Genomic DNA, 71,340 nt, shown 5'->3' on the forward strand with positions numbered 1-71,340 from the left:
ATCTGGTATCTCCTTTCTCTCCTTCTTCAAATACGCTAAAGACAAAGATTTCAGGTTCCAGTGAGAATTGAACTCACGACCCCTGGTTTACTAGACCAGTGCTCTAACCACTGAGCTATGGAACCCTGTTCTTCCTGAAGTCTCTGTCTCTCTTCCCAATGTCTATTTTCTCTCTGCCTGGTATCTCCTTTCTCTCCTTCTGGTATCTCCTTTCTCTCTTTCTCCAAATACGCTAAAGGGTTCAGGCTCCAGTGAGAATTTAACTCAGAAACCCTGGTTTTCTAAACTCTTTATGGTATCTATTTTCTCTCTTTGGTATCTCCTTTCTCCCTTTCCGGTATTTCCTTTCTCTCTTTCTTCAAATACACTAAAGACAAATATTTCAGGTTCCAGTGAGAATTGAACTCACGACCCCTGGTTTACTAGACCAGTGCTCTAACCACTGAGCTATGGAACCCTGTTCTTCCTGAAGTCTCTGTCTCTCTTCCCAATGTCTCTTTTCTCTCTGCCTGGTATCTCCTTTCTCTCCTTCTGGTATCTCCTTTCTCTCTTTCTCCAAATACGCTAAAGGGTTCAGGCTCCAGTGAGAATTTAACTCAGGACCCCTGGTTTACTAGACTGTTTCTGGTATCTATTTTCTGTCTTTGGTATCTACTGTCTCTCTTTCTGGTATCTCCTTTCTATTTATCTTCAAATACACTAACGATTTCAGGCTCCAGTTAGAATTGAACTCAGGACCCTGGTTTACTAGACTCTTTCTGGTATCTATTTACTCTATTTGGTATCTCCTTTCTATCTATCTGGTATCTCCTTTCTCTCCTTCTTCAAATACGCTAAAGACAAAGATTTCAGGTTCCAGTGAGAATTGAACTCACGACCCCTGGTTTACTAGACCAGTGCTCTAACCACTGAGCTATGGAACCCTGTTCTTCCTGAAGTCTCTGTCTCTCTTCCCAATGTCTCTTTTCTCTCTGCCTGGTATCTCCTTTCTCTCCTTCTGGTATCTCCTTTCTCTCTTTCTCCAAATACGCTAAAGGGTTCAGGCTCCAGTGAGAATTTAACTCAGAAACCCTGGTTTTCTAAACTCTTTATGGTATCTATTTTCTCTCTTTGGTATCTCCTTTCTCCCTTTCCGGTATTTCCTTTCTCTCTTTCTTCAAATACACTAAAGACAAATATTTCAGGTTCCAGTGAGAATTGAACTCACGACCCCTGGTTTACTAGACCAGTGCTCTAACCACTGAGCTATGGAACCCTGTTCTTCCTGAAGTCTCTGTCTCTCTTCCCAATGTCTCTTTTCTCTCTGCCTGGTATCTCCTTTCTCTCCTTCTGGTATCTCCTTTCTCTCTTTCTCCAAATACGCTAAAGGGTTCAGGCTCCAGTGAGAATTTAACTCAGAAACCCTGGTTTCCTAGACTCTTTATGGTATCTATTTTCTCTCTTTGGTATCTCCTTTCTCCCTTTCCGGTATTTCCTTTTTCTCTTTCTTCAAATACACTAAAGACAAATATTTCAGGCCCCAGTGAGAATTGAACTCACAACGTCTGGTTTACAAGACCAGTGCTCTAACCACTGAGCCCTGTAGTTTCAAAAATCTCTGTCTCTCAATGTCTCTTTTCTCTCTGTCTTGTATCTCCTTTCTCTCTTTCTGGTATCTCCTTTCTATTTATCTTCAAATACACTAACGATTTCAGGCTCCAGTTAGAATTGAACTCAGGACCCTGGTTTACTAGACTCTTTCTGGTATCTATTTACTCTATTTGGTATCTCCTTTCTATCTATCTGGTATCTCCTTTCTCTCCTTCTTCAAATACGCTAAAGACAAAGATTTCAGGTTCCAGTGAGAATTGAACTCACGACCCCTGGTTTACTAGACCAGTGCTCTAACCACTGAGCTATGGAACCCTGTTCTTCCTGAAGTCTCTGTCTCTCTTCCCAATGTCTATTTTATCTCTGTCTGGTATCTCCGTTGTCTCTTTCTGGTATCTCATTTCACTCTTTCTTCAAATACACTAAAGGGTTCAGGCTCCAGTGAGAATTGAACTCAGAAACCCTGGTTTCCTAGACTCTTTATGGTATCTATTTTCTCTCTTTGGTATCTCCTTTCTCCCTTTCCGGTATTTCCTTTTTCTCTTTCTTCAAATACACTAAAGACAAATATTTCAGGTTCCAGTGAGAATTGAACTCACGACGTCTGGTTTACAAGACCAGTGCTCTAACCACTGAGCCCTGTAGTTTCAAAAATCTCTGTCTCTCAATGTCTCTTTTCTCTCTGTCTTGTATCTCCTTTCTCTCTTTCTGGTATCTCCTTTCTATTTATCTTCAAATACACTAACGATTTCAGGCTCCAGTTAGAATTGAACTCAGGACACTGGTTTACTAGACTCTTTCTGGTATCTATTTACTCTCTTTGGTATCTCCTTTCTATCTTTCTGGTATCTCCTTTCTCTCCTTCTTCAAATACGCTAAAGACAAAGATTTCAGGTTCCAGTGAGAATTGAACTCACGACCCCTGGTTTACTAGACCAGTGCTCTAACCACTGAGCTATGGAACCCTGTTCTTCCTGAAGTCTCTGTCTCTCTTCTCAATGTCTCTTTTCTCTCTGCCTGGTATCTCCTTTCTCTCCTTCTGGTATCTCCTTTCTCTCTTTCTCCAAATACGCTAAAGGGTTCAGGCTCCAGTGAGAATTTAACTCAGAAACCCTGGTTTCCTAGACTCTTTATGGTATCTATTTTCTCTCTTTGGTATCTCTTTTCTCTCTTTCTGGTATCTCCTTTATCTCCTTCTTTAAATACGCTAAAGACAAAGATTTCAGGTTCCAGTGAGAATTGAACTCACGACCCCTGGTTTACTAGACCAGTGCTCTAACCACTGAGCTATGGAGCCCTGTAGTTTCAAAAATCTCTGTCTCTCAATGTCTCTTTTCTCTCTGTCTTGTATCTCCTTTCTCTCTTTCCGGTATTTCCTTTCTCTCTTTCTTCAAATACACGAAAGACAAATATTTCAGGCCCCAGTGAGAATTGAACTAACGACCCCTGGTTTACAAGACCAGTGCTCTAACCACTGAGCTATGGAGCCCTGTAGTTTCAAAAATCTCTGTCTCTCAATGTCACTTTTCTCTCTGTCTTGTATCTCCTTTCTCTCTTTGGTATCTCCTTTCTTTCTTTCTGGTATCTCCTTTCTCTCCTTCTTCAAATACGCTAAAGACAAAGATTTCAGGTTCCAGTGAGAATTGAACTCACGACCCCTGGTTTACTAGACCAGTGCTCTAACCACTGAGCTATGGAACCCTGTTGTTCCTGAAGTCTCTGTCTCTCTTCCCAATGTCTCTTTTCTCTCTGCCTGGTATCTCCTTTCTCTCCTTCTGGTATCTCCTTTCTCTCTTTCTCCAAATACGCTAAAGGGTTCAGGCTCCAGTGAGAATTTAACTCAGAAACCCTGGTTTCCTAGACTCTTTATGGTATCTATTTTCTCTCTTTGGTATCTCCTTTCTCCCTTTCCGGTATTTCCTTTCTCTCTTTCTTCAAATACACTAAAGACAAATATTTCAGGCCCCAGTGAGAATTGAACTCACGACCCCTGGTTTACAAGACCAGTGCTCTAACCACTGAGCTATGGAGCCCTGTAGTTTCAAAAATCTCTGTCTCTCAATGTCTCTTTTCTCTCTGTCTTGTATCTCCTTTCTCTCTTTCTGGTATCTCCTTTCTATTTATCTTCAAATACACTAAAGATTTCAGGCTCCAGTTAGAATTGAACTCAGGACCCTGGTTTACTAGACTCTTTCTGGTATCTATTTTCTCTTTTTGGTATCTCCTTTCTTTCTTTCTTTCTGGTATCTCCTTTCTCTCCTTCTTCAAATACGCTAAAGACAAAGATTTCAGGTTCCAGTGAGAATTGAACTCACGACCCCTGGTTTACAAGACCAGTGCTTTAACCACTGAGCTATGGAGCCCTGTAGTTTCAAAAATCTCTGTCTCTCAATGTCTCTTTTCTCTCTGTCTTGTATCTCCTTTCTCTCTTTGGTATCTCCTTTCTTTCTTTCTGGTATCTCCTTTCTCTCCTTCTTCAAATACGCTAAAGACAAAGATTTCAGGTTCCAGTGAGAATTGAACTCACAACCCCTGATTTACTAGACCAGTGCTCTAACCACTGAGCTATGGAACCCTGTTCTTCCTGAAGTCTCTGTCTCTCTTCCCAATGTCTCTTTTCTCTCTGCCTGGTATCTCCTTTCTCTCCTTCTGGTATCTCCTTTCTCTCTTTCTCCAAATACGCTAAAGGGTTCAGGCTGCAGTGAGAATTTAACTCAGAAACCCTGGTTTCCTGGACTCTTTATGGTATCTATTTTATCTCTTTGGTATCTCCTTTCTCCCTTTCCGGTATTTCCTTTCTCTCTTTCTTCAAATACACTAAAGACAAAGATTTCAGGTTCCAGTGAGAATTGAACTCACTACCCCTGGTTTACAAGACCAGTGCTCTAACCACTGAGCTATGGAGCCCTGTAGTTTCAAAAATCTCTGTCTCTCAATGTCTCTTTTATCTCTGTCTGGTATCTCCGTTGTCTCTGTCTGGTATCTCATTTCACTCTTTCTTCAAATACACTAAAGATTTCAGGCTCCAGTTAGAATTGAACTCAGGACCCTGGTTTACTAGACTCTTTCTGGTATCTATTTACTCTATTTGGTATCTCCTTTCTATCTTTCTGGTATCTCCTTTCTCTCCTTCTTCAAATACGCTAAAGACAAAGATTTCAGGTTCCAGTGAGAATTGAACTCACGACCCCTGGTTTACTAGACCAGTGCTCTAACCACTGAGCTATGGAACCCTGTTCTTCCTGAAGTCTCTGTTCTTCTTCCCAATGTCTCTTTTCTCTCTGCCTGGTATCTCCTTTCTCTCCTTCTGGTATCTCCTTTCTCTCTTTCTTCAAATACGCTAAAGGGTTCAGGCTCCAGTGAGAATTGAACTCAGGACCCCTGGTTTACTAGACTGTTTCTGGTATCTATTTTCTGTCTTTGGTATCTACTGTCTCTCTTTCTGGTATCTCCTTTCTCTCCTTCTTCAAATACGCTAAAGACAAAGATTTCAGGTTCCAGTGAGAATTGAACTCACGACCCCTGGTTTACTAGACCAGTGCTCTAACCACTGAGCTATGGAACCCTGCTCTTCCTGAAGTCTCTGTCTCTCTTCCCAATGTCTCTTTTCTCTCTGCCTGGTATCTCCTTTCTCTCCTTCTGGTATCTCCTTTCTCTCTTTCTCCAAATACGCTAAAGGGTTCAGGCTCCAGTGAGAATTGAACTCACGACCCCTGGTTTACAAGACCAGTGCTCTAACCACTGAGCTATGGAGCCCTGTAATTTCAAAAATCTCTGTCTCTCAATGTCTCTTTTCTCTCTGTCTTGTATCTCCTTTCTCTCTTTCCGGTATTTCCTTTCTCTCTTTCTTCAAATACACGAAAGACAAATATTTCAGGCCCCAGTGAGAATTGAACTAACGACCCCTGGTTTACAAGACCAGTGCTCTAACCACTGAGCTATGGAGCCCTGTAGTTTCAAAAATCTCTGTCTCTCAATGTCACTTTTCTCTCTGTCTTGTATCTCCTTTCTCTCTTTGGTATCTCCTTTCTTTCTTTCTGGTATCTCCTTTCTCTCCTTCTTCAAATACGCTAAAGACAAAGATTTCAGGTTCCAGTGAGAATTGAACTCACGACCCCTGGTTTACTAGACCAGTGCTCTAACCACTGAGCTATGGAACCCTGTTGTTCCTGAAGTCTCTGTCTCTCTTCCCAATGTCTCTTTTCTCTCTGCCTGGTATCTCCTTTCTCTCCTTCTGGTATCTCCTTTCTCTCTTTCTCCAAATACGCTAAAGGGTTCAGGCTCCAGTGAGAATTTAACTCAGAAACCCTGGTTTCCTAGACTCTTTATGGTATCTATTTTCTCTCTTTGGTATCTCCTTTCTCCCTTTCCGGTATTTCCTTTCTCTCTTTCTTCAAATACACTAAAGACAAATATTTCAGGCCCCAGTGAGAATTGAACTCACGACCCCTGGTTTACAAGACCAGTGCTCTAACCACTGAGCTATGGAGCCCTGTAGTTTCAAAAATCTCTGTCTCTCAATGTCTCTTTTCTCTCTGTCTTGTATCTCCTTTCTCTCTTTCTGGTATCTCCTTTCTATTTATCTTCAAATACACTAAAGATTTCAGGCTCCAGTTAGAATTGAACTCAGGACCCTGGTTTACTAGACTCTTTCTGGTATCTATTTACTCTCTTTGGTATCTCCTTTCTATCTTTCTGGTATCTCCTTTCTCTCCTTCTTCAAATACGCTAAAGACAAAGATTTCAGGTTCCAGTGAGAATTGAACTCACGACCCCTGGTTTACTAGACCAGTGCTCTAACCACTGAGCTATGGAACCCTGTTCTTCCTGAAGTCTCTGTCTCTCTTCTCAATGTCTCTTTTCTCTCTGCCTGGTATCTCCTTTCTCTCCTTCTGGTATCTCCTTTCTCTCTTTCTCCAAATACGCTAAAGGGTTCAGGCTCCAGTGAGAATTTAACTCAGAAACCCTGGTTTCCTAGACTCTTTATGGTATCTATTTTCTGTCTTTGGTATCTACTGTCTCTCTTTCTGGTATCTCCTTTCTCTCCTTCTTCAAATACGCTAAAGACAAAGATTTCAGGTTCCAGTGAGAATTGAACTCACGACCCCTGGTTTACTAGACCAGTGCTCTAACCACTGAGCTATGGAACCCTGCTCTTCCTGAAGTCTCTGTCTCTCTTCCCAATGTCTCTTTTCTCTCTGCCTGGTATCTCCTTTCTCTCCTTCTGGTATCTCCTTTCTCTCTTTCTCCAAATACGCTAAAGGGTTCAGGCTCCAGTGAGAATTGAACTCACGACCCCTGGTTTACAAGACCAGTGCTCTAACCACTGAGCTATGGAGCCCTGTAATTTCAAAAATCTCTGTCTCTCAATGTCTCTTTTCTCTCTGTCTTGTATCTCCTTTCTCTCTTTCCGGTATTTCCTTTCTCTCTTTCTTCAAATACACGAAAGACAAATATTTCAGGCCCCAGTGAGAATTGAACTAACGACCCCTGGTTTACAAGACCAGTGCTCTAACCACTGAGCTATGGAGCCCTGTAGTTTCAAAAATCTCTGTCTCTCAATGTCACTTTTCTCTCTGTCTTGTATCTCCTTTCTCTCTTTGGTATCTCCTTTCTTTCTTTCTGGTATCTCCTTTCTCTCCTTCTTCAAATACGCTAAAGACAAAGATTTCAGGTTCCAGTGAGAATTGAACTCACGACCCCTGGTTTACTAGACCAGTGCTCTAACCACTGAGCTATGGAACCCTGTTGTTCCTGAAGTCTCTGTCTCTCTTCCCAATGTCTCTTTTCTCTCTGCCTGGTATCTCCTTTCTCTCCTTCTGGTATCTCCTTTCTCTCTTTCTCCAAATACGCTAAAGGGTTCAGGCTCCAGTGAGAATTGAACTCACGACCCCTGGTTTACAAGACCAGTGCTCTAACCACTGAGCTATGGAGCCCTGTAGTTTCAAAAATCTCTGTCTCTCAATGTCTCTTTTCTCTCTGTCTTGTATCTCCTTTCTCTCTTTCTGGTATCTCCTTTCTATTTATCTTCAAATACACTAAAGATTTCAGGCTCCAGTTAGAATTGAACTCAGGACCCTGGTTTACTAGACTCTTTCTGGTATCTATTTACTCTCTTTGGTATCTCCTTTCTATCTTTCTGGTATCTCCTTTCTCTCCTTCTTCAAATACGCTAAAGACAAAGATTTCAGGTTCCAGTGAGAATTGAACTCACGACCCCTGGTTTACTAGACCAGTGCTCTAACCACTGAGCTATGGAACCCTGTTCTTCCTGAAGTCTCTGTCTCTCTTCTCAATGTCTCTTTTCTCTCTGCCTGGTATCTCCTTTCTCTCCTTCTGGTATCTCCTTTCTCTCTTTCTCCAAATACGCTAAAGGGTTCAGGCTCCAGTGAGAATTTAACTCAGAAACCCTGGTTTCCTAGACTCTTTATGGTATCTATTTTCTCTCTTTGGTATCTCTTTTCTCTCTTTCTGGTATCTCCTTTATCTCCTTCTTTAAATACGCTAAAGACAAAGATTTCAGGTTCCAGTGAGAATTGAACTCACGACCCCTGGTTTACTAGACCAGTGCTCTAACCACTGAGCTATGGAACCCTGCTCTTCCTGAAGTCTCTGTCTCTCTTCCCAATGTCTCTTTTCTCTCTGCCTGGTATCTCCTTTCTCTCCTTCTGGTATCTCCTTTCTCTCTTTCTCCAAATACGCTAAAGGGTTCAGGCTCCAGTGAGAATTTAACTCAGAAACCCTGGTTTCCTGGACTCTTTATGGTATCTATTTTATCTCTTTGGTATCTCCTTTCTCCCTTTCTGGTATTTCCTTTCTCTCTTTCTTCAAATACACTAAAGACAAAGATTTCAGGTTCCAGTGAGAATTGAACTCACTACCCCTGGTTTACAAGACCAGTGCTCTAACCACTGAGCTATGGAGCCCTGTAGTTTCAAAAATCTCTGTCTCTCAATGTCTCTTTTATCTCTGTCTGGTATCTCCGTTGTCTCTGTCTGGTATCTCATTTCACTCTTTCTTCAAATACACTAAAGATTTCAGGCTCCAGTTAGAATTGAACTCAGGACCCTGGTTTACTAGACTCTTTCTGGTATCTATTTACTCTATTTGGTATCTCCTTTCTATCTTTCTGGTATCTCCTTTCTCTCCTTCTTCAAATACGCTAAAGACAAAGATTTCAGGTTCCAGTGAGAATTGAACTCACGACCCCTGGTTTACTAGACCAGTGCTCTAACCACTGAGCTATGGAACCCTGTTCTTCCTGAAGTCTCTGTCTCTCTTCTCAATGTCTCTTTTCTCTCTGCCTGGTATCTCCTTTCTCTCCTTCTGGTATCTCCTTTCTCTCTTTCTCCAAATACGCTAAAGGGTTCAGGCTCCAGTGAGAATTTAACTCAGAAACCCTGGTTTCCTAGACTCTTTATGGTATCTATTTTCTGTCTTTGGTATCTACTGTCTCTCTTTCTGGTATCTCCTTTCTCTCCTTCTTCAAATACGCTAAAGACAAAGATTTCAGGTTCCAGTGAGAATTGAACTCACGACCCCTGGTTTACTAGACCAGTGCTCTAACCACTGAGCTATGGAACCCTGCTCTTCCTGAAGTCTCTGTCTCTCTTCCCAATGTCTCTTTTCTCTCTGCCTGGTATCTCCTTTCTCTCCTTCTGGTATCTCCTTTCTCTCTTTCTCCAAATACGCTAAAGGGTTCAGGCTCCAGTGAGAATTGAACTCACGACCCCTGGTTTACAAGACCAGTGCTCTAACCACTGAGCTATGGAGCCCTGTAATTTCAAAAATCTCTGTCTCTCAATGTCTCTTTTCTCTCTGTCTTGTATCTCCTTTCTCTCTTTCCGGTATTTCCTTTCTCTCTTTCTTCAAATACACGAAAGACAAATATTTCAGGCCCCAGTGAGAATTGAACTAACGACCCCTGGTTTACAAGACCAGTGCTCTAACCACTGAGCTATGGAGCCCTGTAGTTTCAAAAATCTCTGTCTCTCAATGTCACTTTTCTCTCTGTCTTGTATCTCCTTTCTCTCTTTGGTATCTCCTTTCTTTCTTTCTGGTATCTCCTTTCTCTCCTTCTTCAAATACGCTAAAGACAAAGATTTCAGGTTCCAGTGAGAATTGAACTCACGACCCCTGGTTTACTAGACCAGTGCTCTAACCACTGAGCTATGGAACCCTGTTGTTCCTGAAGTCTCTGTCTCTCTTCCCAATGTCTCTTTTCTCTCTGCCTGGTATCTCCTTTCTCTCCTTCTGGTATCTCCTTTCTCTCTTTCTCCAAATACGCTAAAGGGTTCAGGCTCCAGTGAGAATTGAACTCACGACCCCTGGTTTACAAGACCAGTGCTCTAACCACTGAGCTATGGAGCCCTGTAGTTTCAAAAATCTCTGTCTCTCAATGTCTCTTTTCTCTCTGTCTTGTATCTCCTTTCTCTCTTTCTGGTATCTCCTTTCTATTTATCTTCAAATACACTAAAGATTTCAGGCTCCAGTTAGAATTGAACTCAGGACCCTGGTTTACTAGACTCTTTCTGGTATCTATTTACTCTCTTTGGTATCTCCTTTCTATCTTTCTGGTATCTCCTTTCTCTCCTTCTTCAAATACGCTAAAGACAAAGATTTCAGGTTCCAGTGAGAATTGAACTCACGACCCCTGGTTTACTAGACCAGTGCTCTAACCACTGAGCTATGGAACCCTGTTCTTCCTGAAGTCTCTGTCTCTCTTCTCAATGTCTCTTTTCTCTCTGCCTGGTATCTCCTTTCTCTCCTTCTGGTATCTCCTTTCTCTCTTTCTCCAAATACGCTAAAGGGTTCAGGCTCCAGTGAGAATTTAACTCAGAAACCCTGGTTTCCTAGACTCTTTATGGTATCTATTTTCTCTCTTTGGTATCTCTTTTCTCTCTTTCTGGTATCTCCTTTATCTCCTTCTTTAAATACGCTAAAGACAAAGATTTCAGGTTCCAGTGAGAATTGAACTCACGACCCCTGGTTTACTAGACCAGTGCTCTAACCACTGAGCTATGGAACCCTGCTCTTCCTGAAGTCTCTGTCTCTCTTCCCAATGTCTCTTTTCTCTCTGCCTGGTATCTCCTTTCTCTCCTTCTGGTATCTCCTTTCTCTCTTTCTCCAAATACGCTAAAGGGTTCAGGCTCCAGTGAGAATTTAACTCAGAAACCCTGGTTTCCTGGACTCTTTATGGTATCTATTTTATCTCTTTGGTATCTCCTTTCTCCCTTTCTGGTATTTCCTTTCTCTCTTTCTTCAAATACACTAAAGACAAAGATTTCAGGTTCCAGTGAGAATTGAACTCACTACCCCTGGTTTACAAGACCAGTGCTCTAACCACTGAGCTATGGAGCCCTGTAGTTTCAAAAATCTCTGTCTCTCAATGTCTCTTTTATCTCTGTCTGGTATCTCCGTTGTCTCTGTCTGGTATCTCATTTCACTCTTTCTTCAAATACACTAAAGATTTCAGGCTCCAGTTAGAATTGAACTCAGGACCCTGGTTTACTAGACTCTTTCTGGTATCTATTTACTCTATTTGGTATCTCCTTTCTATCTTTCTGGTATCTCCTTTCTCTCCTTCTTCAAATACGCTAAAGACAAAGATTTCAGGTTCCAGTGAGAATTGAACTCACGACCCCTGGTTTACTAGACCAGTGCTCTAACCACTGAGCTATGGAACCCTGTTCTTCCTGAAGTCTCTGTTCTTCTTCCCAATGTCTCTTTTCTCTCTGCCTGGTATCTCCTTTCTCTCCTTCTGGTATCTCCTTTCTCTCTTTCTTCAAATACGCTAAAGGGTTCAGGCTCCAGTGAGAATTGAACTCAGGACCCCTGGTTTACTAGACTGTTTCTGGTATCTATTTTCTGTCTTTGGTATCTACTGTCTCTCTTTCTGGTATCTCCTTTCTCTCCTTCTTCAAATACGCTAAAGACAAAGATTTCAGGTTCCAGTGAGAATTGAACTCACGACCCCTGGTTTACTAGACCAGTGCTCTAACCACTGAGCTATGGAACCCTGCTCTTCCTGAAGTCTCTGTCTCTCTTCCCAATGTCTCTTTTCTCTCTGCCTGGTATCTCCTTTCTCTCCTTCTGGTATCTCCTTTCTCTCTTTCTCCAAATACGCTAAAGGGTTCAGGCTCCAGTGAGAATTGAACTCACGACCCCTGGTTTACAAGACCAGTGCTCTAACCACTGAGCTATGGAGCCCTGTAATTTCAAAAATCTCTGTCTCTCAATGTCTCTTTTCTCTCTGTCTTGTATCTCCTTTCTCTCTTTCCGGTATTTCCTTTCTCTCTTTCTTCAAATACACGAAAGACAAATATTTCAGGCCCCAGTGAGAATTGAACTAACGACCCCTGGTTTACAAGACCAGTGCTCTAACCACTGAGCTATGGAGCCCTGTAGTTTCAAAAATCTCTGTCTCTCAATGTCACTTTTCTCTCTGTCTTGTATCTCCTTTCTCTCTTTGGTATCTCCTTTCTATCTTTCTGGTATCTCCTTTCTCTCCTTCTTCAAATACGCTAAAGACAAAGATTTCAGGTTCCAGTGAGAATTGAACTCACGACCCCTGGTTTACTAGACCAGTGCTCTAACCACTGAGCTATGGAACCCTGTTCTTCCTGAAGTCTCTGTCTCTCTTCTCAATGTCTCTTTTCTCTCTGCCTGGTATCTCCTTTCTCTCCTTCTGGTATCTCCTTTCTCTCTTTCTCCAAATACGCTAAAGGGTTCAGGCTCCAGTGAGAATTTAACTCAGAAACCCTGGTTTCCTAGACTCTTTATGGTATCTATTTTCTGTCTTTGGTATCTACTGTCTCTCTTTCTGGTATCTCCTTTCTCTCCTTCTTCAAATACGCTAAAGACAAAGATTTCAGGTTCCAGTGAGAATTGAACTCACCACCCCTGGTTTCCTAGACCAGTGCTCTAACCACTGAGCTATGGAACCCTGCTCTTCCTGAAGTCTCTGTCTCTCTTCCCAATGTCTCTTTTCTCTCTGCCTGGTATCTCCTTTCTCTCCTTCTGGTATCTCCTTTCTCTCTTTCTCCAAATACGCTAAAGGGTTCAGGCTCCAGTGAGAATTGAACTCACGACCCCTGGTTTACAAGACCAGTGCTCTAACCACTGAGCTATGGAGCCCTGTAATTTCAAAAATCTCTGTCTCTCAATGTCTCTTTTCTCTCTGTCTTGTATCTCCTTTCTCTCTTTCCGGTATTTCCTTTCTCTCTTTCTTCAAATACACGAAAGACAAATATTTCAGGCCCCAGTGAGAATTGAACTAACGACCCCTGGTTTACAAGACCAGTGCTCTAACCACTGAGCTATGGAGCCCTGTAGTTTCAAAAATCTCTGTCTCTCAATGTCACTTTTCTCTCTGTCTTGTATCTCCTTTCTCTCTTTGGTATCTCCTTTCTTTCTTTCTGGTATCTCCTTTCTCTCCTTCTTCAAATACGCTAAAGACAAAGATTTCAGGTTCCAGTGAGAATTGAACTCACGACCCCTGGTTTACTAGACCAGTGCTCTAACCACTGAGCTATGGAACCCTGTTGTTCCTGAAGTCTCTGTCTCTCTTCCCAATGTCTCTTTTCTCTCTGCCTGGTATCTCCTTTCTCTCCTTCTGGTATCTCCTTTCTCTCTTTCTCCAAATACGCTAAAGGGTTCAGGTTCCAGTGAGAATTGAACTCACGACCCCTGGTTTACTAGACCAGTGCTCTAACCACTGAGCTATGGAACCCTGTTGTTCCTGAAGTCTCTGTCTCTCTTCCCAATGTCTCTTTTCTCTCTGCCTGGTATCTCCTTTCTCTCCTTCTGGTATCTCCTTTCTCTCTTTCTCCAAATACGCTAAAGGGTTCAGGCTCCAGTGAGAATTGAACTCACGACCCCTGGTTTACAAGACCAGTGCTCTAACCACTGAGCTATGGAGCCCTGTAGTTTCAAAAATCTCTGTCTCTCAATGTCTCTTTTCTCTCTGTCTTGTATCTCCTTTCTCTCTTTCTGGTATCTCCTTTCTATTTATCTTCAAATACACTAAAGATTTCAGGCTCCAGTTAGAATTGAACTCAGGACCCTGGTTTACTAGACTCTTTCTGGTATCTATTTACTCTCTTTGGTATCTCCTTTCTATCTTTCTGGTATCTCCTTTCTCTCCTTCTTCAAATACGCTAAAGACAAAGATTTCAGGTTCCAGTGAGAATTGAACTCACGACCCCTGGTTTACTAGACCAGTGCTCTAACCACTGAGCTATGGAACCCTGTTCTTCCTGAAGTCTCTGTCTCTCTTCTCAATGTCTCTTTTCTCTCTGCCTGGTATCTCCTTTCTCTCCTTCTGGTATCTCCTTTCTCTCTTTCTCCAAATACGCTAAAGGGTTCAGGCTCCAGTGAGAATTTAACTCAGAAACCCTGGTTTCCTAGACTCTTTATGGTATCTATTTTCTCTCTTTGGTATCTCTTTTCTCTCTTTCTGGTCGCTCCTTTATCTCCTTCTTTAAATACGCTAAAGACAAAGATTTCAGGTTCCAGTGAGAATTGAACTCACGACCCCTGGTTTACTAGACCAGTGCTCTAACCACTGAGCTATGGAACCCTGTTCTTCTGAAAGTCTCTGTCTCTCTTCCCAATGTCTATTTTATCTCTGTCTGGTATCTCCGTTGTCTCTTTCTGGTATCTCATTTCACTCTTTCTTCAAATACACTAAAGGGTTCAGGCTCCAGTGAGAATTGAACTCAGGACCCTGGCTTACTAGACTCTTTCTGGTATCTATTTTATCTCTTTGGTATCTCCTTTCTCCCTTTCTGGTATTTCCTTTCTCTCTTTCTTCAAATACACTAAAGACAAAGATTTCAGGCCCCAGTGAGAATTGAACTCACGACCCCTGGTTTACAAGACCAGTGCTCTAACCACTGAGCTATGGAGCCCTGTAGTTTCAAAAATCTCTGTCTCTCAATGTCTCTTTTCTCTCTGTCTTGTATCTCCTTTCTCTCTTTCCGGTATTTCCTTTCTCTCTTTCTTCAAATACACGAAAGACAAATATTTCAGGCCCCAGTGAGAATTGAACTAACGACCCCTGGTTTACAAGACCAGTGCTCTAACCACTGAGCTATGGAGCCCTGTAGTTTCAAAAATCTCTCAATGTCACTTTTCTCTCTGTCTTGTATCTCCTTTCTCTCTTTGGTATCTCCTTTCTTTCTTTCTGGTATCTCCTTTCTCTCCTTCTTCAAATACGCTAAAGACAAAGATTTCAGGTTCCAGTGAGAATTGAACTCACGACCCCTGGTTTACTAGACCAGTGCTCTAACCACTGAGCTATGGAACCCTGTTGTTCCTGAAGTCTCTGTCTCTCTTCCCAATGTCTCTTTTCTCTCTGCCTGGTATCTCCTTTCTCTCCTTCTGGTATCTCCTTTCTCTCTTTCTCCAAATACGCTAAAGGGTTCAGGCTCCAGTGAGAATTTAACTCAGAAACCCTGGTTTCCTAGACTCTTTATGGTATCTATTTTCTGTCTTTGGTATCTACTGTCTCTCTTTCTGGTATCTCCTTTCTCTCCTTCTTCAAATACGCTAAAGACAAAGATTTCAGGTTCCAGTGAGAATTGAACTCACCACCCCTGGTTTACTAGACCAGTGCTCTAACCACTGAGCTATGGAACCCTGCTCTTCCTGAAGTCTCTGTCTCTCTTCCCAATGTCTCTTTTCTCTCTGCCTGGTATCTCCTTTCTCTCCTTCTGGTATCTCCTTTCTCTCTTTCTCCAAATACGCTAAAGGGTTCAGGCTCCAGTGAGAATTGAACTCACGACCCCTGGTTTACAAGACCAGTGCTCTAACCACTGAGCTATGGAGCCCTGTAATTTCAAAAATCTCTGTCTCTCAATGTCTCTTTTCTCTCTGTCTTGTATCTCCTTTCTCTCTTTCCGGTATTTCCTTTCTCTCTTTCTTCAAATACACGAAAGACAAATATTTCAGGCCCCAGTGAGAATTGAACTAACGACCCCTGGTTTACAAGACCAGTGCTCTAACCACTGAGCTATGGAGCCCTGTAGTTTCAAAAATCTCTGTCTCTCAATGTCACTTTTCTCTCTGTCTTGTATCTCCTTTCTCTCTTTGGTATCTCCTTTCTTTCTTTCTGGTATCTCCTTTCTCTCCTTCTTCAAATACGCTAAAGACAAAGATTTCAGGTTCCAGTGAGAATTGAACTCACGACCCCTGGTTTACTAGACCAGTGCTCTAACCACTGAGCTATGGAACCCTGTTGTTCCTGAAGTCTCTGTCTCTCTTCCCAATGTCTCTTTTCTCTCTGCCTGGTATCTCCTTTCTCTCCTTCTGGTATCTCCTTTCTCTCTTTCTCCAAATACGCTAAAGGGTTCAGGTTCCAGTGAGAATTGAACTCACGACCCCTGGTTTACTAGACCAGTGCTCTAACCACTGAGCTATGGAACCCTGTTGTTCCTGAAGTCTCTGTCTCTCTTCCCAATGTCTCTTTTCTCTCTGCCTGGTATCTCCTTTCTCTCCTTCTGGTATCTCCTTTCTCTCTTTCTCCAAATACGCTAAAGGGTTCAGGCTCCAGTGAGAATTGAACTCACGACCCCTGGTTTACAAGACCAGTGCTCTAACCACTGAGCTATGGAGCCCTGTAGTTTCAAAAATCTCTGTCTCTCAATGTCTCTTTTCTCTCTGTCTTGTATCTCCTTTCTCTCTTTCTGGTATCTCCTTTCTATTTATCTTCAAATACACTAAAGATTTCAGGCTCCAGTTAGAATTGAACTCAGGACCCTGGTTTACTAGACTCTTTCTGGTATCTATTTACTCTCTTTGGTATCTCCTTTCTATCTTTCTGGTATCTCCTTTCTCTCCTTCTTCAAATACGCTAAAGACAAAGATTTCAGGTTCCAGTGAGAATTGAACTCACGACCCCTGGTTTACTAGACCAGTGCTCTAACCACTGAGCTATGGAACCCTGTTCTTCCTGAAGTCTCTGTCTCTCTTCTCAATGTCTCTTTTCTCTCTGCCTGGTATCTCCTTTCTCTCCTTCTGGTATCTCCTTTCTCTCTTTCTCCAAATACGCTAAAGGGTTCAGGCTCCAGTGAGAATTTAACTCAGAAACCCTGGTTTCCTAGACTCTTTATGGTATCTATTTTCTCTCTTTGGTATCTCTTTTCTCTCTTTCTGGTATCTCCTTTATCTCCTTCTTTAAATACGCTAAAGACAAAGATTTCAGGTTCCAGTGAGAATTGAACTCACGACCCCTGGTTTACTAGACCAGTGCTCTAACCACTGAGCTATGGAACCCTGTTCTTCTGAAAGTCTCTGTCTCTCTTCCCAATGTCTATTTTATCTCTGTCTGGTATCTCCGTTGTCTCTTTCTGGTATCTCATTTCACTCTTTCTTCAAATACACTAAAGGGTTCAGGCTCCAGTGAGAATTGAACTCAGGACCCTGGCTTACTAGACTCTTTCTGGTATCTATTTTATCTCTTTGGTATCTCCTTTCTCCCTTTCTGGTATTTCCTTTCTCTCTTTCTTCAAATACACTAAAGACAAAGATTTCAGGCCCCAGTGAGAATTGAACTCACGACCCCTGGTTTACAAGACCAGTGCTCTAACCACTGAGCTATGGAGCCCTGTAGTTTCAAAAATCTCTGTCTCTCAATGTCTCTTTTCTCTCTGTCTTGTATCTCCTTTCTCTCTTTCCGGTATTTCCTTTCTCTCTTTCTTCAAATACACGAAAGACAAATATTTCAGGCCCCAGTGAGAATTGAACTAACGACCCCTGGTTTACAAGACCAGTGCTCTAACCACTGAGCTATGGAGCCCTGTAGTTTCAAAAATCTCTGTCTCTCAATGTCACTTTTCTCTCTGTCTTGTATCTCCTTTCTCTCTTTGGTATCTCCTTTCTTTCTTTCTGGTATCTCCTTTCTCTCCTTCTTCAAATACGCTAAAGACAAAGATTTCAGGTTCCAGTGAGAATTGAACTCACGACCCCTGGTTTACTAGACCAGTGCTCTAACCACTGAGCTATGGAACCCTGTTGTTCCTGAAGTCTCTGTCTCTCTTCCCAATGTCTCTTTTCTCTCTGCCTGGTATCTCCTTTCTCTCCTTCTGGTATCTCCTTTCTCTCTTTCTCCAAATACGCTAAAGGGTTCAGGCTCCAGTGAGAATTTAACTCAGAAACCCTGGTTTCCTAGACTCTTTATGGTATCTATTTTCTCTCTTTGGTATCTCCTTTCTCCCTTTCCGGTATTTCCTTTCTCTCTTTCTTCAAATACACTAAAGACAAATATTTCAGGCCCCAGTGAGAATTGAACTCACGACCCCTGGTTTACAAGACCAGTGCTCTAACCACTGAGCTATGGAGCCCTGTAGTTTCAAAAATCTCTGTCTCTCAATGTCTCTTTTCTCTCTGTCTTGTATCTCCTTTCTCTCTTTCTGGTATCTCCTTTCTATTTATCTTCAAATACACTAAAGATTTCAGGCTCCAGTTAGAATTGAACTCAGGACCCTGGTTTACTAGACTCTTTCTGGTATCTATTTTCTCTTTTTGGTATCTCCTTTCTTTCTTTCTTTCTGGTATCTCCTTTCTCTCCTTCTTCAAATACGCTAAAGACAAAGATTTCAGGTTCCAGTGAGAATTGAACTCACGACCCCTGGTTTACAAGACCAGTGCTCTAACCACTGAGCTATGGAGCCCTGTAGTTTCAAAAATCTCTGTCTCTCAATGTCTCTTTTCTCTCTGTCTTGTATCTCCTTTCTCTCTTTGGTATCTCCTTTCTTTCTTTCTGGTATCTCCTTTCTCTCCTTCTTCAAATACGCTAAAGACAAAGATTTCAGGTTCCAGTGAGAATTGAACTCACAACCCCTGATTTACTAGACCAGTGCTCTAACCACTGAGCTATGGAACCCTGTTCTTCCTGAAGTCTCTGTCTCTCTTCCCAATGTCTCTTTTCTCTCTGCCTGGTATCTCCTTTCTCTCCTTCTGGTATCTCCTTTCTCTCTTTCTCCAAATACACTAAAGGGTTCAGGCTGCAGTGAGAATTTAACTCAGAAACCCTGGTTTCCAGGACTCTTTATGGTATCTATTTTATCTCTTTGGTATCTCCTTTCTCCCTTTCTGGTATTTCCTTTCTCTCTTTCTTCAAATACACTAAAGACAAAGATTTCAGGTTCCAGTGAGAATTGAACTCACTACCCCTGGTTTACAAGACCAGTGCTCTAACCACTGAGCTATGGAGCCCTGTAGTTTCAAAAATCTCTGTCTCTCAATGTCTCTTTTATCTCTGTCTGGTATCTCCGTTGTCTCTGTCTGGTATCTCATTTCACTCTTTCTTCAAATACACTAAAGATTTCAGGCTCCAGTTAGAATTGAACTCAGGACCCTGGTTTACTAGACTCTTTCTGGTATCTATTTACTCTATTTGGTATCTCCTTTCTATCTTTCTGGTATCTCCTTTCTCTCCTTCTTCAAATACGCTAAAGACAAAGATTTCAGGTTCCAGTGAGAATTGAACTCACGACCCCTGGTTTACTAGACCAGTGCTCTAACCACTGAGCTATGGAACCCTGTTCTTCCTGAAGTCTCTGTTCTTCTTCCCAATGTCTCTTTTCTCTCTGCCTGGTATCTCCTTTCTCTCCTTCTGGTATCTCCTTTCTCTCTTTCTTCAAATACGCTAAAGGGTTCAGGCTCCAGTGAGAATTGAACTCAGGACCCCTGGTTTACTAGACTGTTTCTGGTATCTATTTTCTGTCTTTGGTATCTACTGTCTCTCTTTCTGGTATCTCCTTTCTCTCCTTCTTCAAATACGCTAAAGACAAAGATTTCAGGTTCCAGTGAGAATTGAACTCACGACCCCTGGTTTACTAGACCAGTGCTCTAACCACTGAGCTATGGAACCCTGCTCTTCCTGAAGTCTCTGTCTCTCTTCCCAATGTCTCTTTTCTCTCTGCCTGGTATCTCCTTTCTCTCCTTCTGGTATCTCCTTTCTCTCTTTCTCCAAATACGCTAAAGGGTTCAGGCTCCAGTGAGAATTGAACTCACGACCCCTGGTTTACAAGACCAGTGCTCTAACCACTGAGCTATGGAGCCCTGTAATTTCAAAAATCTCTGTCTCTCAATGTCTCTTTTCTCTCTGTCTTGTATCTCCTTTCTCTCTTTCCGGTATTTCCTTTCTCTCTTTCTTCAAATACACGAAAGACAAATATTTCAGGCCCCAGTGAGAATTGAACTAACGACCCCTGGTTTACAAGACCAGTGCTCTAACCACTGAGCTATGGAGCCCTGTAGTTTCAAAAATCTCTGTCTCTCAATGTCACTTTTCTCTCTGTCTTGTATCTCCTTTCTCTCTTTGGTATCTCCTTTCTTTCTTTCTGGTATCTCCTTTCTCTCCTTCTTCAAATACGCTAAAGACAAAGATTTCAGGTTCCAGTGAGAATTGAACTCACGACCCCTGGTTTACTAGACCAGTGCTCTAACCACTGAGCTATGGAACCCTGTTGTTCCTGAAGTCTCTGTCTCTCTTCCCAATGTCTCTTTTCTCTCTGCCTGGTATCTCCTTTCTCTCCTTCTGGTATCTCCTTTCTCTCTTTCTCCAAATACGCTAAAGGGTTCAGGCTCCAGTGAGAATTTAACTCAGAAACCCTGGTTTCCTAGACTCTTTATGGTATCTATTTTCTCTCTTTGGTATCTCCTTTCTCCCTTTCCGGTATTTCCTTTCTCTCTTTCTTCAAATACACTAAAGACAAATATTTCAGGCCCCAGTGAGAATTGAACTCACGACCCCTGGTTTACAAGACCAGTGCTCTAACCACTGAGCTATGGAGCCCTGTAGTTTCAAAAATCTCTGTCTCTCAATGTCTCTTTTCTCTCTGTCTTGTATCTCCTTTCTCTCTTTCTGGTATCTCCTTTCTATTTATCTTCAAATACACTAAAGATTTCAGGCTCCAGTTAGAATTGAACTCAGGACCCTGGTTTACTAGACTCTTTCTGGTATCTATTTACTCTCTTTGGTATCTCCTTTCTATCTTTCTGGTATCTCCTTTCTCTCCTTCTTCAAATACGCTAAAGACAAAGATTTCAGGTTCCAGTGAGAATTGAACTCACGACCCCTGGTTTACTAGACCAGTGCTCTAACCACTGAGCTATGGAACCCTGTTCTTCCTGAAGTCTCTGTCTCTCTTCTCAATGTCTCTTTTCTCTCTGCCTGGTATCTCCTTTCTCTCCTTCTGGTATCTCCTTTCTCTCTTTCTCCAAATACGCTAAAGGGTTCAGGCTCCAGTGAGAATTTAACTCAGAAACCCTGGTTTCCTAGACTCTTTATGGTATCTATTTTCTGTCTTTGGTATCTACTGTCTCTCTTTCTGGTATCTCCTTTCTCTCCTTCTTCAAATACGCTAAAGACAAAGATTTCAGGTTCCAGTGAGAATTGAACTCACGACCCCTGGTTTACTAGACCAGTGCTCTAACCACTGAGCTATGGAACCCTGCTCTTCCTGAAGTCTCTGTCTCTCTTCCCAATGTCTCTTTTCTCTCTGCCTGGTATCTCCTTTCTCTCCTTCTGGTATCTCCTTTCTCTCTTTCTCCAAATACGCTAAAGGGTTCAGGCTCCAGTGAGAATTGAACTCACGACCCCTGGTTTACAAGACCAGTGCTCTAACCACTGAGCTATGGAGCCCTGTAATTTCAAAAATCTCTGTCTCTCAATGTCTCTTTTCTCTCTGTCTTGTATCTCCTTTCTCTCTTTCCGGTATTTCCTTTCTCTCTTTCTTCAAATACACGAAAGACAAATATTTCAGGCCCCAGTGAGAATTGAACTAACGACCCCTGGTTTACAAGACCAGTGCTCTAACCACTGAGCTATGGAGCCCTGTAGTTTCAAAAATCTCTGTCTCTCAATGTCACTTTTCTCTCTGTCTTGTATCTCCTTTCTCTCTTTGGTATCTCCTTTCTTTCTTTCTGGTATCTCCTTTCTCTCCTTCTTCAAATACGCTAAAGACAAAGATTTCAGGTTCCAGTGAGAATTGAACTCACGACCCCTGGTTTACTAGACCAGTGCTCTAACCACTGAGCTATGGAACCCTGTTGTTCCTGAAGTCTCTGTCTCTCTTCCCAATGTCTCTTTTCTCTCTGCCTGGTATCTCCTTTCTCTCCTTCTGGTATCTCCTTTCTCTCTTTCTCCAAATACGCTAAAGGGTTCAGGCTCCAGTGAGAATTTAACTCAGAAACCCTGGTTTCCTAGACTCTTTATGGTATCTATTTTCTCTCTTTGGTATCTCCTTTCTCCCTTTCCGGTATTTCCTTTCTCTCTTTCTTCAAATACACTAAAGACAAATATTTCAGGCCCCAGTGAGAATTGAACTCACGACCCCTGGTTTACAAGACCAGTGCTCTAACCACTGAGCTATGGAGCCCTGTAGTTTCAAAAATCTCTGTCTCTCAATGTCTCTTTTCTCTCTGTCTTGTATCTCCTTTCTCTCTTTCTGGTATCTCCTTTCTATTTATCTTCAAATACACTAAAGATTTCAGGCTCCAGTTAGAATTGAACTCAGGACCCTGGTTTACTAGACTCTTTCTGGTATCTATTTACTCTCTTTGGTATCTCCTTTCTATCTTTCTGGTATCTCCTTTCTCTCCTTCTTCAAATACGCTAAAGACAAAGATTTCAGGTTCCAGTGAGAATTGAACTCACGACCCCTGGTTTACTAGACCAGTGCTCTAACCACTGAGCTATGGAACCCTGTTCTTCCTGAAGTCTCTGTCTCTCTTCTCAATGTCTCTTTTCTCTCTGCCTGGTATCTCCTTTCTCTCCTTCTGGTATCTCCTTTCTCTCTTTCTCCAAATACGCTAAAGGGTTCAGGCTCCAGTGAGAATTTAACTCAGAAACCCTGGTTTCCTAGACTCTTTATGGTATCTATTTTCTCTCTTTGGTATCTCTTTTCTCTCTTTCTGGTATCTCCTTTATCTCCTTCTTTAAATACGCTAAAGACAAAGATTTCAGGTTCCAGTGAGAATTGAACTCACGACCCCTGGTTTACTAGACCAGTGCTCTAACCACTGAGCTATGGAACCCTGTTCTTCTGAAAGTCTCTGTCTCTCTTCCCAATGTCTATTTTATCTCTGTCTGGTATCTCCGTTGTCTCTTTCTGGTATCTCATTTCACTCTTTCTTCAAATACACTAAAGGGTTCAGGCTCCAGTGAGAATTGAACTCAGGACCCTGGCTTACTAGACTCTTTCTGGTATCTATTTTATCTCTTTGGTATCTCCTTTCTCCCTTTCTGGTATTTCCTTTCTCTCTTTCTTCAAATACACTAAAGACAAAGATTTCAGGCCCCAGTGAGAATTGAACTCACGACCCCTGGTTTACAAGACCAGTGCTCTAACCACTGAGCTATGGAGCCCTGTAGTTTCAAAAATCTCTGTCTCTCAATGTCTCTTTTCTCTCTGTCTTGTATCTCCTTTCTCTCTTTCCGGTATTTCCTTTCTCTCTTTCTTCAAATACACGAAAGACAAATATTTCAGGCCCCAGTGAGAATTGAACTAACGACCCCTGGTTTACAAGACCAGTGCTCTAACCACTGAGCTATGGAGCCCTGTAGTTTCAAAAATCTCTGTCTCTCAGTGTCACTTTTCTCTCTGTCTTGTATCTCCTTTCTCTCTTTGGTATCTCCTTTCTTTCTTTCTGGTATCTCCTTTCTCTCCTTCTTCAAATACGCTAAAGACAAAGATTTCAGGTTCCAGTGAGAATTGAACTCACGACCCCTGGTTTACTAGACCAGTGCTCTAACCACTGAGCTATGGAACCCTGTTGTTCCTGAAGTCTCTGTCTCTCTTCCCAATGTCTCTTTTCTCTCTGCCTGGTATCTCCTTTCTCTCCTTCTGGTATCTCCTTTCTCTCTTTCTCCAAATACGCTAAAGGGTTCAGGCTCCAGTGAGAATTTAACTCAGAAACCCTGGTTTCCTAGACTCTTTATGGTATCTATTTTCTCTCTTTGGTATCTCCTTTCTCCCTTTCCGGTATTTCCTTTCTCTCTTTCTTCAAATACACTAAAGACAAATATTTCAGGCCCCAGTGAGAATTGAACTCACGACCCCTGGTTTACAAGACCAGTGCTCTAACCACTGAGCTATGGAGCCCTGTAGTTTCAAAAATCTCTGTCTCTCAATGTCTCTTTTCTCTCTGTCTTGTATCTCCTTTCTCTCTTTCTGGTATCTCCTTTCTATTTATCTTCAAATACACTAAATATTTCAGGCTCCAGTTAGAATTGAACTCAGGACCCTGGTTTACTAGACTCTTTCTGGTATCTATTTACTCTCTTTGGTATCTCCTTTCTATCTTTCTGGTATCTCCTTTCTCTCCTTCTTCAAATACGCTAAAGACAAAGATTTCAGGTTCCAGTGAGAATTGAACTCACGACCCCTGGTTTACTAGACCAGTGCTCTAACCACTGAGCTATGGAACCCTGTTCTTCCTGAAGTCTCTGTCTCTCTTCTCAATGTCTCTTTTCTCTCTGCCTGGTATCTCCTTTCTCTCCTTCTGGTATCTCCTTTCTCTCTTTCTCCAAATACGCTAAAGGGTTCAGGCTCCAGTGAGAATTTAACTCAGAAACCCTGGTTTCCTAGACTCTTTATGGTATCTATTTTCTCTCTTTGGTATCTCTTTTCTCTCTTTCTGGTATCTCCTTTATCTCCTTCTTTAAATACGCTAAAGACAAAGATTTCAGGTTCCAGTGAGAATTGAACTCACGACCCCTGGTTTACTAGACCAGTGCTCTAACCACTGAGCTATGGAACCCTGTTCTTCTGAAAGTCTCTGTCTCTCTTCCCAATGTCTATTTTATCTCTGTCTGGTATCTCCGTTGTCTCTTTCTGGTATCTCATTTCACTCTTTCTTCAAATACACTAAAGGGTTCAGGCTCCAGTGAGAATTGAACTCAGGACCCTGGCTTACTAGACTCTTTCTGGTCTCTATTTTATCTCTTTGGTATCTCCTTTCTCCCTTTCTGGTATTTCCTTTCTCTCTTTCTTCAAATACACTAAAGACAAAGATTTCAGGCCCCAGTGAGAATTGAACTCACGACCCCTGGTTTACAAGACCAGTGCTCTAACCACTGAGCTATGGAGCCCTGTAGTTTCAAAAATCTCTGTCTCTCAATGTCTCTTTTCTCTCTGTCTTGTATCTCCTTTCTCTCTTTGGTATCTCCTTTCTTTCTTTCTGGTATCTCCTTTCTCTCCTTCTTCAAATACGCTAAAGACAAAGATTTCAGGTTCCAGTGAGAATTGAACTCACAACCCCTGGTTTACTAGACCAGTGCTCTAACCACTGAGCTATGGAACCCTGTTCTTCCTGAAGTCTCTGTCTCTCTTCCCAATGTCTCTTTTCTCTCTGCCTGGTATCTCCTTTCTCTCCTTCTGGTATCTCCTTTCTCTCTTTCTCCAAATACGCTAAAGGGTTCAGGCTCCAGTGAGAATTTAACTCAGAAACCCTGGTTTCCTGGACTCTTTATGGTATCTATTTTATCTCTTTGGTATCTCCTTTCTCCCTTTCTGGTATTTCCTTTCTCTCTTTCTTCAAATACACTAAAGACAAAGATTTCAGGTTCCAGTGAGAATTGAACTCACTACCCCTGGTTTACAAGACCAGTGCTCTAACCACTGAGCTATGGAGCCCTGTAGTTTCAAAAATCTCTGTCTCTCAATGTCTCTTTTATCTCTGTCTGGTATCTCCGTTGTCTCTGTCTGGTATCTCATTTCACTCTTTCTTCAAATACACTAAAGATTTCAGGCTCCAGTTAGAATTGAACTCAGGACCCTGGTTTACTAGACTCTTTCTGGTATCTATTTACTCTATTTGGTATCTCCTTTCTATCTTTCTGGTATCTCCTTTCTCTCCTTCTTCAAAAAATACGCTAAAGACAAAGATTTCAGGTTCCAGTGAGAATTGAACTCACGACCCCTGGTTTACTAGACCAGTGCTCTAACCACTGAGCTATGGAACCCTGCTCTTCCTGAAGTCTCTGTCTCTCTTCCCAATGTCTCTTTTCTCTCTGCCTGGTATCTCCTTTCTCTCCTTCTGGTATCTCCTTTCTCTCTTTCTCCAAATACGCTAAAGGGTTCAGGCTCCAGTGAGAATTGAACTCACGACCCCTGGTTTACAAGACCAGTGCTCTAACCACTGAGCTATGGAGCCCTGTAATTTCAAAAATCTCTGTCTCTCAATGTCTCTTTTCTCTCTGTCTTGTATCTCCTTTCTCTCTTTCCGGTATTTCCTTTCTCTCTTTCTTCAAATACACGAAAGACAAATATTTCAGGCCCCAGTGAGAATTGAACTAACGACCCCTGGTTTACAAGACCAGTGCTCTAACCACTGAGCTATGAAGCCCTGTAGTTTCAAAAATCTCTGTCTCTCAATGTCACTTTTCTCTCTGTCTTGTATCTCCTTTCTCTCTTTGGTATCTCCTTTCTCTCTGTCTTGTATCTCCTTTCTCTCTTTCTGGTATCTCCTTTCTATTTATCTTCAAATACACTAAAGATTTCAGGCTCCAGTTAGAATTGAACTCAGGACCCTGGTTTACTAGACTCTTTCTGGTATCTATTTACTCTCTTTGGTATCTCCTTTCTATCTTTCTGGTATCTCCTTTCTCTCCTTCTTCAAATACGCTAAAGACAAAGATTTCAGGTTCCAGTGAGAATTGAACGCACGACCCCTGGTTTACTAGACCAGTGCTCTAACCACTGAGCTATGGAACCCTGTTCTTCCTGAAGTCTCTGTCTCTCTTCTCAATGTCTCTTTTCTCTCTGCCTGGTATCTCCTTTCTCTCCTTCTGGTATCTCCTTTCTCTCTTTCTCCAAATACGCTAAAGGGTTCAGGCTCCAGTGAGAATTTAACTCAGAAACCCTGGTTTCCTAGACTCTTTATGGTATCTATTTTCTGTCTTTGGTATCTACTGTCTCTCTTTCTGGTATCTCCTTTCTCTCCTTCTTCAAATACGCTAAAGACAAAGATTTCAGGTTCCAGTGAGAATTGAACTCACGACCCCTGGTTTACTAGACCAGTGCTCTAACCACTGAGCTATGGAACCCTGTTCTTCTGAAAGTCTCTGTCTCTCTTCCCAATGTCTATTTTATCTCTGTCTGGTATCTCCGTTGTCTCTTTCTGGTATCTCATTTCACTCTTTCTTCAAATACACTAAAGGGTTCAGGCTCCAGTGAGAATTGAACTCAGGACCCTGGCTTACTAGACTCTTTCTGGTATCTATTTTATCTCTTTGGTATCTCCTTTCTCCCTTTCTGGTATTTCCTTTCTCTCTTTCTTCAAATACACTAAAGACAAAGATTTCAGGCCCCAGTGAGAATTGAACTCACGACCCCTGGTTTACAAGACCAGTGCTCTAACCACTGAGCTATGGAGCCCTGTAGTTTCAAAAATCTCTGTCTCTCAATGTCTCTTTTCTCTCTGTCTTGTATCTTCTTTCTCTCTTTCCGGTATTTCCTTTCTCTCTTTCTTCAAATACACGAAAGACAAATATTTCAGGCCCCAGTGAGAATTGAACTAACGACCCCTGGTTTACAAGACCAGTGCTCTAACCACTGAGCTATGGAGCCCTGTAGTTTCAAAAATCTCTGTCTCTCAATGTCACTTTTCTCTCTGTCTTGTATCTCCTTTATCTCTTTGGTATCTCCTTTCTTTCTTTCTGGTATCTCCTTTCTCTCCTTCTTCAAATACGCTAAAGACAAAGATTTCAGGTTCCAGTGAGAATTGAACTCACGACCCCTGGTTTACTAGACCAGTGCTCTAACCACTGAGCTATGGAACCCTGTTGTTCCTGAAGTCTCTGTCTCTCTTCCCAATGTCTCTTTTCTCTCTGCCTGGTATCTCCTTTCTCTCCTTCTGGTATCTCCTTTCTCTCTTTCTCCAAATACGCTAAAGGGTTCAGGCTCCAGTGAGAATTTAACTCAGAAACCCTGGTTTCCTAGACTCTTTATGGTATCTATTTTCTCTCTTTGGTATCTCCTTTCTCCCTTTCCGGTATTTCCTTTCTCTCTTTCTTCAAATACACTAAAGACAAATATTTCAGGCCCCAGTGAGAATTGAATTCACGACCCCTGGTTTACAAGACCAGTGCTCTAACCACTGAGCTATGGAGCCCTGTAGTTTCAAAAATCTCTGTCTCTCAATGTCTCTTTTCTCTCTGTCTTGTATCTCCTTTCTCTCTTTCTGGTATCTCCTTTCTATTTATCTTCAAATACACTAAATATTTCAGGCTCCAGTTAGAATTGAACTCAGGACCCTGGTTTACTAGACTCTTTCTGGTATCTATTTACTCTCTTTGGTATCTCCTTTCTATCTTTCTGGTATCTCCTTTCTCTCCTTCTTCAAATACGCTAAAGACAAAGATTTCAGGTTCCAGTGAGAATTGAACTCACGACCCCTGGTTTACTAGACCAGTGCTCTAACCACTGAGCTATGGAACCCTGTTCTTCCTGAAGTCTCTGTCTCTCTTCTCAATGTCTCTTTTCTCTCTGCCTGGTATCTCCTTTCTCTCCTTCTGGTATCTCCTTTCTCTCTTTCTCCAAATACGCTAAAGGGTTCAGGCTCCAGTGAGAATTTAACTCAGAAACCCTGGTTTCCTAGACTCTTTATGGTATCTATTTTCTCTCTTTGGTATCTCTTTTCTCTCTTTCTGGTATCTCCTTTATCTCCTTCTTTAAATACGCTAAAGACAAAGATTTCAGGTTCCAGTGAGAATTGAACTCACGACCCCTGGTTTACTAGACCAGTGCTCTAACCACTGAGCTATGGAACCCTGTTCTTCTGAAAGTCTCTGTCTCTCTTCCCAATGTCTATTTTATCTCTGTCTGGTATCTCCGTTGTCTCTTTCTGGTATCTCATTTCACTCTTTCTTCAAATACACTAAAGGGTTCAGGCTCCAGTGAGAATTGAACTCAGGACCCTGGCTTACTAGACTCTTTCTGGTCTCTATTTTATCTCTTTGGTATCTCCTTTCTCCCTTTCTGGTATTTCCTTTCTCTCTTTCTTCAAATACACTAAAGACAAAGATTTCAGGCCCCAGTGAGAATTGAACTCACGACCCCTGGTTTACAAGACCAGTGCTCTAACCACTGAGCTATGGAGCCCTGTAGTTTCAAAAATCTCTGTCTCTCAATGTCTCTTTTCTCTCTGTCTTGTATCTCCTTTCTCTCTTTGGTATCTCCTTTCTTTCTTTCTGGTATCTCCTTTCTCTCCTTCTTCAAATACGCTAAAGACAAAGATTTCAGGTTCCAGTGAGAATTGAACTCACGACCCCTGGTTAACTAGACCAGTGCTCTAACCACTGAGCTATGGAACCCTGTTCTTCCTGAAGTCTCTGTCTCTCTTCCCAATGTCTCTTTTCTCTCTGCCTGGTATCTCCTTTCTCTCCTTCTGGTATCTCCTTTCTCTCTTTCTCCAAATACGCTAAAGATTTCAGGCTCCAGTTAGAATTGAACTCAGGACCCTGGTTTACAAGACTATTTCTGGTATCTATTTTCTCTCTTTGGTATCTCCTTTCTTTCTTTCTGGTATCTCCTTTCTCTCCTTCTTCAAATACGCTAAAGACAAAGATTTCAGGTTCCAGTGAGAATTGAACTCACGACCCCTGGTTTACTAGACCAGTGCTCTAACCACTGAGCTATGGAACCCTGTTCTTCCTGAAGTCTCTGTCTCTCTTCCTAATGTCTCTTTTCTCTCTGCCTGGTATCTCCTTTCTCTCCTTCTGGTATCTCCTTTCTCTCTTTCTCCAAATACACTAAAGATTTCAGGCTCCAGTTAGAATTGAACTCAGGACCCTGGTTTACTAGACTCTTTCTGGTATCTATTTACTCTATTTGGTATCTCCTTTCTATCTATCTGGTATCTCCTTTCTCTCCTTCTTCAAATACGCTAAAGACAAAGATTTCAGGTTCCAGTGAGAATTGAACTCACGACCCCTGGTTTACTAGACCAGTGCTCTAACCACTGAGCTATGGAACCCTGTTCTTCCTGAAGTCTCTGTCTCTCTTCCCAATGTCTATTTTATCTCTGTCTGGTATCTCCGTTGTCTCTTTCTGGTATCTCATTTCACTCTTTCTTCAAATACACTAAAGGGTTCAGGCTCCAGTGAGAATTGAACTCAGAAACCCTGGTTTCCTAGACTCTTTATGGTATCTATTTTCTCTCTTTGGTATCTCCTTTCTCTCTTTCTGGTATCTCCTTTCTCTCCTTCTTCAAATACGCTAAAGACAAAGATTTCAGGTTCCAGTGAGAATTGAACTCACGACCCCTGGTTTACTAGACCAGTGCTCTAACCACTGAGCTATGGAACCCTGTTCTTCCTGAAGTCTCTGTCTCTCTTCTCAATGTCTCTTTTCTCTCTGCCTGGTATCTCCTTTCTCTCCTTCTGGTATCTCCTTTCTCTCTTTCTCCAAATACGCTAAAGATTTCAGGCTCCAGTTAGAATTGAACTCAGGACCCTGGTTTACTAGACTCTTTCTGGTATCTATTTTCTCTCTTTGGTATCTCCTTTCTTTCTTTCTTTCTTTCTGGTATCTCCTTTCTATCCTTCTTCAAATACGCTAAAGACAAATATTTCAGGTTCCAGTGAGAATTGAACTCACGACCCCTGGTTTACAAGACCAGTGCTATAACCACTGAGCTATGGAGCCCTGTAGTTTCAAAAATCTCTGTCTCTCAATGTCTCTTTTATCTCTGTCTGGTATCTCCGTTGTCTCTGTCTGGTATCTCATTTCACTCTTTCTTCAAATACACTAAAGATTTCAGGCTCCAGTTAGAATTGAACTCAGGACCCTGGTTTACTAGACTCTTTCTGGTATCTATTTACTCTCTTTGGTATCTCCTTTCTATCTTTCTGGTATCTCCTTTCTCTCCTTCTTCAAATACGCTAAAGACAAAGATTTCAGGTTCCAGTGAGAATTGAACTCACGACCCCTGGTTTACTAGACCAGTGCTGTAACCACTGAGCTATGGAACCCTGTTCTTCCTGAAGTCTCTGTCTCTCTTCCCAATGTCTCTTTTCTCTCTGCCTGGTATCTCCTTTCTCTCCTTCTGGTATCTCCTTTCTCTCTTTCTCCAAATACGCTAAAGGGTTCAGGCTCCAGTGAGAATTGAACTCAGGACCCCTGGTTTACTAGACTGTTTCTGGTATCTATTTTCTGTCTTTGGTATCTACTGTCTCTCTTTCTGGTATCTCCTTTCTCTCCTTCTTCAAATACGCTAAAGACAAAGATTTCAGGTTCCAGTGAGAATTGAACTCATGACCCCTGGTTTACTAGACCAGTGCTCTAACCACTGAGCTATGGAACCCTGCTATTCCTGAAGTCTCTGTCTCTCTTCCCAATGTCTCTTTTCTCTCTGCCTGGTATCTCCTTTCTCTCCTTCTGGTATCTCCTTTCTCTTTTTCTCCAAATACGCTAAAGGGTTCAGGCTCCAGTGAGAATTGAACTCAGGACCCCTGGTTTCGTAGACTCTTTATGGTATCTATTTTCTCTCTTTGGTATCTACTGTCTCTCTTTCTGGTATCTCCTTTCTCTCCTTCTTCAAATACGCTAAAGACAAAGATTTCAGGTTCCAGTGAGAATTGAACTCACGACCCCTGGTTTACTAGACCAGTGCTCTAACCACTGAGCTATGGAACCCTGTTCTTCCTGAAGTCTCTGTCTCTCTTCTCAATGTCTCTTTTCTCTCTGCCTGGTATCTCCTTTCTCTCCTTCTGGTATCTCCTTTCTCTCTTTCTCCAAATACGCTAAAGATTTCAGGCTCCAGTTAGAATTGAACTCAGGACCCTGGTTTACTAGACTCTTTCTGGTATCTATTTTCTCTCTTTGGTATCTCCTTTCTTTCTTTCTTTCTGGTATCTCCTTTCTCTCCTTCTTCAAATACGCTAAAGACAAATATTTCAGGTTCCAGTGAGAATTGAACTCACGACCCCTGGTTTACAAGACCAGTGCTATAACCACTGAGCTATGGAGCCCTGTAGTTTCAAAAATCTCTGTCTCTCAATGTCTCTTTTATCTCTGTCTGGTATCTCCGTTGTCTCTGTCTGGTATCTCATTTCACTCTTTCTTCAAATACACTAAAGATTTCAGGCTCCAGTTAGAATTGAACTCAGGACCCTGGTTTACTAGACTCTTTCTGGTATCTATTTACTCTCTTTGGTATCTCCTTTCTATCTTTCTGGTATCTCCTTTCTCTCCTTCTTCAAATACGCTAAAGACAAAGATTTCAGGTTCCAGTGAGAATTGAACTCACGACCCCTGGTTTACTAGACCAGTGCTGTAACCACTGAGCTATGGAACCCTGTTCTTCCTGAAGTCTCTGTCTCTCTTCCCAATGTCTCTTTTCTCTCTGCCTGGTATCTCCTTTCTCTCCTTCTGGTATCTCCTTTCTCTCTTTCTCCAAATACGCTAAAGGGTTCAGGCTCCAGTGAGAATTGAACTCAGGACCCCTGGTTTACTAGACTGTTTCTGGTATCTATTTTCTGTCTTTGGTATCTACTGTCTCTCTTTCTGGTATCTCCTTTCTCTCCTTCTTCAAATACGCTAAAGACAAAGATTTCAGGTTCCAGTGAGAATTGAACTCACGACCCCTGGTTTACTAGACCAGTGCTGTAACCACTGAGCTATGGAACCCTGCTCTTCCTGAAGTCTCTGTCTCTCTTCCCAATGTCTTTTTTCTCTCTGCCTGGTATCTCCTTTCTCTCCTTCTGGTATCTCCTTTCTCTCTTTCTCCAAATACGCTAAAGGGTTCAGGCTCCAGTGAGAATTGAACTCAGGACCCCTGGTTTCATAGACTCTTTATGGTATCTATTTTCTCTCTTTGGTATCTACTGTCTCTCTTTCTGGTATCTCCTTTCTCTCCTTCTTCAAATACGCTAAATACAAAGATTTCAGGTTCCAGTGAGAATTGAACTCACGACCCCTGGTTTACTAGACCAGTGCTCTAACCACTGAGCTATGGAACCCTGTTCTTCCTGAAGTCTCTGTCTCTCTTCCCAATGTCTCTTTTCTCTCTGCCTGGTATCTCCTTTCTCTCCTTCTGGTATCTCCTTTCTCTCTTTCTCCAAATACGCTAAAGGGTTCAGGCTCCAGTGAGAATTTAACTCAGAAACCCTGGTTTCCTAAACTCTTTATGGTATCTATTTTCTCTCTTTGGTATCTCCTTTCTCCCTTTCCGGTATTTCCTTTCTCTCTTTCTTCAAATACACTAAAGACAAATATTTCAGGCCCCAGTGAGAATTGAACTCACGACCCCTGGTTTACAAGACCAGTGCTCTAACCACTGAGCCCTGTAGTTTCAAAAATCTCTGTCTCTCAATGTCTCTTTTCTCTCTGTCTTGTATCTCCTTTCTCTCTTTCTGGTATCTCCTTTCTATTTATCTTCAAATACACTAAAGATTTCAGGCTCCAGTTAGAATTGAACTCAGGACCCTGGTTTACTAGACTCTTTCTGGTATCTATTTACTCTATTTGGTATCTCCTTTCTATCTATCTGGTATCTCCTTTCTCTCCTTCTTCAAATACGCTAAAGACAAAGATTTTAGGTTCCAGTGAGAATTGAACTCAAGACCCCTGGTTTACTAGACCAGTGCTCTAACCACTGAGCTATGGAACCCTGTTCTTCCTGAAGTCTCTGTCTCTCTTCCCAATGTCTCTTTTCTCTCTGCCTGGTATCTCCTTTCTCTCCTTCTGGTATCTCCTTTCTCTCTTTCTCCAAATACGCTAAAGGGTTCAGGCTCCAGTGAGAATTTAACTCAGAAGCCCTGGTTTCCTAGACTGTTTATGGTATCTATTTTTTCTCTTTGGTATCTACTGTCTCTCTTTCTGGTATCTCCTTTCTCTCCTTATTTAAATACGCTAAAGACAAAGATTTCAGGTTCCAGTGAGAATTGAACTCACGACCCCTGGTTTACTAGACCAGTGCTCTAACCACTGAGCTATGGAACCCTGTTCTTCTGAAAGTCTCTGTCTCTCTTCCCAATGTCTATTTTATCTCTGTCTGGTATCTCCATTGTCTCTTTCTGGTATCTCATTTCACTCTTTCTTCAAATACACTAAAGGGTTCAGGCTCCAGTGAGAATTGAACTCAGGACCCTGGCTTACTAGACTCTTTCTGGTATCTATTTTATCTCTTTGGTATCTCCTTTCTTTCTGGTATCTCCTTTCTCTCCTTCTTCAAATACGCTAAAGACAAAGATTTCAGGTTCCAGTGATAATTGAACTCACAACCCCTGGTTTACTAGACCAGTGCTCTAACCACTGAGCTATGGAACCCTGTTCTTCTGAAAGTCTCTGTCTCTCTTCCCAATGTCTATTTTATCTCTGTCTGGTATCTCCGTTGTCTCTGTCTGGTATCTCATTTCACTCTTTCTTCAAATATACTAAAGGGTTCAGGCTCCAGTGAGAATTGAACTCAGGACCCTGGCTTACTAGACTCTTTCTGGTATCTATTTTATCTCTTTGGTATCTCCTTTCTCCCTTTCTGGTATTTCCTTTCTCTCTTTCTTCAAATACACTAAAGACAAAGATTTCAGGCCCCAGTGAGAATTGAACTCACGACCCCTGGTTTAAGCTATGGAGCCCTGTACTTTCAAAAATCTCTGTCTCTCAATGTCTCTTTTCTCTCTGTCTGGTATCTCCTTTCTCTCTTTCTGGTATCTGCTTTCTATTTATCTTCAAATATGCTAAAGATTTCAGGCTCCAGTTAGAATTGAACTCAGGAACCTGGTTTACTAGACTCTTTCTGGTATCTATTTTTTCTCTTTGGTATATCCTTTCTTTCTGGTATCTCCTTTCTCTCCTTCTTCAAATACGCTAAAGACAAAGATTTCAGGTTCCAGTGAGAATTGAACTCACGACCCCTGGTTTACTAGACCAGTGCTCTAACCACTGAGCTATGGAGCCCTGTAGTTTCCAAAATCTCTGTCTCTCAATGTCTCTTTTCTCTCTGTCTTGTATCTCATTTCTCTCTTTCTGGTATCTCCTTTCTATTTATCTTCAAATACACTAAATATTTCAGGTTCCAGTTAGAATTGAACTGAGGACCCTGGTTTACTAGACTCTTTCTGGTATCTATTTACTCTATTTGGTATCTCCTTTCTATCTTTCTGGTATCTCCTTTCTCTCCTTCTTCAAATACGCTAAAGACAAAGATATCAGGTTCCAGTGAGAATTGAACTCACGACCCCTGGTTTACTAGACCAGTGCTCTAACCACTGAGCTATGGAACCCTGTTCTTCCTTAAGTCTCTGTCTCTCTTCCCAATGTCTCTTTTCTCTCTGCCTGGTAACTCCTTTCTCTCCTTCTGGTATCTCCTTTCTCTCTTTCTCCAAATACGCTAAAGGGTTCAGGCTCCAGTGAGAATTGAACTCAGGACCCCTGGTTTACTAGACTGTTTCTGGTATCTATTTTCTGTCTTTGGTATCTACTGTCTCTCTTTCTGGTATCTCCTTTCTCTCCTTCTTCAAATACGCTAAAGACAAAGATTTCAGGTTCCAGTGAGAATTGAACTCACAACCCCTGGTTTACTAGACCAGTACTCTAACCACTGAGCTATGGAACCCTGTTCTTCCTGAAGTCTCTGTCTCTCTTCCCAATGTCTCTTTTCTCTCTGCCTGGTATCTCCTTTCTCTCCTTCTGGTATCTCCTTTCTCTCTTTCTCCAAATACGCTAAAGGGTTCAGGCTCCAGTGAGAATTTAACTCAGAAACCCTGGTTTCCTAGACTCTTTATGGTATCTATTTTCTCTCTTTGGTATCTCCTTTCTCCCTTTCCGGTATTTCCTTTCTCACTTTCTTCAAATACACTAAAGACAAATATTTCAGGCCCCAGTGAGAATTGAACTCACGACCCCTGGTTTACAAGACCAGTGCTCTAACCACTGAGCTATGGAGCCCTGTAGCTTCAAAAATCTCTGTCTCTCAATGTCTCTTTTCTCTCTGTCTTGTATCTCATTTCTCTCTTTCTGGTATCTCCTTTCTCCAAATACGCTAAAGGGTTCAGGCTCCAGTGAGAATTTAACTCAGAAGCCCTGGTTTCCTAGACTCTTTATGGTATCTATTTTCTCTCTTTGGTATCTACTGTCTCTCTTTCTGGTATCTCCTTTCTCTCCTTATTTAAATACGCTAAAGACAAAGATTTCAGGTTCCAGTGAGAATTGAACTCACGACCCCTGGTTTACTAGACCAGTGCTCTAACCACTGAGCTATGGAACCCAGTTCTTCTGAAAGTCTCTGTCTCTCTTCCCAATGTCTATTTTATCTCTGTCTGGTATCTCCGTTGTCTCTGTCTGGTATCTCATTTCACTCTTTCTTCAAATACACTAAAGGGTTCAGGCTCCAGTGAGAATTGAACTCAGGACCCTGGCTTACTAGACTCTTTCTGGTATCTATTTTCTCTCTTTGGTATCTCCTTTCTTTCTTTCTGGTATCTCCTTTCTCTCCTTCAAATACGCTAAAGACAAAGATTTCAGGTTCCAGTGAGAATTGAACTCACGACCCCTGGTTAACTAGACCAGTGCTCTAACCACTGAGCTATGGAACCCTGTTCTTCCTGAAGTCTCTGTATCTCTTCCCAATGTCTCTTTTCTCTCTGCCTGGTATCTCCTTTCTCTCCTTCTGGTATCTCCTTTCTATTTATCTTCAAATATGCTAAAGATTTCAGGCTCCAGTTAGAATTGAACTCAGGACCCTGGTTTACTAGACTCCTTCTGGTATCTCCTTTCTATTTATCTTCAAATATGCTAAAGATTTCAGGCTCCAGTTAGAATTGAACTCACGACCCCTGGTTTACTAGACCAGTGCTCTAACCACTGAGCTATGGAACCCTGTTCTTCCTGAAGTCTCTGTCTCTCTTCCCAATGTCTCTTTTCTCTCTGCCTGGTATCTCCTTTATCTCCTTCTGGTATCTCCTTTCTCTCTTTCTCCAAATACGCTAAAGGGTTCAGGCTCCAGTGAGAATTTAACTCAGAAACCCTGGTTTCCTAGACTCTTTATGGTATCTATTTTCTCTCTTTGGTATCTTCTTTCTCCCTTTCCGGTATTTCCTTTCTCTCTTTCTTCAAATACACTAAAGACAAATCATTCAGGCCCCAGTGAGAATTGAACTCACGACCCCTGGTTTACAAGACCAGTGCTCTAACCACTGAGCTATGGAGCCCTGTAGTTTAAAAAATATCTGTCTCTCAATGTCTCTTTTCTCTCTGTCTTGTATCTCCTTTCTCTCTTTCTGGTATCTCCTTTCTATTTATCTTCAAATACGCTAAAGATTTCAGGTTCCAGTTAGAATTGAACTCAGGACCCTGGTTTACTAGACTCTTTCTGGTATCTATTTACTCTATTTGGTATCTCCTTTCTATCTTTCTGGTATCTCCTTTCTCTCCTTCTTCAAATACGCTAAAGACAAAGATTTCAGGTTCCAGTGAGAATTGAACTCACGACCCCTGGTTTACTAGACCAGTGCTCTAACCACTGAGCTATGGAACCCTGTTCTTCCTGAAGTCTCTGTCTCTCTTCCCAATGTCTCTTTTCTCTCTGCCTGGTATCTCCTTTCTCTCCTTCTGGTATCTCCTTTCTCTCTTTCTCCAAATACGCTAAAGGGTTCAGGCTCCAGTGAGAATTGAACTCAGGACCCCTGGTTTACTAGACTGTTTCTGGTATCTATTTTCTGTCTTTGGTATCTCCTTTCTATCTTTCTGGTATCTCCTTTCTCTCCTTCTTCAAATACGCTAAAGACAAAGATTTCAGGTTCCAGTGAGAATTGAACTCACGACCCCTGGTTTACTAGACCAGTGCTCTAACCACTGAGCTATGGAACCGTGTTCTTCCTGAAGTCTCTGTCTCTCTTCCCAATGTCTCTTTTCTCTCTGCCTGGTATCTCCTTTCTCTCCTTCTGGTATCTCCTTTCTCTCTTTCTCCAAATACGCTAAAGGGTTCAGGCTCCAGTGAGAATTTAACTCAGAAACCCTGGTTTCCTAGACTCTTTATGGTATCTATTTTCTCTCTTTGGTATCTCCTTTCTCCCTTTCCAGTATTTCCTTTCTCTCTTTCTTCAAATACACTAAAGACAAATATTTCAGGCCCCAGTGTGAATTTAACTCACGACCCCTGGTTTACAAGACCAGTGCTCTAACCACTGAGCTATGGAGCCCTGTAGCTTCAAAAATCTCTGTCTCTCAATGTCTCTTTTCTCTCTGTCTTGTATCTCATTTCTCTCTTTCTGGTATCTCCTTTCTCTCTTTCTCCAAATACGCTAAAGGGTTCAGGCTCCAGTGAGAATTTAACTCAGAAGCCCTGGTTTCCTAGACTCTTTATGGTATCTATTTTCTCTCTTTGGTATCTACTGTCTCTCTTTCTGGTATCTCCTTTCTCTCCTTATTTAAATACGCTAAAGACAAAGATTTCAGGTTCCAGTAAGAATTGAACTCACGACCCCTGGTTTACTAGACAAGTGCTCTAACAACTGAGCTATGGAACCCAGTTCTTCTGAAAGTCTCTGTCTCTCTTCCCAATGTCTATTTTATCTCTGTCTGGTATCTCCGTTGTCTCTGTCTGGTATCTCATTTCACTCTTTCTTCAAATACACTAAAGGGTTCAGGCTCCAGTGAGAATTGAACTCAGGACCCCTGGTTTACTAGACTGTTTCTGGTATCTATTTTCTGTCTTTGGTATCTACTGTCTCTCCTTCTGGTATCTCCTTTCTCTCTTTCTCCAAATACGCTAAAGGGTTCAGGCTCCAGTGAGAATTTAACTCAGAAACCCTGGTTTCCTAGACTCTTTATGGTATCTATTTTCTCTCTTTGGTATCTACTGTCTCTCTTTCTGGTATCTCCTTTCTCTCTTTCTTCAAATACACTAAAGACAAATATTTCAGGCCCCAGTGAGAATTGAACTCACGACCCCTGGTTTACAAGACCAGTGCTCTAACCACTGAGCTATGGAGCCCTGTAGCTTCAAAAATCTCTGTCTCTCAATGTCTCTTTTCTCTCTGTCTTGTATCTCATTTCTCTCTTTCTGGTATCTCCTTTCTCTCTTTCTCCAAATACACTAAAGATTTCAGGCTCCAGTTAGAATTGAACTCAGGACCCTGGTTTACTAGACTCTTTCTGGTATCTATTTACTCTCTTTGGTATCTCCTTTCTATCTTTCTGGTATCTCCTTTCTCTCCTTCTTCAAATACGCTAAAGACAAAGATTTCAGGTTCCAGTGAGAATTGAACTCACGACCCCTGGTTTACTAGACCAGTGCTGTAACCACTGAGCTATGGAACCCTGTTCTTCCTGAAGTCTCTGTCTCTCTTCCCAATGTCTCTTTTCTCTCTGCCTGGTATCTCCTTTCTCTCCTTCTGGTATCTCCTTTCTCTCTTTCTCCAAATACGCTAAAGGGTTCAGGCTCCAGTGAGAATTGAACTCAGGACCCCTGGTTTACTAGACTGTTTCTGGTATCTATTTTCTGTCTTTGGTATCTACTGTCTCTCTTTCTGGTATCTCCTTTCTCTCCTTCTTCAAATACGCTAAAGACAAAGATTTCAGGTTCCAGTGAGAATTGAACTCACGACCCCTGGTTTACTAGACCAGTGCTGTAACCACTGAGCTATGGAACCCTGCTCTTCCTGAAGTCTCTGTCTCTCTTCCCAATGTCTCTTTTCTCTCTGCCTGGTATCTCCTTTCTCTCCTTCTGGTATCTCCTTTCTCTCTTTCTCCAAATACGCTAAAGGGTTCAGGCTCCAGTGAGAATTGAACTCAGGACCCCTGGTTTCATAGACTCTTTATGGTATCTATTTTCTCTCTTTGGTATCTACTGTCTCTCTTTCTGGTATCTCCTTTCTCTCCTTCTTCAAATACGCTAAATACAAAGATTTCAGGTTCCAGTGAGAATTGAACTCACGACCCCTGGTTTACTAGACCAGTGCTCTAACCACTGAGCTATGGAACCCTGTTCTTCCTGAAGTCTCTGTCTCTCTTCCCAATGTCTCTTTTCTCTCTGCCTGGTATCTCCTTTCTCTCCTTCTGGTATCTCCTTTCTCTCTTTCTCCAAATACGCTAAAGGGTTCAGGCTCCAGTGAGAATTTAACTCAGAAACCCTGGTTTCCTAAACTCTTTATGGTATCTATTTTCTCTCTTTGGTATCTCCTTTCTCCCTTTCCGGTATTTCCTTTCTCTCTTTCTTCAAATACACTAAAGACAAATATTTCAGGCCCCAGTGAGAATTGAACTCACGACCCCTGGTTTACAAGACCAGTGCTCTAACCACTGAGCCCTGTAGTTTCCAAAATCTCTGTCTCTCAATGTCTCTTTTCTCTCTGTCTTGTATCTCCTTTCTCTCTTTCTGGTATCTCCTTTCTATTTATCTTCAAATACGCTAAAGACAAAGATTTCAGGTTCCAGTGAGAATTGAACTCACGACCCCTGGTTTACTAGACCAGTGCTCTAACCACTGAGCTATGGAACCCTGTTCTTCCTTAAGTCTCTGTCTCTCTTCCCAATGTCTCTTTTCTCTCTGCCTGGTAACTCCTTTCTCTCCTTCTGGTATCTCCTTTCTCTCTTTCTCCAAATACGCTAAAGGGTTCAGGCTCCAGTGAGAATTGAACTCAGGACCCCTGGTTTACTAGACTGTTTCTGGTATCTATTTTCTGTCTTTGGTATCTCCTTTCTATCTTTCTGGTATCTCCTTTCTCTCCTTCTTCAAATACGCTAAAGACAAAGATTTCAGGTTCCAGTGAGAATTGAACTCACGACCCCTGGTTTACTAGACCAGTGCTCTAACCACTGAGCTATGGAACCCTGTTCTTCCTGAAGTCTCTGTCTCTCTTCCCAATGTCTCTTTTCTCTCTGCCTGGTATCTCCTTTCTCTCCTTCTGGTATCTCCTTTCTCTCTTTCTCCAAATACGCTAAAGGGTTCAGGCTCCAGTGAGAATTTAACTCAGAAACCCTGGTTTCCTAGACTCTTTATGGTATCTATTTTCTCTCTTTGGTATCTCCTTTCTCCCTTTCCGGTATTTCCTTTCTCTCTTTCTTCAAATACACTAAAGACAAATATTTCAGGACCCAGTGAGAATTGAACTCACGACCCCTGGTTTACAAGACCAGTGCTCTAAGCACTGAGCTATGGAGCCCTGTAGCTTCAAAAATCTCTGTCTTTCAATGTCTCTTTTCTCTCTGTCTTGTATCTCATTTCTCTCTTTCTGGTATCTCCTTTCTCTCTTTCTCCAAATACGCTAAAGGGTTCAGGCTCCAGTGAGAATTTAACTCAGAAGCCCTGGTTTCCTAGACTCTTTATGGTATCTATTTTCTCTCTTTGGTATCTACTGTCTCTCTTTCTGGTATCTCCTTTCTCTCCTTATTTAAATACGCTAAAGACAAAGATTTCAGGTTCCAGTGAGAATTGAACTCACGACCCCTGGTTTACTAGACAAGTGCTCTAACAACTGAGCTATGGAACCCAGTTCTTCTGAAAGTCTCTGTCTCTCTTCCCAATGTCTATTTTATATCTGTCTGGTATCTCCGTTGTCTCTGTCTGGTATCTCATTTCACTCTTTCTTCAAATACACTAAAGGGTTCAGGCTCCAGTGAGAATTGAACTCAGGACCCCTGGTTTACTAGACTGTTTCTGGTATCTATTTTCTGTCTTTGGTATCTACTGTCTCTCTTTCTGGTATCTCCTTTCTCTCCTTCTTCAAATACGCTAAAGACAAAGATTTCAGGTTCCAGTGAGAATTGAACTCACGACCCCTGGTTTACTAGACCAGTGCTCTAACCACTGAGCTATGGAACCCTGTTCTTCCTGAAGTCTCTGTCTCTCTTCCCAATGTCTCTTTTCTCTCTGCCTGGTATCTCCTTTCTCTCCTTCTGGTATCTCCTTTCTCTCTTTCTCCAAATACGCTAAAGGGTTCAGGCTCCAGTGAGAATTGAACTCAGGACCCCTGGTTTACTAGACTGTTTCTGGTATCTATTTTCTGTCTTTGGTATCTCCTTTCTATCTTTCTGGTATCTCCTTTCTCTCCTTCTTCAAATACGCTAAAGACAAAGATTTCAGGTTCCAGTGAGAATTGAACTCACGACCCCTGGTTTACTAGACCAGTGCTCTAACCACTGAGCTATGGAACCGTGTTCTTCCTGAAGTCTCTGTCTCTCTTCCCAATGTCTCTTTTCTCTCTGCCTGGTATCTCCTTTCTCTCCTTCTGGTATCTCCTTTCTCTCTTTCTCCAAATACGCTAAAGGGTTCAGGCTCCAGTGAGAATTTAACTCAGAAACCCTGGTTTCCTAGACTCTTTATGGTATCTATTTTCTCTCTTTGGTATCTCCTTTCTCCCTTTCCAGTATTTCCTTTCTCTCTTTCTTCAAATACACTAAAGACAAATATTTCAGGCCCCAGTGTGAATTTAACTCACGACCCCTGGTTTACAAGACCAGTGCTCTAACCACTGAGCTATGGAGCCCTGTAGCTTCAAAAATCTCTGTCTCTCAATGTCTCTTTTCTCTCTGTCTTGTATCTCATTTCTCTCTTTCTGGTATCTCCTTTCTCTCTTTCTCCAAATACGCTAAAGGGTTCAGGCTCCAGTGAGAATTTAACTCAGAAGCCCTGGTTTCCTAGACTCTTTATGGTATCTATTTTCTCTCTTTGGTATCTACTGTCTCTCTTTCTGGTATCTCCTTTCTCTCCTTATTTAAATACGCTAAAGACAAAGATTTCAGGTTCCAGTAAGAATTGAACTCACGACCCCTGGTTTACTAGACAAGTGCTCTAACAACTGAGCTATGGAACCCAGTTCTTCTGAAAGTCTCTGTCTCTCTTCCCAATGTCTATTTTATCTCTGTCTGGTATCTCCGTTGTCTCTGTCTGGTATCTCATTTCACTCTTTCTTCAAATACACTAAAGGGTTCAGGCTCCAGTGAGAATTGAACTCAGGACCCCTGGTTTACTAGACTGTTTCTGGTATCTATTTTCTGTCTTTGGTATCTACTGTCTCTCCTTCTGGTATCTCCTTTCTCTCTTTCTCCAAATACGCTAAAGGGTTCAGGCTCCAGTGAGAATTTAACTCAGAAACCCTGGTTTCCTAGACTCTTTATGGTATCTATTTTCTCTCTTTGGTATCTACTGTCTCTCTTTCTGGTATCTCCTTTCTCTCTTTCTTCAAATACACTAAAGACAAATATTTCAGGCCCCAGTGAGAATTGAACTCACGACCCCTGGTTTACAAGACCAGTGCTCTAACCACTGAGCTATGGAGCCCTGTAGCTTCAAAAATCTCTGTCTCTCAATGTCTCTTTTCTCTCTGTCTTGTATCTCATTTCTCTCTTTCTGGTATCTCCTTTCTCTCTTTCTCCAAATACACTAAAGATTTCAGGCTCCAGTTAGAATTGAACTCAGGACCCTGGTTTACTAGACTCTTTCTGGTATCTATTTACTCTCTTTGGTATCTCCTTTCTATCTTTCTGGTATCTCCTTTCTCTCCTTCTTCAAATACGCTAAAGACAAAGATTTCAGGTTCCAGTGAGAATTGAACTCACGACCCCTGGTTTACTAGACCAGTGCTGTAACCACTGAGCTATGGAACCCTGTTCTTCCTGAAGTCTCTGTCTCTCTTCCCAATGTCTCTTTTCTCTCTGCCTGGTATCTCCTTTCTCTCCTTCTGGTATCTCCTTTCTCTCTTTCTCCAAATACGCTAAAGGGTTCAGGCTCCAGTGAGAATTGAACTCAGGACCCCTGGTTTACTAGACTGTTTCTGGTATCTATTTTCTGTCTTTGGTATCTACTGTCTCTCTTTCTGGTATCTCCTTTCTCTCCTTCTTCAAATACGCTAAAGACAAAGATTTCAGGTTCCAGTGAGAATTGAACTCACGACCCCTGGTTTACTAGACCAGTGCTGTAACCACTGAGCTATGGAACCCTGCTCTTCCTGAAGTCTCTGTCTCTCTTCCCAATGTCTCTTTTCTCTCTGCCTGGTATCTCCTTTCTCTCCTTCTGGTATCTCCTTTCTCTCTTTCTCCAAATACGCTAAAGGGTTCAGGCTCCAGTGAGAATTGAACTCAGGACCCCTGGTTTCATAGACTGTTTATGGTATCTATTTTCTCTCTTTGGTATCTACTGTCTCTCTTTCTGGTATCTCCTTTCTCTCCTTCTTCAAATACGCTAAATACAAAGATTTCAGGTTCCAGTGAGAATTGAACTCACGACCCCTGGTTTACTAGACCAGTGCTCTAACCACTGAGCTATGGAACCCTGTTCTTCCTGAAGTCTCTGTCTCTCTTCCCAATGTCTATTTTATCTCTGTCTGGTATCTCCATTGTCTCTTTCTGGTATCTCATTTCACTCTTTCTTCAAATACACTAAAGGGTTCAGGCTCCAGTGAGAATTGAACTCAGGACCCTGGCTTACTAGACTCTTTCTGGTATCTATTTTATCTCTTTGGTATCTCCTTTCTTTCTGGTATCTCCTTTCTCTCCTTCTTCAAATACGCTAAAGACAAAGATTTCAGGTTCCAGTGATAATTGAACTCACGACCCCTGGTTTACTAGACCAGTGCTCTAACCACTGAGCTATGGAACCCTGTTCTTCTGAAAGTCTCTGTCTCTCTTCCCAATGTCTATTTTATCTCTGTCTGGTATCTCCGTTGTCTCTGTCTGGTATCTCATTTCACTCTTTCTTCAAATATACTAAAGGGTTCAGGCTCCAGTGAGAATTGAACTCAGGACCCTGGCTTACTAGACTCTTTCTGGTATCTATTTTATCTCTTTGGTATCTCCTTTCTCCCTTTCTGGTATTTCCTTTCTCTCTTTCTTCAAATACACTAAAGACAAAGATTTCAGGCCCCAGTGAGAATTGAACTCACGACCCCTGGTTTAAGCTATGGAGCCCTGTACTTTCAAAAATCTCTGTCTCTCAATGTCTCTTTTCTCTCTGTCTGGTATCTCCTTTCTCTCTTTCTGGTATCTGCTTTCTATTTATCTTCAAATATGCTAAAGATTTCAGGCTCCAGTTAGAATTGAACTCAGGAACCTGGTTTACTAGACTCTTTCTGGTATCTATTTTTTCTCTTTGGTATATCCTTTCTTTCTGGTATCTCCTTTCTCTCCTTCTTCAAATACGCTAAAGACAAAGATTTCAGGTTCCAGTGAGAATTGAACTCACGACCCCTGGTTTACTAGACCAGTGCTCTAACCACTGAGCTATGGAGCCCTGTAGTTTCCAAAATCTCTGTCTCTCAATGTCTCTTTTCTCTCTGTCTTGTATCTCATTTCTCTCTTTCTGGTATCTCCTTTCTATTTATCTTCAAATACACTAAATATTTCAGGTTCCAGTTAGAATTGAACTGAGGACCCTGGTTTACTAGACTCTTTCTGGTATCTATTTACTCTATTTGGTATCTCCTTTCTATCTTTCTGGTATCTCCTTTCTCTCCTTCTTCAAATACGCTAAAGACAAAGATTTCAGGTTCCAGTGAGAATTGAACTCACGACCCCTGGTTTACTAGACCAGTGCTCTAACCACTGAGCTATGGAACCCTGTTCTTCCTTAAGTCTCTGTCTCTCTTCCCAATGTCTCTTTTCTCTCTGCCTGGTAACTCCTTTCTCTCCTTCTGGTATCTCCTTTCTCTCTTTCTCCAAATACGCTAAAGGGTTCAGGCTCCAGTGAGAATTGAACTCAGGACCCCTGGTTTACTAGACTGTTTCTGGTATCTATTTTCTGTCTTTGGTATCTACTGTCTCTCTTTCTGGTATCTCCTTTCTCTCCTTCTTCAAATACGCTAAAGACAAAGATTTCAGGTTCCAGTGAGAATTGAACTCACAACCCCTGGTTTACTAGACCAGTGCTCTAACCACTGAGCTATGGAACCCTGTTCTTCCTGAAGTCTCTGTCTCTCTTCCCAATGTCTCTTTTCTCTCTGCCTGGTATCTCCTTTCTCTCCTTCTGGTATCTCCTTTCTCTCTTTCTCCAAATACGCTAAAGGGTTCAGGCTCCAGTGAGAATTTAACTCAGAAACCCTGGTTTCCTAGACTCTTTATGGTATCTATTTTCTCTCTTTGGTATCTCCTTTCTCCCTTTCCGGTATTTCCTTTCTCACTTTCTTCAAATACACTAAAGACAAATATTTCAGGCCCCAGTGAGAATTGAACTCACGACCCCTGGTTTACAAGACCAGTGCTCTAACCACTGAGCTATGGAGCCCTGTAGCTTCAAAAATCTCTGTCTCTCAATGTCTCTTTTCTCTCTGTCTTGTATCTCATTTCTCTCTTTCTGGTATCTCCTTTCTCCAAATACGCTAAAGGGTTCAGGCTCCAGTGAGAATTTAACTCAGAAGCCCTGGTTTCCTAGACTCTTTATGGTATCTATTTTCTCTCTTTGGTATCTACTGTCTCTCTTTCTGGTATCTCCTTTCTCTCCTTATTTAAATACGCTAAAGACAAAGATTTCAGGTTCCAGTGAGAATTGAACTCACGACCCCTGGTTTACTAGACCAGTGCTCTAACCACTGAGCTATGGAACCCAGTTCTTCTGAAAGTCTCTGTCTCTCTTCCCAATGTCTATTTTATCTCTGTCTGGTATCTCCGTTGTCTCTGTCTGGTATCTCATTTCACTCTTTCTTCAAATACACTAAAGGGTTCAGGCTCCAGTGAGAATTGAACTCAGGACCCTGGCTTACTAGACTCTTTCTGGTATCTATTTTCTCTCTTTGGTATCTCCTTTCTTTCTTTCTGGTATCTCCTTTCTCTCCTTCAAATACGCTAAAGACAAAGATTTCAGGTTCCAGTGAGAATTGAACTCACGACCCCTGGTTAACTAGACCAGTGCTCTAACCACTGAGCTATGGAACCCTGTTCTTCCTGAAGTCTCTGTATCTCTTCCCAATGTCTCTTTTCTCTCTGCCTGGTATCTCCTTTCTCTCCTTCTGGTATCTCCTTTCTATTTATCTTCAAATATGCTAAAGATTTCAGGCTCCAGTTAGAATTGAACTCAGGACCCTGGTTTACTAGACTCCTTCTGGTATCTCCTTTCTATTTATCTTCAAATATGCTAAAGATTTCAGGCTCCAGTTAGAATTGAACTCACGACCCCTGGTTTACTAGACCAGTGCTCTAACCACTGAGCTATGGAACCCTGTTCTTCCTGAAGTCTCTGTCTCTCTTCCCAATGTCTCTTTTCTCTCTGCCTGGTATCTCCTTTATCTCCTTCTGGTATCTCCTTTCTCTCTTTCTCCAAATACGCTAAAGGGTTCAGGCTCCAGTGAGAATTTAACTCAGAAACCCTGGTTTCCTAGACTCTTTATGGTATCTATTTTCTCTCTTTGGTATCTTCTTTCTCCCTTTCCGGTATTTCCTTTCTCTCTTTCTTCAAATACACTAAAGACAAATCATTCAGGCCCCAGTGAGAATTGAACTCACGACCCCTGGTTTACAAGACCAGTGCTCTAACCACTGAGCTATGGAGCCCTGTAGTTTCAAAAATATCTGTCTCTCAATGTCTCTTTTCTCTCTGTCTTGTATCTCCTTTCTCTCTTTCTGGTATCTCCTTTCTATTTATCTTCAAATACGCTAAAGATTTCAGGTTCCAGTTAGAATTGAACTCAGGACCCTGGTTTACTAGACTCTTTCTGGTATCTATTTACTCTATTTGGTATCTCCTTTCTATCTTTCTGGTATCTCCTTTCTCTCCTTCTTCAAATACGCTAAAGACAAAGATTTCAGGTTCCAGTGAGAATTGAACTCACGACCCCTGGTTTACTAGACCAGTGCTCTAACCACTGAGCTATGGAACCCTGTTCTTCCTGAAGTCTCTGTCTCTCTTCCCAATGTCTCTTTTCTCTCTGCCTGGTATCTCCTTTCTCTCCTTCTGGTATCTCCTTTCTCTCTTTCTCCAAATACGCTAAAGGGTTCAGGCTCCAGTGAGAATTGAACTCAGGACCCCTGGTTTACTAGACTGTTTCTGGTATCTATTTTCTGTCTTTGGTATCTCCTTTCTATCTTTCTGGTATCTCCTTTCTCTCCTTCTTCAAATACGCTAAAGACAAAGATTTCAGGTTCCAGTGAGAATTGAACTCACGACCCCTGGTTTACTAGACCAGTGCTCTAACCACTGAGCTATGGAACCGTGTTCTTCCTGAAGTCTCTGTCTCTCTTCCCAATGTCTCTTTTCTCTCTGCCTGGTATCTCCTTTCTCTCCTTCTGGTATCTCCTTTCTCTCTTTCTCCAAATACGCTAAAGGGTTCAGGCTCCAGTGAGAATTTAACTCAGAAACCCTGGTTTCCTAGACTCTTTATGGTATCTATTTTCTCTCTTTGGTATCTCCTTTCTCCCTTTCCAGTATTTCCTTTCTCTCTTTCTTCAAATACACTAAAGACAAATATTTCAGGCCCCAGTGTGAATTTAACTCACGACCCCTGGTTTACAAGACCAGTGCTCTAACCACTGAGCTATGGAGCCCTGTAGCTTCAAAAATCTCTGTCTCTCAATGTCTCTTTTCTCTCTGTCTTGTATCTCATTTCTCTCTTTCTGGTATCTCCTTTCTCTCTTTCTCCAAATACGCTAAAGGGTTCAGGCTCCAGTGAGAATTTAACTCAGAAGCCCTGGTTTCCTAGACTCTTTATGGTATCTATTTTCTCTCTTTGGTATCTACTGTCTCTCTTTCTGGTATCTCCTTTCTCTCCTTATTTAAATACGCTAAAGACAAAGATTTCAGGTTCCAGTAAGAATTGAACTCACGACCCCTGGTTTACTAGACAAGTGCTCTAACAACTGAGCTATGGAACCCAGTTCTTCTGAAAGTCTCTGTCTCTCTTCCCAATGTCTATTTTATCTCTGTCTGGTATCTCCGTTGTCTCTGTCTGGTATCTCATTTCACTCTTTCTTCAAATACACTAAAGGGTTCAGGCTCCAGTGAGAATTGAACTCAGGACCCCTGGTTTACTAGACTGTTTCTGGTATCTATTTTCTGTCTTTGGTATCTACTGTCTCTCCTTCTGGTATCTCCTTTCTCTCTTTCTCCAAATACGCTAAAGGGTTCAGGCTCCAGTGAGAATTTAACTCAGAAACCCTGGTTTCCTAGACTCTTTATGGTATCTATTTTCTCTCTTTGGTATCTACTGTCTCTCTTTCTGGTATCTCCTTTCTCTCTTTCTTCAAATACACTAAAGACAAATATTTCAGGCCCCAGTGAGAATTGAACTCACGACCCCTGGTTTACAAGACCAGTGCTCTAACCACTGAGCTATGGAGCCCTGTAGCTTCAAAAATCTCTGTCTCTCAATGTCTCTTTTCTCTCTGTCTTGTATCTCATTTCTCTCTTTCTGGTATCTCCTTTCTCTCTTTCTCCAAATACACTAAAGATTTCAGGCTCCAGTTAGAATTGAACTCAGGACCCTGGTTTACTAGACTCTTTCTGGTATCTATTTACTCTCTTTGGTATCTCCTTTCTATCTTTCTGGTATCTCCTTTCTCTCCTTCTTCAAATACGCTAAAGACAAAGATTTCAGGTTCCAGTGAGAATTGAACTCACGACCCCTGGTTTACTAGACCAGTGCTGTAACCACTGAGCTATGGAACCCTGTTCTTCCTGAAGTCTCTGTCTCTCTTCCCAATGTCTCTTTTCTCTCTGCCTGGTATCTCCTTTCTCTCCTTCTGGTATCTCCTTTCTCTCTTTCTCCAAATACGCTAAAGGGTTCAGGCTCCAGTGAGAATTGAACTCAGGACCCCTGGTTTACTAGACTGTTTCTGGTATCTATTTTCTGTCTTTGGTATCTACTGTCTCTCTTTCTGGTATCTCCTTTCTCTCCTTCTTCAAATACGCTAAAGACAAAGATTTCAGGTTCCAGTGAGAATTGAACTCACGACCCCTGGTTTACTAGACCAGTGCTGTAACCACTGAGCTATGGAACCCTGCTCTTCCTGAAGTCTCTGTCTCTCTTCCCAATGTCTCTTTTCTCTCTGCCTGGTATCTCCTTTCTCTCCTTCTGGTATCTCCTTTCTCTCTTTCTCCAAATACGCTAAAGGGTTCAGGCTCCAGTGAGAATTGAACTCAGGACCCCTGGTTTCATAGACTCTTTATGGTATCTATTTTCTCTCTTTGGTATCTACTGTCTCTCTTTCTGGTATCTCCTTTCTCTCCTTCTTCAAATACGCTAAATACAAAGATTTCAGGTTCCAGTGAGAATTGAACTCACGACCCCTGGTTTACTAGACCAGTGCTCTAACCACTGAGCTATGGAACCCTGTTCTTCCTGAAGTCTCTGTCTCTCTTCCCAATGTCTCTTTTCTCTCTGCCTGGTATCTCCTTTCTCTCCTTCTGGTATCTCCTTTCTCTCTTTCTCCAAATACGCTAAAGGGTTCAGGCTCCAGTGAGAATTTAACTCAGAAACCCTGGTTTCCTAAACTCTTTATGGTATCTATTTTCTCTCTTTGGTATCTCCTTTCTCCCTTTCCGGTATTTCCTTTCTCTCTTTCTTCAAATACACTAAAGACAAATATTTCAGGCCCCAGTGAGAATTGAACTCACGACCCCTGGTTTACAAGACCAGTGCTCTAACCACTGAGCCCTGTAGTTTCAAAAATCTCTGTCTCTCAATGTCTCTTTTCTCTCTGTCTTGTATCTCCTTTCTCTCTTTCTGGTATCTCCTTTCTATTTATCTTCAAATACACTAAAGATTTCAGGCTCCAGTTAGAATTGAACTCAGGACCCTGGTTTACTAGACTCTTTCTGGTATCTATTTACTCTATTTGGTATCTCCTTTCTATCTATCTGGTATCTCCTTTCTCTCCTTCTTCAAATACGCTAAAGACAAAGATTTTAGGTTCCAGTGAGAATTGAACTCACGACCCCTGGTTTACTAGACCAGTGCTCTAACCACTGAGCTATGGAACCCTGTTCTTCCTGAAGTCTCTGTCTCTCTTCCCAATGTCTCTTTTCTCTCTGCCTGGTATCTCCTTTCTCTCCTTCTGGTATCTCCTTTCTCTCTTTCTCCAAATACGCTAAAGGGTTCAGGCTCCAGTGAGAATTTAACTCAGAAGCCCTGGTTTCCTAGACTGTTTATGGTATCTATTTTTTCTCTTTGGTATCTACTGTCTCTCTTTCTGGTATCTCCTTTCTCTCCTTATTTAAATACGCTAAAGACAAAGATTTCAGGTTCCAGTGAGAATTGAACTCACGACCCCTGGTTTACTAGACCAGTGCTCTAACCACTGAGCTATGGAACCCTGTTCTTCTGAAAGTCTCTGTCTCTCTTCCCAATGTCTATTTTATCTCTGTCTGGTATCTCCATTGTCTCTTTCTGGTATCTCATTTCACTCTTTCTTCAAATACACTAAAGGGTTCAGGCTCCAGTGAGAATTGAACTCAGGACCCTGGCTTACTAGACTCTTTCTGGTATCTATTTTATCTCTTTGGTATCTCCTTTCTTTCTGGTATCTCCTTTCTCTCCTTCTTCAAATACGCTAAAGACAAAGATTTCAGGTTCCAGTGATAATTGAACTCACGACCCCTGGTTTACTAGACCAGTGCTCTAACCACTGAGCTATGGAACCCTGTTCTTCTGAAAGTCTCTGTCTCTCTTCCCAATGTCTATTTTATCTCTGTCTGGTATCTCCGTTGTCTCTGTCTGGTATCTCATTTCACTCTTTCTTCAAATATACTAAAGGGTTCAGGCTCCAGTGAGAATTGAACTCAGGACCCTGGCTTACTAGACTCTTTCTGGTATCTATTTTATCTCTTTGGTATCTCCTTTCTCCCTTTCTGGTATTTCCTTTCTCTCTTTCTTCAAATACACTAAAGACAAAGATTTCAGGCCCCAGTGAGAATTGAACTCACGACCCCTGGTTTAAGCTATGGAGCCCTGTACTTTCAAAAATCTCTGTCTCTCAATGTCTCTTTTCTCTCTGTCTGGTATCTCCTTTCTCTCTTTCTGGTATCTGCTTTCTATTTATCTTCAAATATGCTAAAGATTTCAGGCTCCAGTTAGAATTGAACTCAGGAACCTGGTTTACTAGACTCTTTCTGGTATCTATTTTTTCTCTTTGGTATATCCTTTCTTTCTGGTATCTCCTTTCTCTCCTTCTTCAAATACGCTAAAGACAAAGATTTCAGGTTCCAGTGAGAATTGAACTCACGACCCCTGGTTTACTAGACCAGTGCTCTAACCACTGAGCTATGGAGCCCTGTAGTTTCCAAAATCTCTGTCTCTCAATGTCTCTTTTCTCTCTGTCTTGTATCTCATTTCTCTCTTTCTGGTATCTCCTTTCTATTTATCTTCAAATACACTAAATATTTCAGGTTCCAGTTAGAATTGAACTGAGGACCCTGGTTTACTAGACTCTTTCTGGTATCTATTTACTCTATTTGGTATCTCCTTTCTATCTTTCTGGTATCTCCTTTCTCTCCTTCTTCAAATACGCTAAAGACAAAGATTTCAGGTTCCAGTGAGAATTGAACTCACGACCCCTGGTTTACTAGACCAGTGCTCTAACCACTGAGCTATGGAACCCTGTTCTTCCTTAAGTCTCTGTCTCTCTTCCCAATGTCTCTTTTCTCTCTGCCTGGTAACTCCTTTCTCTCCTTCTGGTATCTCCTTTCTCTCTTTCTCCAAATACGCTAAAGGGTTCAGGCTCCAGTGAGAATTGAACTCAGGACCCCTGGTTTACTAGACTGTTTCTGGTATCTATTTTCTGTCTTTGGTATCTACTGTCTCTCTTTCTGGTATCTCCTTTCTCTCCTTCTTCAAATACGCTAAAGACAAAGATTTCAGGTTCCAGTGAGAATTGAACTCACAACCCCTGGTTTACTAGACCAGTGCTCTAACCACTGAGCTATGGAACCCTGTTCTTCCTGAAGTCTCTGTCTCTCTTCCCAATGTCTCTTTTCTCTCTGCCTGGTATCTCCTTTCTCTCCTTCTGGTATCTCCTTTCTCTCTTTCTCCAAATACGCTAAAGGGTTCAGGCTCCAGTGAGAATTTAACTCAGAAACCCTGGTTTCCTAGACTCTTTATGGTATCTATTTTCTCTCTTTGGTATCTCCTTTCTCCCTTTCCGGTATTTCCTTTCTCACTTTCTTCAAATACACTAAAGACAAATATTTCAGGCCCCAGTGAGAATTGAACTCACGACCCCTGGTTTACAAGACCAGTGCTCTAACCACTGAGCTATGGAGCCCTGTAGCTTCAAAAATCTCTGTCTCTCAATGTCTCTTTTCTCTCTGTCTTGTATCTCATTTCTCTCTTTCTGGTATCTCCTTTCTCTCTTTCTCCAAATACGCTAAAGGGTTCAGGCTCCAGTGAGAATTTAACTCAGAAGCCCTGGTTTCCTAGACTCTTTATGGTATCTATTTTCTCTCTTTGGTATCTACTGTCTCTCTTTCTGGTATCTCCTTTCTCTCCTTATTTAAATACGCTAAAGACAAAGATTTCAGGTTCCAGTGAGAATTGAACTCACGACCCCTGGTTTACTAGACCAGTGCTCTAACCACTGAGCTATGGAACCCAGTTCTTCTGAAAGTCTCTGTCTCTCTTCCCAATGTCTATTTTATCTCTGTCTGGTATCTCCGTTGTCTCTGTCTGGTATCTCATTTCACTCTTTCTTCAAATACACTAAAGGGTTCAGGGTTCAGGCTCCAGTGAGAATTGAACTCAGGACCCTGGCTTACTAGACTATTTCTGGTATCTATTTTCTCTCTTTGGTATCTCCTTTCTTTCTTTCTGGTATCTCCTTTCTCTCCTTCAAATACGCTAAAGACAAAGATTTCAGGTTCCAGTGAGAATTGAACTCACGACCCCTGGTTAACTAGACCAGTGCTCTAACCACTGAGCTATGGAACCCTGTTCTTCCTGAAGTCTCTGTATCTCTTCCCAATGTCTCTTTTCTCTCTGCCTGGTATCTCCTTTCTCTCCTTCTGGTATCTCCTTTCTATTTATCTTCAAATATGCTAAAGATTTCAGGCTCCAGTTAGAATTGAACTCAGGACCCTGGTTTACTAGACTCCTTCTGGTATCTCCTTTCTATTTATCTTCAAATATGCTAAAGATTTCAGGCTCCAGTTAGAATTGAACTCACGACCCCTGGTTTACTAGACCAGTGCTCTAACCACTGAGCTATGGAACCCTGTTCTTCCTGAAGTCTCTGTCTCTCTTCCCAATGTCTCTTTTCTCTCTGCCTGGTATCTCCTTTATCTCCTTCTGGTATCTCCTTTCTCTCTTTCTCCAAATACGCTAAAGGGTTCAGGCTCCAGTGAGAATTTAACTCAGAAACCCTGGTTTCCTAGACTCTTTATGGTATCTATTTTCTCTCTTTGGTATCTTCTTTCTCCCTTTCCGGTATTTCCTTTCTCTCTTTCTTCAAATACACTAAAGACAAATCATTCAGGCCCCAGTGAGAATTGAACTCACGACCCCTGGTTTACAAGACCAGTGCTCTAACCACTGAGCTATGGAGCCCTGTAGTTTCAAAAATATCTGTCTCTCAATGTCTCTTTTCTCTCTGTCTTGTATCTCCTTTCTCTCTTTCTGGTATCTCCTTTCTATTTATCTTCAAATACGCTAAAGATTTCAGGTTCCAGTTAGAATTGAACTCAGGACCCTGGTTTACTAGACTCTTTCTGGTATCTATTTACTCTATTTGGTATCTCCTTTCTATCTTTCTGGTATCTCCTTTCTCTCCTTCTTCAAATACGCTAAAGACAAAGATTTCAGGTTCCAGTGAGAATTGAACTCACGACCCCTGGTTTACTAGACCAGTGCTCTAACCACTGAGCTATGGAACCCTGTTCTTCCTGAAGTCTCTGTCTCTCTTCCCAATGTCTCTTTTCTCTCTGCCTGGTATCTCCTTTCTCTCCTTCTGGTATCTCCTTTCTCTCTTTCTCCAAATACGCTAAAGGGTTCAGGCTCCAGTGAGAATTGAACTCAGGACCCCTGGTTTACTAGACTGTTTCTGGTATCTATTTTCTGTCTTTGGTATCTCCTTTCTATCTTTCTGGTATCTCCTTTCTCTCCTTCTTCAAATACGCTAAAGACAAAGATTTCAGGTTCCAGTGAGAATTGAACTCACGACCCCTGGTTTACTAGACCAGTGCTCTAACCACTGAGCTATGGAACCGTGTTCTTCCTGAAGTCTCTGTCTCTCTTCCCAATGTCTCTTTTCTCTCTGCCTGGTATCTCCTTTCTCTCCTTCTGGTATCTCCTTTCTCTCTTTCTCCAAATACGCTAAAGGGTTCAGGCTCCAGTGAGAATTTAACTCAGAAACCCTGGTTTCCTAGACTCTTTATGGTATCTATTTTCTCTCTTTGGTATCTCCTTTCTCCCTTTCCAGTATTTCCTTTCTCTCTTTCTTCAAATACACTAAAGACAAATATTTCAGGCCCCAGTGTGAATTTAACTCACGACCCCTGGTTTACAAGACCAGTGCTCTAACCACTGAGCTATGGAGCCCTGTAGCTTCAAAAATCTCTGTCTCTCAATGTCTCTTTTCTCTCTGTCTTGTATCTCATTTCTCTCTTTCTGGTATCTCCTTTCTCTCTTTCTCCAAATACGCTAAAGGGTTCAGGCTCCAGTGAGAATTTAACTCAGAAGCCCTGGTTTCCTAGACTCTTTATGGTATCTATTTTCTCTCTTTGGTATCTACTGTCTCTCTTTCTGGTATCTCCTTTCTCTCCTTATTTAAATACGCTAAAGACAAAGATTTCAGGTTCCAGTAAGAATTGAACTCACGACCCCTGGTTTACTAGACAAGTGCTCTAACAACTGAGCTATGGAACCCAGTTCTTCTGAAAGTCTCTGTCTCTCTTCCCAATGTCTATTTTATCTCTGTCTGGTATCTCCGTTGTCTCTGTCTGGTATCTCATTTCACTCTTTCTTCAAATACACTAAAGGGTTCAGGCTCCAGTGAGAATTGAACTCAGGACCCCTGGTTTACTAGACTGTTTCTGGTATCTATTTTCTGTCTTTGGTATCTACTGTCTCTCCTTCTGGTATCTCCTTTCTCTCTTTCTCCAAATACGCTAAAGGGTTCAGGCTCCAGTGAGAATTTAACTCAGAAACCCTGGTTTCCTAGACTCTTTATGGTATCTATTTTCTCTCTTTGGTATCTACTGTCTCTCTTTCTGGTATCTCCTTTCTCTCTTTCTTCAAATACACTAAAGACAAATATTTCAGGCCCCAGTGAGAATTGAACTCACGACCCCTGGTTTACAAGACCAGTGCTCTAACCACTGAGCTATGGAGCCCTGTAGCTTCAAAAATCTCTGTCTCTCAATGTCTCTTTTCTCTCTGTCTTGTATCTCATTTCTCTCTTTCTGGTATCTCCTTTCTCTCTTTCTCCAAATACACTAAATATTTCAGGCTCCAGTTAGAATTTAACTGAGAAGCTCTGGTTTCCTAGACTCTTTATGGTATCTATTTACTCTATTTGGTATCTCCTTTCTATCTTTCTGGTATCTCCTTTCTCTCCTTCTTCAAATACGCTAAAGACAAAGATTTCAGGTTCCAGTGAGAATTGAACTCACGACCCCTGGTTTACTAGAGCAGTGCTCTAACCACTGAGCTATGGAACCCTGTTCTTCCTTAAGTCTCTGTCTCTCTTCCCAATGTCTCTTTTCTCTCTGCCTGGTAACTCCTTTCTCTCCTTCTGGTATCTCCTTTCTCTCTTTCTCCAAATACGCTAAAGGGTTCAGGCTCCAGTGAGAATTGAACTCAGGACCCCTGGTTTACTAGACTGTTTCTGGTATCTATTTTCTGTCTTTGGTATCTACTGTCTCTCTTTCTGGTATCTCCTTTCTCTCCTTCTTCAAATACGCTAAAGACAAAGATTTCAGGTTCCAGTGAGAATTGAACTCACGACCCCTGGTTTACTAGACCAGTGCTCTAACCACTGAGCTATGGAACCCTGTTCTTCCTTAAGTCTCTGTCTCTCTTCCCAATGTCTCTTTTCTCTCTGCCTGGTAACTCCTTTCTCTCCTTCTGGTATCTCCTTTCTCTCTTTCTCCAAATACGCTAAAGGGTTCAGGCTCCAGTGAGAATTGAACTCAGGACCCCTGGTTTACTAGACTGTTTCTGGTATCTATTTTCTGTCTTTGGTATCTCCTTTCTCCCTTTCCGGTATTTCCTTTCTCTCTTTCTTCAAATACACTAAAGACAAATATTTCAGGCCCCAGTGAGAATTGAACTCACGACCCCTGGTTTACAAGACCAGTGCTCTAACCACTGAGCTATGGAGCCCTGTAGCTTCAAAAATCTCTGTCTCTCAATGTCTCTTTTCTCTCTGTCTTGTATCTCATTTCTCTCTTTCTGGTATCTCCTTTCTCTCTTTCTCCAAATACGCTAAAGGGTTCAGGCTCCAGTGAGAATTTAACTCAGAAGCCCTGGTTTCCTAGACACTTTATGGTATCTATTTTCTCTCTTTGGTATCTACTGTCTCTCTTTCTGGTATCTCCTTTCTCTCCTTATTTAAATACGCTAAAGACAAAGATTTCAGGTTCCAGTGAGAATTGAACTCACGACCCCTGGTTTACTAGACAAGTGCTCTAACAACTGAGCTATGGAACCCAGTTCTTCTGAAAGTCTCTGTCTCTCTTCCCAATGTCTATTTTATCTCTGTCTGGTATCTCCGTTGTCTCTGTCTGGTATCTCATTTCACTCTTTCTTCAAATACACTAAAGGGTTCAGGCTCCAGTGAGAATTGAACTCAGGACCCTGGCTTACTAGACTCTTTCTGGTATGTATTTTCTCTCTTTGGTATCTCCTTTCTTTCTTTCTGGTATCTCCTTTCTCTCCTTCAAATACGCTAAAGACAAAGATTTCAGGTTCCAGTGAGAATTGAACTCACGACCCCTGGTTTACTAGACCAGTGCTCTAACCACTGAGCTATGGAACCCTGTTCTTCCTGAAGTCTATGTATCTCTTCCCAATGTCTCTTTTCTCTCTGCCTGGTATCTCCTTTCTCTCCTTCTGGTATCTCCTTTCTATTTATCTTCAAATATGCTAAAGATTTCAGGCTCCAGTTAGAATTGAACTCAGGACCCTGGTTTACTAGACTCTTTCTGGTATCTATTTTCTCTCTTTGGTATCTCCTTTCTTTCTTTCTGGTATCTCCTTTCTCTCCTTCTTCAAATACGCTAAAGACAAAGATTTCAGGTTCCAGTGAGAATTGAACTCACGACCCCTGGTTTACTAGACCAGTGCTCTAACCACTGAGCTATGGAACCCTGTTCTTCCTTAAGTCTCTGTCTCTCTTCCCAATGTCTCTTTTCTCTCTGCCTGGTAACTCCTTTCTCTCCTTCTGGTATCTCCTTTCTCTCTTTCTCCAAATACGCTAAAGGGTTCAGGCTCCAGTGAGAATTTAACTCAGAAACCCTGGTTTCCTAGACTCTTTATGGTATCTATTTTCTCTCTTTGGTATCTACTGTCTCTCTTTCTGGTATCTCCTTTCTCTCTTTCTTCAAATACACTAAAGACAAATATTTCAGGCCCCAGTGAGAATTGAACTCACGACCCCTGGTTTACAAGACCAGTGCTCTAACCACTGAGCTATGGAGCCCTGTAGCTTCAAAAATCGCTGTCTCTCAATGTCTCTTTTCTTTCTGTCTTGTATCTCATTTCTCTCTTTCTGGTATCTCCTTTCTCTCTTTCTCCAAATACACTAAATATTTCAGGCTCCAGTTAGAATTGAACTCAGGACCCTGGTTTACTAGACTCTTTCTGGTATCTATTTACTCTATTTGGTATCTCCTTTCTATCTTTCTGGTATCTCCTTTCTCTCCTTCTTCAAATACGCTAAAGACAAAGATTTCAGCTTCCAGTGAGAATTGAACTCACGACCCCTGGTTTACTAGACCAGTGCTCTAACCACTGAGCTATGGAACCCTGTTCTTCCTGAAGTCTCTGTCTCTCTTCCCAATGTCTCTTTTCTCTCTGCCTGGTATCTCCTTTCTCTCCTTCTGGTATCTCCTTTTTCTCTTTCTCCAAATACGCTAAAGGGTTCAGGCTCCAGTGAGAATTTAACTCAGAAACCCTGGTTTCCTAGACTCTTTATGGTATCTATTTTCTCTCTTTGGTATCTCCTTTCTCCCTTTCCGGTATTTCCTTTCTCACTTTCTTCAAATACACTAAAGACAAATATTTCAGGCCCCAGTGAGAATTGAACTCACGACCCCTGGTTTACAAGACCAGTGCTCTAACCACTGAGCTATGGAGCCCTGTAGCTTCAAAAATCTCTGTCTCTCAATGTCTCTTTTCTCTCTGTCTTGTATCTCATTTCTCTTTTTCTGGTATCTCCTTTCTCTCTTTCTCCAAATACGCTAAAGGGTTCAGGCTCCAGTGAGAATTTAACTCAGAAGCCCTGGTTTCCTAGACTCTTTATGGTATCTATTTTCTCTCTTTGGTATCTACTGTCTCTCTTTCTGGTATCTCCTTTCTCTCCTTATTTAAATACGCTAAAGACAAAGATTTCAGGTTCCAGTGAGAATTGAACTCACGACCCCTGGTTTACTAGACCAGTGCTCTAACCACTGAGCTATGGAACCCAGTTCTTCTGAAAGTCTCTGTCTCTCTTCCCAATGTCTATTTTATCTCTGTCTGGTATCTCCGTTGTCTCTGTCTGGTATCTCATTTCACTCTTTCTTCAAATACACTAAAGGGTTCAGGCTCCAGTGAGAATTGAACTCAGGACCCTGGCTTACTAGACTCTTTCTGGTATCTATTTTCTCTCTTTGGTATCTCCTTTCTTTCTTTCTGGTATCTCCTTTCTCTCCTTCAAATACGCTAAAGACAAAGATTTCAGGTTCCAGTGAGAATTGAACTCACGACCCCTGGTTTACTAGACCAGTGCTCTAACCACTGAGCTATGGAACCCTGTTCTTCCTGAAGTCTCTGTATCTCTTCCCAATGTCTCTTTTCTCTCTGCCTGGTATCTCCTTTCTCTCCTTCTGGTATCTCCTTTCTATTTATCTTCAAATATGCTAAAGATTTCAGGCTCCAGTTAGAATTGAACTCAGGACCCTGGTTTACTAGACTCTTTCTGGTATCTATTTTCTCTCTTTGGTATCTCCTTTCTTTCTTTCTGGTATCTCCTTTCTCTCCTTCTTCAAATACGCTAAAGACAAAGATTTCAGGTTCCAGTGAGAATTGAACTCACGACCCCTGGTTTACTAGACCAGTGCTCTAACCACTGAGCTATGGAACCCTCTTCTTCCTGAAGTCTCTGTCTCTCTTCCCAATGTCTCTTTTCTCTCTGCCTGGTATCTCCTTTATCTCCTTCTGGTATCTCCTTTCTCTCTTTCTCCAAATACGCTAAAGGGTTCAGGCTCCAGTGAGAATTTTACTCAGAAACCCTGGTTTCCTAGACTCTTTATGGTATCTATTTTCTCTCTTTGGTATCTCCTTTCTCCCTTTCTGGTATTTCCTTTCTCTCTTTCTTCAAATACACTAAAGACAAATATTTCAGGCCCCAGTGAGAATTGAACTCACGACCCCTGGTTTACAAGACCAGTGCTCTAACCACTGAGCTATGGAACCCTGTAGTTTCCAAAATCTCTGTCTCTCAATGTCTCTTTTCTCTCTGTCTTGTATCTCCTTTCTCTCTTTCTGGTATCTCCTTTCTATTTATCTTCAAATACGCTAAAGACAAAGATTTCAGGTTCCAGTGAGAATTGAACTCACGACCCCTGGTTTACTAGACCAGTGCTCTAACCACTGAGCTATGGAACCCTGTTCTTCCTTAAGTCTCTGTCTCTCTTCCCAATGTCTCTTTTCTCTCTGCCTGGTAACTCCTTTCTCTCCTTCTGGTATCTCCTTTCTCTCTTTCTCCAAATACGCTAAAGGGTTCAGGCTCCAGTGAGAATTGAACTCAGGACCCCTGGTTTACTAGACTGTTTCTGGTATCTATTTTCCGTCTTTGGTATCTCCTTTCTATCTTTCTGGTATCTCCTTTCTCTCCTTCTTCAAATACGCTAAAGACAAAGATTTCAGGTTCCAGTGAGAATTGAACTCACGACCCCTGGTTTACTAGACCAGTGCTCTAACCACTGAGCTATGGAACCCTGTTCTTCCTGAAGTCTCTGTCTCTCTTCCCAATGTCTCTTTTCTCTCTGCCTGGTATCTCCTTTCTCTCCTTCTGGTATCTCCTTTCTCTCTTTCTCCAAATACGCTAAAGGGTTCAGGCTCCAGTGAGAATTTAACTCAGAAACCCTGGTTTCCTAGACTCTTTATGGTATCTATTTTCTCTCTTTGGTATCTCCTTTCTCCCTTTCCGGTATTTCCTTTCTCTCTTTCTTCAAATACACTAAAGACAAATATTTCAGGCCCCAGTGAGAATTGAACTCACGACCCCTGGTTTACAAGACCAGTGCTCTAAGCACTGAGCTATGGAGCCCTGTAGCTTCAAAAATCTCTGTCTTTCAATGTCTCTTTTCTCTCTGTCTTGTATCTCATTTCTCTCTTTCTGGTATCTCCTTTCTCTCTTTCTCCAAATACGCTAAAGGGTTCAGGCTCCAGTGAGAATTTAACTCAGAAGCCCTGGTTTCCTAGACTCTTTATGGTATCTATTTTCTCTCTTTGGTATCTACTGTCTCTCTTTCTGGTATCTCCTTTCTCTCCTTATTTAAATACGCTAAAGACAAAGATTTCAGGTTCCAGTGAGAATTGAACTCACGACCCCTGGTTTACTAGACAAGTGCTCTAACAACTGAGCTATGGAACCCAGTTCTTCTGAAAGTCTCTGTCTCTCTTCCCAATGTCTATTTTATCTCTGTCTGGTATCTCCGTTGTCTCTGTCTGGTATCTCATTTCACTCTTTCTTCAAATACACTAAAGGGTTCAGGCTCCAGTGAGAATTGAACTCAGGACCCTGGCTTACTAGACTCTTTCTGGTATCTATTTTCTCTCTTTGGTATCTCCTTTCTTTCTTTCTGGTATCTCCTTTCTCTCCTTCAAATACGCTAAAGACAAAGATTTCAGGTTCCAGTGAGAATTGAACTCACGACCCCTGGTTTACTAGACCAGTGCTCTAACCACTGAGCTATGGAACCCTGTTCTTCCTTAAATCTATGTATCTCTTCCCAATGTCTCTTTTCTCTCTGCCTGGTATCTCCTTTCTCTCCTTCTGGTATCTCCTTTCTATTTATCTTCAAATATGCTAAAGATTTCAGGCTCCAGTTAGAATTGAACTCAGGACCCTGGTTTACTAGACTCTTTCTGGTATCTATTTTCTCTCTTTGGTATCTCCTTTCTTTCTTTCTGGTATCTCCTTTCTCTCCTTCTTCAAATACGCTAAAGACAAAGATTTCAGGTTCCAGTGAGAATTGAACTCACGACCCCTGGTTTACTAGACCAGTGCTCTAACCACTGAGCTATGGAACCCTGTTCTTCCTTAAGTCTCTGTCTCTCTTCCCAATGTCTCTTTTCTCTCTGCCTGGTAACTCCTTTCTCTCTTTCTCCAAATACGCTAAAGGGTACGCTAAAGACAAAGATTTCAGGTTCCAGTGAGAATTGAACTCAGGACCCCTGGTTTACTAGACTGTTTCTGGTATCTATTTTCTGTCTTTGGTATCTACTGTCTCTCTTTCTGGTATCTCCTTTCTCTCCTTCTTCAAATACGCTAAAGACAAAGATTTCAGGTTCCAGTGAGAATTGAACTCACGACCCCTGGTTTACTAGACCAGTGCTCTAACCACTGAGCTATGGAACCCTGTTCTTCCTGAAGTCTCTGTCTCTCTTCCCAATGTCTATTTTCTCTCTGCCTGGTATCTCCTTTCTCTCCTTCTGGTATCTCCTTTCTCTCTTTCTCCAAATACGCTAAAGGGTTCAGGCTCCAGTGAGAATTTAACTCAGAAACCCTGGTTTCCTAGACTCTTTATGGTATCTATTTTCTCTCTTTGGTATCTACTGTCTCTCTTTCTGGTATCTCCTTTCTCTCTTTCTTCAAATACACTAAAGACAAATATTTCAGGCCCCAGTGAGAATTGAACTCACGACCCCTGGTTTACAAGACCAGTGCTCTAACCACTGAGCTATGGAGCCCTGCAGCTTCAAAAATCGCTGTCTCTCAATGTCTCTTTTCTTTCTGTCTTGTATCTCATTTCTCTCTTTCTGGTATCTCCTTTCTCTCTTTCTCCAAATACACTAAATATTTCAGGCTCCAGTTAGAATTGAACTCAGGACCCTGGTTTACTAGACTCTTTCTGGTATCTATTTACTCTATTTGGTATCTCCTTTCTATCTTTCTGGTATCTCCTTTCTCTCCTTCTTCAAATACGCTAAAGACAAAGATTTCAGCTTCCAGTGAGAATTGAACTCACGCCCCCTGGTTTACTAGACCAGTGCTCTAACCACTGAGCTATGGAACCCTGTTCTTCCTTAAGTCTCTGTCTCTCTTCCCAATGTCTCTTTTCTCTCTGCCTGGTAACTCCTTTCTCTCCTTCTGGTATCTCCTTTCTCTCTTTCTCCAAATACGCTAAAGGGTTCAGGCTCCAGTGAGAATTGAACTCAGGACCCCTGGTTTACTAGACTGTTTCTGGTATCTATTTTCTGTCTTTGGTATCTACTGTCTCTCTTTCTGGTATCTCCTTTCTCTCCTTCTTCAAATACGCTAAAGACAAAGATTTCAGGTTCCAGTGAGAATTGAACTCACGACCCCTGGTTTACTAGACCAGTGCTCTATCCACTGAGCTATGGAACCCTGTTCTTCCTGAAGTCTCTGTCTCTCTTCCCAATGTCTCTTTTCTCTCTGCCTGGTATCTCCTTTCTCTCCTTCTGGTATCTCCTTTCTCTCTTTCTCCAAATACGCTAAAGGGTTCAGGCTCCAGTGAGAATTTAACTCAGAAACCCTGGTTTCCTAGACTCTTTATGGTATCTATTTTCTCTCTTTGGTATCTACTGTCTCTCTTTCTGGTATCTCCTTTCTCTCTTTCTTCAAATACACTAAAGACAAATATTTCAGGCCCCAGTGAGAATTGAACTCACGACCCCTGGTTTACAAGACCAGTGCTCTAACCACTGAGCTATGGAGCCCTGTAGCTTCAAAAATCTCTGTCTCTCAATGTCTCTTTTCTCTCTGTCTTGTATCTCATTTCTCTCTTTCTGGTATCTCCTTTCTCTCTTTCTCCAAATACACTAAATATTTCAGGCTCCAGTTAGAATGGAACTCAGGACCCTGGTTTACTAGACTCTTTCTGGTATCTATTTACTCTATTTGGTATCTCCTTTCTATCTTTATGGTATCTCCTTTCTCTCCTTCTTCAAATACGCTAAAGACAAAGATTTCAGGTTCCAGTGAGAATTGAACTCACGACCCCTGGTTTACAAGACCAGTGCTCTAACCACTGAGCTATGGAGCCCTGTAGCTTCAAAAATCTCTGTCTCTCAATGTCTCTTTTCTCTCTGTCTTGTATCTCATTTCTCTCTTTCTGGTATCTCCTTTCTCTCTTTCTCCAAATACGCTAAAGGGTTCAGGCTCCAGTGAGAATTTAACTCAGAAGCCCTGGTTTCCTAGACTCTTTATGGTATCTATTTTCTCTCTTTGGTATCTACTGTCTCTCTTTCTGGTATCTCCTTTCTCTCCTTATTTAAATACGCTAAAGACAAAGATTTCAGGTTCCAGTGAGAATTGAACTCACGACCCCTGGTTTACTAGACCAGTGCTCTAACCATTGAGCTATGGAACCCAGTTCTTCTGAAAGTCTCTGTCTCTCTTCCCAATGTCTATTTTATCTCTGTCTGGTATCTCCGTTGTCTCTGTCTGGTATCTCATTTCACTCTTTCTTCAAATACACTAAAGGGTTCAGGCTCCAGTGAGAATTGAACTCAGGACCCTGGCTTACTAGACTCTTTCTGGTATCTATTTTCTCTCTTTGGTATCTCCTTTCTTTCTTTCTGGTATCTCCTTTCTCTCCTTCAAATACGCTAAAGACAAAGATTTCAGGTTCCAGTGAGAATTGAACTCACGACCCCTGGTTTACTAGACCAGTGCTCTAACCACTGAGCTATGGAACCCTGTTCTTCCTGATGTCTCTGTATCTCTTCCCAATGTCTCTTTTCTCTCTGCCTGGTATCTCCTTTCTCTCCTTCTGGTATCTCCTTTCTATTTATCTTCAAATATGCTAAAGATTTCAGGCTCCAGTTAGAATTGAACTCAGGACCCTGGTTTACTAGACTCTTTCTGGTATCTATTTTCTCTCTTTGGTATCTCCTTTCTTTCTTTCTGGTATCTCCTTTCTCTCCTTCTTCAAATACGCTAAAGACAAAGATTTCAGGTTCCAGTGAGAATTGAACTCACGACCCCTGGTTTACTAGACCAGTGCTCTAACCACTGAGCTATGGAACCCTGTTCTTCCTGAAGTCTCTGTCTCTCTTCCCAATGTCTCTTTTCTCTCTGCCTGGTATCTCCTTTATCTCCTTCTGGTATCTCCTTTCTCTCTTTCTCCAAATACGCTAAAGGGTTCAGGCTCCAGTGAGAATTTAACTCAGAAACCCTGGTTTCCTAGACTCTTTATGGTATCTATTTTCTCTCTTTGGTATCTCCTTTCTCCCTTTCTGGTATTTCCTTTCTCTCTTTCTTCAAATACACTAAAGACAAATATTTCAGGCCCCAGTGAGAATTGAACTCACGACCCCTGGTTTACAAGACCAGTGCTCTAACCACTGAGCTATGGAACCCTGTAGTTTCCAAAATCTCTGTCTCTCAATGTCTCTTTTCTCTCTGTCTTGTATCTCCTTTCTCTCTTTCTGGTATCTCCTTTCTATTTATCTTCAAATACGCTAAAGACAAAGATTTCAGGTTCCAGTGAGAATTGAACTCACGACCCCTGGTTTACTAGACCAGTGCTCTAACCACTGAGCTATGGAACCCTGTTCTTCCTTAAGTCTCTCTTCCCAATGTCTCTTTTCTCTCTGCCTGGTAACTCCTTTCTCTCCTTCTGGTATCTCCTTTCTCTCTTTCTCCAAATACGCTAAAGGGTTCAGGCTCCAGTGAGAATTGAACTCAGGACCCCTGGTTTACTAGACTGTTTCTGGTATCTATTTTCTGTCTTTGGTATCTCCTTTCTATCTTTCTGGTATCTCCTTTCTCTCCTTCTTCAAATACGCTAAAGACAAAGATTTCAGGTTCCAGTGAGAATTGAACTCACGACCCCTGGTTTACTAGACCAGTGCTCTAACCACTGAGCTATGGAACCCTGTTCTTCCTGAAGTCTCTGTCTCTCTTCCCAATGTCTCTTTTCTCTCTGCCTGGTATCTCCTTTCTCTCCTTCTGGTATCTCCTTTCTCTCTTTCTCCAAATACGCTAAAGGGTTCAGGCTCCAGTGAGAATTTAACTCAGAAACCCTGGTTTCCTAGACTCTTTATGGTATCTATTTTCTCTCTTTGGTATCTACTGTCTCTCTTTCTGGTATCTCCTTTCTCTCTTTCTTCAAATACACTAAAGACAAATATTTCAGGCCCCAGTGAGAATTGAACTCACGACCCCTGGTTTACAAGACCAGTGCTCTAACCACTGAGCTATGGAGCCCTGCAGCTTCAAAAATCGCTGTCTCTCAATGTCTCTTTTCTTTCTGTCTTGTATCTCATTTCTCTCTTTCTGGTATCTCCTTTCTCTCTTTCTCCAAATACACTAAATATTTCAGGCTCCAGTTAGAATTGAACTCAGGACCCTGGTTTACTAGACTCTTTCTGGTATCTATTTACTCTATTTGGTATCTCCTTTCTATCTTTCTGGTATCTCCTTTCTCTCCTTCTTCAAATACGCTAAAGACAAAGATTTCAGCTTCCAGTGAGAATTGAACTCACGCCCCCTGGTTTACTAGACCAGTGCTCTAACCACTGAGCTATGGAACCCTGTTCTTCCTTAAGTCTCTGTCTCTCTTCCCAATGTCTCTTTTCTCTCTGCCTGGTAACTCCTTTCTCTCCTTCTGGTATCTCCTTTCTCTCTTTCTCCAAATACGCTAAAGGGTTCAGGCTCCAGTGAGAATTGAACTCAGGACCCCTGGTTTACTAGACTGTTTCTGGTATCTATTTTCTGTCTTTGGTATCTACTGTCTCTCTTTCTGGTATCTCCTTTCTCTCCTTCTTCAAATACGCTAAAGACAAAGATTTCAGGTTCCAGTGAGAATTGAACTCACGACCCCTGGTTTACTAGACCAGTGCTCTATCCACTGAGCTATGGAACCCTGTTCTTCCTGAAGTCTCTGTCTCTCTTCCCAATGTCTCTTTTCTCTCTGCCTGGTATCTCCTTTCTCTCCTTCTGGTATCTCCTTTCTCTCTTTCTCCAAATACGCTAAAGGGTTCAGGCTCCAGTGAGAATTTAACTCAGAAACCCTGGTTTCCTAGACTCTTTATGGTATCTATTTTCTCTCTTTGGTATCTACTGTCTCTCTTTCTGGTATCTCCTTTCTCTCTTTCTTCAAATACACTAAAGACAAATATTTCAGGCCCCAGTGAGAATTGAACTCACAACCCCTGGTTTACAAGACCAGTGCTCTAACCACTGAGCTATGGAGCCCTGTAGCTTCAAAAATCTCTGTCTCTCAATGTCTCTTTTCTCTCTGTCTTGTATCTCATTTCTCTCTTTCTGGTATCTCCTTTCTCTCTTTCTCCAAATACACTAAATATTTCAGGCTCCAGTTAGAATGGAACTCAGGACCCTGGTTTACTAGACTCTTTCTGGTATCTATTTACTCTATTTGGTATCTCCTTTCTATCTTTATGGTATCTCCTTTCTCTCCTTCTTCAAATACGCTAAAGACAAAGATTTCAGGTTCCAGTGAGAATTGAACTCACGACCCCTGGTTTACAAGACCAGTGCTCTAACCACTGAGCTATGGAGCCCTGTAGCTTCAAAAATCTCTGTCTCTCAATGTCTCTTTTCTCTCTGTCTTGTATCTCATTTCTCTCTTTCTGGTATCTCCTTTCTCTCTTTCTCCAAATACGCTAAAGGGTTCAGGCTCCAGTGAGAATTTAACTCAGAAGCCCTGGTTTCCTAGACTCTTTATGGTATCTATTTTCTCTCTTTGGTATCTACTGTCTCTCTTTCTGGTATCTCCTTTCTCTCCTTATTTAAATACGCTAAAGACAAAGATTTCAGGTTCCAGTGAGAATTGAACTCACGACCCCTGGTTTACTAGACCAGTGCTCTAACCACTGAGCTATGGAACACAGTTCTTCTGAAAGTCTCTGTCTCTCTTCCCAATGTCTATTTTATCTCTGTCTGGTATCTCCGTTGTCTCTGTCTGGTATCTCATTTCACTCTTTCTTCAAATACACTAAAGGGTTCAGGCTCCAGTGAGAATTGAACTCAGGACCCTGGCTTACTAGACTATTTCTGGTATCTATTTTCTCTCTTTGGTATCTCCTTTCTTTCTTTCTGGTATCTCCTTTCTCTCCTTCAAATACGCTAAAGACAAAGATTTCAGGTTCCAGTGAGAATTGAACTCACGACCCCTGGTTTACTAGACCAGTGCTCTAACCACTGAGCTATGGAACCCTGTTCTTCCTGATGTCTCTGTATCTCTTCCCAATGTCTCTTTTCTCTCTGCCTGGTATCTCCTTTCTCTCCTTCTGGTATCTCCTTTCTATTTATCTTCAAATATGCTAAATATTTCAGGCTCCAGTTAGAATTGAACTCAGGACCCTGGTTTACTAGACTCTTTCTGGTATCTATTTTCTCTCTTTGGTATCTCCTTTCTTTCTTTCTGGTATCTCCTTTCTCTCCTTCTTCAAATACGCTAAAGACAAAGATTTCAGGCTCCAGTGAGAATTTAACTCAGAAGCCCTGGTTTCCTAGACTCTTTATGGTATCTATTTTCTCTCTTTGGTATCTACTGTCTCTCTTTCTGGTATCTCCTTTCTCTCCTTATTTAAATACGCTAAAGACAAAGATTTCAGGTTCCAGTGAGAATTGAACTCACGACCCCTGGTTTACTAGACCAGTGCTCTAACCACTGAGCTATGGAACCCTGTTCTTCCTGAAGTCTCTGTCTCTCTTCCCAATGTCTCTTTTCTCTCTGCCTGGTATCTCCTTTCTCTCCTTCTGGTATCTCCTTTCTCTCTTTCTCCAAATACGCTAAAGGGTTCAGGCTCCAGTGAGAATTTAACTCAGAAACCCTGGTTTCCTAGACTCTTTATGGTATCTATTTTCTCTCTTTGGTATCTCCTTTCTCCCTTTCCGGTATTTCCATTCTCACTTTCTTCAAATACACTAAAGACAAATATTTCAGGCCCCAGTGAGAATTGAACTCACGACCCCTGGTTTACAAGACCAGTGCTCTAACCACTGAGCTATGGAGCCCTGTAGCTTCAAAAATATCTGTCTCTCAATGTCTCTTTTCTCTCTGTCTTGTATCTCATTTCTCTCTTTCTGGTATCTCCTTTCTCTCTTTCTCCAAATACGCTAAAGGGTTCAGGCTCCAGTGAGAATTTAACTCAGAAGCCCTGGTTTCCTAGACTCTTTATGGTATCTATTTTCTCTCTTTGGTATCTACTGTCTCTCTTTCTGGTATCTCCTTTCTCTCCTTATTTAAATACGCTAAAGACAAAGATTTCAGGTTCCAGTGAGAATTGAACTCACGACCCCTGGTTTACTAGACCAGTGCTCTAACCACTGAGCTATGGAACCCAGTTCTTCTGAAAGTCTCTGTCTCTCTTCCCAATGTCTATTTTATCTCTGTCTGGTATCTCCGTTGTCTCTGTCTGGTATCTCATTTCACTCTTTCTTCAAATACACTAAAGGGTTCAGGCTCCAGTGAGAATTGAACTCAGGACCCTGGCTTACTAGACTCTTTCTGGTATCTATTTTCTCTCTTTGGTATCTCCTTTCTTTCTTTCTGGTATCTCCTTTCTCTCCTTCAAATACGCTAAAGACAAAGATTTCAGGTTCCAGTGAGAATTGAACTCACGACCCCTGGTTTACAAGACCAGTGCTCTAACCACTGAGCTATGGAACCCTGTTCTTCCTGAAGTCTCTGTATCTCTTCCCAATGTCTCTTTTCTCTCTGCCTGGTATCTCCTTTCTCTCCTTCTGGTATCTCCTTTCTATTTATCTTCAAATATGCTAAAGATTTCAGGCTCCAGTTAGAATTGAACTCAGGACCCTGGTTTACTAGACTCTTTCTGGTATCTATTTTCTCTCTTTGGTATCTCCTTTCTTTCTTTCTGGTATCTCCTTTCTCTCCTTCTTCAAATACGCTAAAGACAAAGATTTCAGGTTCCAGTGAGAATTGAACTCACGACCCCTGGTTTACTAGACCAGTGCTCTAACCACTGAGCTATGGAACCTTGTTCTTCCTGAAGTCTCTGTCTCTCTTCCCAATGTCTCTTTTCTCTCTGCCTGGTAACTCCTTTCTCTCCTTCTGGTATCTCCTTTCTCTCTTTCTCCAAATACGCTAAAGGGTTCAGGCTCCAGTGAGAATTGAACTCAGGACCCCTGGTTTACTAGACTGTTTCTGGTATCTATTTTCTGTCTTTGGTATCTACTGTCTCTCTTTCTGGTATCTCCTTTCTCTCCTTCTTCAAATACGCTAAAGACAAAGATTTCAGGTTCCAGTGAGAATTGAACTCACAACCCCTGGTTTACTAGACCAGTGCTCTATCCACTGAGCTATGGAACCCTGTTCTTCCTGAAGTCTCTGTCTCTCTTCCCAATGTCTCTTTTCTCTCTGCCTGGTATCTCCTTTCTCTCCTTCTGGTATCTCCTTTCTCTCTTTCTCCAAATACGCTAAAGGGTTCAGGCTCCAGTGAGAATTTAACTCAGAAACCCTGGTTTCCTAGACTCTTTATGGTATCTATTTTCTCTCTTTGGTATCTACTGTCTCTCTTTCTGGTATCTCCTTTCTCTCTTTCTTCAAATACACTAAAGACAAATATTTCAGGCCCCAGTGAGAATTGAACTCACAACCCCTGGTTTACAAGACCAGTGCTCTAACCACTGAGCTATGGAGCCCTGTAGCTTCAAAAATCTCTGTCTCTCAATGTCTCTTTTCTCTCTGTCTTGTATCTCATTTCTCTCTTTCTGGTATCTCCTTTCTCTCTTTCTCCAAATACACTAAATATTTCAGGCTCCAGTTAGAATGGAACTCAGGACCCTGGTTTACTAGACTCTTTCTGGTATCTATTTACTCTATTTGGTATCTCCTTTCTATCTTTATGGTATCTCCTTTCTCTCCTTCTTCAAATACGCTAAAGACAAAGATTTCAGGTTCCAGTGAGAATTGAACTCACGACCCCTGGTTTACAAGACCAGTGCTCTAACCACTGAGCTATGGAGCCCTGTAGCTTCAAAAATCTCTGTCTCTCAATGTCTCTTTTCTCTCTGTCTTGTATCTCATTTCTCTCTTTCTGGTATCTCCTTTCTCTCTTTCTCCAAATACGCTAAAGGGTTCAGGCTCCAGTGAGAATTTAACTCAGAAGCCCTGGTTTCCTAGACTCTTTATGGTATCTATTTTCTCTCTTTGGTATCTACTGTCTCTCTTTCTGGTATCTCCTTTCTCTCCTTATTTAAATACGCTAAAGACAAAGATTTCAGGTTCCAGTGAGAATTGAACTCACGACCCCTGGTTTACTAGACCAGTGCTCTAACCACTGAGCTATGGAACACAGTTCTTCTGAAAGTCTCTGTCTCTCTTCCCAATGTCTATTTTATCTCTGTCTGGTATCTCCGTTGTCTCTGTCTGGTATCTCATTTCACTCTTTCTTCAAATACACTAAAGGGTTCAGGCTCCAGTGAGAATTGAACTCAGGACCCTGGCTTACTAGACTATTTCTGGTATCTATTTTCTCTCTTTGGTATCTCCTTTCTT

This window comes from Notolepis coatsorum (genome assembly GCF_963971535.1).
Source record: "Notolepis coatsorum genome assembly, chromosome: 19".
In the NCBI taxonomy this organism is placed as follows: Eukaryota; Metazoa; Chordata; class Actinopteri; order Aulopiformes; family Paralepididae; genus Notolepis; species Notolepis coatsorum.